The sequence below is a fragment of the Drosophila willistoni genome (genome assembly GCF_018902025.1).
Source record: "Drosophila willistoni isolate 14030-0811.24 chromosome 2L unlocalized genomic scaffold, UCI_dwil_1.1 Seg139, whole genome shotgun sequence".
In the NCBI taxonomy this organism is placed as follows: Eukaryota; Metazoa; Arthropoda; class Insecta; order Diptera; family Drosophilidae; genus Drosophila; species Drosophila willistoni.
In genome coordinates, this window is record NW_025814046.1 from 2,908,893 (window position 1) to 2,968,120 (window position 59,228).

Genomic DNA, 59,228 nt, shown 5'->3' on the forward strand with positions numbered 1-59,228 from the left:
ACTCGGGCAGTTGGGCAGTTGGACAGCTCTCTTTCCGGTTGTCATCCGTTCACTTTACTTTAAGTTCAGTTGATTCATTTCACATCAGTCGATTGTATGTCAAAGACGTAAATCAATCTGGGCAGAATGGGTAATTGAAGAATTTGTAATATAATAATATCAGAGACTCATTGACAAATTTTTTAGCTCATGGCCAAAAACCAAAGAGTTCGTGTTGGTGGTGGAGTTTCATATGTCACTTTTCTACAATGTCAAACAATCGATTTTAATAGAGAGTAAGTGTGTAATTATTCCCCTCCATTAAACTAAATATGTATGTATGTATCTTTTATTTTATTGAGCTGCAATCGTTGCACTCGTTCGTTACGTTCGGCACGTTGTTGTCATAAAATAATCAAAACTATCTGTTAAATACTCTTTTAACATAATCCATAAAAATGCTTGAAAAATTAAAAATTCAAATCATGTTCTACCGCAAATGGGGAATATCTTTGCGGGGTTGGGGTAACAGTCAAGCAAGAGGGGTCAATGAAACGTGATTAGCTGGAAATGTTGAGCATTGCCGTTGCAGTTTGAAAATCGAAAGTACAAATATACATACATATATAATTTTGTTCTTAGAATCAATTGTTTTATTATTGGAGACTTTACTGTAGACCTTCTGCTGTTTGTGTGGGAAAAAGATGATGAAAGAGGAGACAAGGGCTTAGGTTTAGTTCAAGTAACTAGACTTTTATGAGTAGGTTAAGACTAGGAAAGGATTTACTTTACTTATTAAGCAGTTTAGTTTACTAACTAATTGACATCAGAAAAAAACGAAAATTAATGTATTTAGAGAACCTCTTTGTTGATTAATTTTTTGATATTTGTTTGAGCCTAGACATTCGCCTTTCGGTTTTTTTTATGTTGAGGTCATAGTTCCTCACTCAACGACCAATTTAAAAAGGTTCCCAATGATTATTATTATTAAGATTTAATAATCTATTCCAAAGATGAAATTAGCCTATTAACTATAAAATTGTATAAGTAAATAAGTTTTTTTTCAGATTTATCACCACTTGATAAAATTCTATATTTTCGACAATTTCCAAACAATTTTTATGGGACATAACGGCCCAACCCTAGACCTAGAGACTGAAATATGATTTTTGCGAATTTTTTCTTTAAAGAACTTCTAATTCTAAACTTTATTCCAAACAGTTTTCCAGACTTCAAAGAGATAAGTGCCTTTAATGGATACAAAAATGAAGTAAGTAAGTCGTCTCGTCGACTTAGGTATGCCATACACCAATAAAACAAATATTTCAAATTTATAATAACAAATTCATTTATGTATTTTTAAAAAATTCTGTTCACAATGTCCTTATGGAACAACGTTTATATGCATAACGTGCCTATTTTTTGTCCGATTTTGATCAAATTTGGTATTTTGCTGGATATTGGTATTAAATTTAAGTGTGACAAATTTGATTGCATTATTAATCCCGTAATAATTAGAAAAATTACGGGAGATAATCGAGTTTTTTCAAATTACGGGGGCGAAATCTTTACACATACAAAATGTGCGCATTTACTAAGCAAATATATATACCAAATATGGTGTCTCTAGCCAGAATAGTTGTTGAGCAAATTGCGGATTAATTTTATTCTTCTTTTTTATACCAAATTTTAATAACATCTTTTATTTTAATGTTCTATATTTGTATAAGACATTTGTTGTGATTTCAATTATCAACCCAAGAATGATGTATGAAATAATTTGAAACATAACTGAATAATCTATAACTGAAAGCTTAAGACGTTTAAAGCTTTTCTTTTACCATGAGCGGAGGCCATGTTTTTACAAAGGGGAACCTAAATAAGGTAAAGAAATGTCAATAAATTCAAAATATCCGGTTTTGGCCATGATTATATCATTTCAATCTTTTATGATCAAATGTTTAAGTTTCTTAGTTATATTTCATTGTACTTGCAGATGCCAGACTTGCGTAATTTTAACTAATTATCATCCTAAATCCTCTAAAGATTCCAAAAGCGCTATCATCATAAAAAAAACCTACTTTTCTTAGCCTATATAACATAGATCTGTACGTTTTTACATCGATATACATATTTGTATAGTAATTTGGGTATTTTTAAAATCATTTTGTGTATTTGACAGACATTCTCATTAACAAACAGTTGTACAAAAAAAAAATAAATGTAAATGCACAAAAATTTATTTGCACTTTAGTCTAATCTTTTTGGGAAAAACAAATCCAATGTATTCTGATGGTAAATCTCGGCCAGCTTTTCCTTGGGCTCTTGTTTAATGCCTGCTATGGCTTCTAAGACTTGACTGCAAAGTAGATTTAAATTGGCATTATTATTATAGAAATTGAAGATCTTTTCTTACCTTATCTGACAGGGTTCACAGCGTCCATCGATAAGTGTTTCAGCTGTCCATTTCTCCTTCTTTTTGACAGTGGGAAACTTGGTTGTTAAATGCTTATGACTGGCATGTGTTGGTCTTATGCCACACCAAGGACAATCAGTCTCAAGCATAATGGATTCGTTGGGCAATTGACGCACTACCTCTACGTTTTCCTCTGTCTTAAGGGAACAACCATTGATGCCAATATAAAGACCACCGAATGCTAAAATTTGTTGAGCCTCTTCCCAACTGCCGGTGAAGCTGTGCACCACACCTCCACCACATTCCTTGACCTTGTCACGATTTCTCTCCAAGATGGCGAGGAAATCCTCACAAGCATTTCTCATATGCAGAAAGAGTGGCAATCGAAATTCGGCTGCCAAATTGAGTTGCTTTTCAAAGTACAAACGTTGCGTTTCTGGGCTACAGAATTGCACTCGATCATAGTCCAGGCCGCATTCCCCTATGGCGAGCACCTTTCGAGGATTGGCTTGGATTTTAGAGCGTAACTGATTGTAGTAAGCCTCTGGATCTGCCAGGAACTCATCACAACGTGTGGGATGCGTACCCACGGTGGTAAAAAGACGATCTGTTAAACAAAACATATTATTATAGATACTAGGTTTTGGGTCATGACGGAACTTGCCGTCTTTTTCGGCCAGTGTGAGTGCCTCATCCACATCCTTTAGACACCCGGCTGTTATAATGATCTTATCCAGACCTTGATGCCAAGCACGTTGTAAGACCTGCAACCAAGTTATAGTGAAAGATACAAGTAAAGATATATGTAGACATTTTGAAAATCCATAGACCTTACCAAGTCCAAATCTGGCTGATGCTTCTGACTGCCGCCATAGGAACCCTGGAACATGGAATCCGTAAGATTTGCACCAATATCTAAAAAAAAAAATATAGTTATCCAAATCGTTCAGATAAAATAGTTCTTATGGTTACCTATATATTTGAGGACCATTTTAAGATAACGAGCCGGTCGCATTTATTTATTTACGCCAAACAGCTGATGGCCACCTGCGGCGGCATGTTACTCCGATTACTTATCGATTGTATGTGTGAGCCTGACAAATGATAATTTATCGAACAGGTCAAACATTTCGAACAAACGATGGCGCCACTAAAATTTGAGTATTTTTTAAATGTAATTTTAAACAACTGATGGCGCCACCAAATTGCCGGTAAAAATTTAAATTAAAATTTAAAATAGTCAACTATTTGATAAATATGTAAGCCAACATAAATTAATGCGAAATAGCAATATTTAAGCTCTTTGTTGAAACGATAAATAACAAAAGTTAATTTTGTGGCCATAATTCCCCTAGCGCAACTGGCCTATGGTGGCATATATAATTTTTAATTGCAAAGCTGCTGCTTAAAATCTCATTTTAAGCCAATTTTAATGCAAAAATCAATGCCACACAAACACACACACACGCACAGAGAAAGGGTGGCAGATGCAATTTTATGGGTATTTCGAAATATTGTGGACATGTGCGCATAATACCCACTAATTAGGACACGCCTGTGGTTAAGCTGTTTATTGTTTGATACCCTATTGGGCTACCATTGGGAAGGCCAAAAACAGAGCAACTACAGCCAACTTATGCAAATTTCAAATCCTTCTAAATAAATCGCATTGCACCAGCTCTAACAACAACACTAACAACAACAACGAATTTCAACTAAAATGTCCATTTACGCAATTGCAAATTTACAGTTTACTGGATAAATGCAATTTATAATTTGAATAAAATTCCATTAGTTACTTTTAATGGATAGTGGTACAGCATGCGGTTGCATATCCCACCGCCCAAACCCCACACCACCACCACTCCCACCCCCATCCATATCCCCAACACCATCCATCCATCCAACTATACGATCTCAGTCAGTTGTTTAATTGATTTAGCTCTGCAGTTATTCAACGTTGCATGCAACGCAATGGAACAGGCCAATAACAGAGGACAGAGAAAAAGGGAAGAGGGAGGGGAGGCTGGTGAATCAAACATTATAAACAGGTGCTGCTGCTGTTGCTGGTGGTTTATTTTTAATATATCAATAATTCAATTTGAATTGGAATGCAATTAATCTACGCACACAATTTAATGGACACTTATTAAATTTATTCATATTCTTTTTTCTTTGTTTTTTTTTTGTTTGGTTCTCTGATAGTTGAAAAATTACACAGTTTTGTAAGTAACTTTTTTTTTTTTTTTTGGTTTTAGTTTTAATTGGTTTTTTGTTTTTTATTGAACAATTGAATTACGTACACAAATATGTTTTATTATTTCATTTTTTGTTTTTTTTTTGTATTTAACTGATATATCATCATTATATGTATATATGTATGTATATATATTTGGATTAACAAATGCCGTGTTCCCCATTTTTATAGTTTGATATAGTTTTCTCTCTTTTTGTGTGTGTATTAGAAATTTCTTTAATTTTTTTTGTTGTTAGATCAGATTTGTTTAGTTCATTAACTACATTTAATAACAATGTATAAACATACTACTACATACAAACATATCAATATGTATACATGATATAACTAATAACTATAAGATATATGTACATACATATATGAACTTTTCCTAGTTAAACGAAACAGATCTGTCAACAAATTTTATAGTTTATTTATTTTAATCAATCTTTGTCTTAAAAAAATTGTCATTGGACAAGCTTTTTTCTATGGGATATTGACTTTTTTTTAGTGTTTTAAGTGATAATCTTAATATAAATATTTAAAATCAAAAAATTTTTAGAATAGGTCTACCGAAATATTCGAAAACATCTCTTTCTGGGTTGAAACGATCTGCAGAAATTTAGAAACATAAAAAAGTCCAACTAAAGGGAAACAAATGCTCTTTCGCACTTTTCAGGATTTCATAAACAGATAAAACTCAAAATTTTCTTTTAAATAAAAATCTCAAAAAATAAAATTAAATACTCTTTCAGCTATTAGCACTTATTAGGATTTTAAAAATATATAAGTCTCAAAATGATCTTGTAAAACTTGTCTAAACCCTTTTCTTTCGCACTTATTAAACTTTAACCTTGCTTTTAGATGCTGATTATTGTATTGAAGATACAAGAATAGTATTTTTTAAGAAGAGTATTGAACATTTTGAAACATTTTTAATTTTGAACAAAAATTTTGTACTCTTTATTCAAAGCAAGTCTTTAAAATTTGTCTGATTTTTAAAAGATTCTATTAAAAGACCAAGATTATAGAAATCGATACTCTGAAAATTTTGGTTTATATTCGTGATCTGTTTCATCAGAAAGCCCTTCACATATGTATGTATCTTATGCTATATATAATTTAATTCAAATTTTTTCCCTTTTGGACGTTTGCCAAACTTTAAAATCAATCAATCAATTAACAATTCTTCCATCTCAATATGCTTTGACATCTTTTTTGAGTATTTATGCGTAAATTATTATTATATAACTTTTATTTGTTGTATCATCACAATTCACTTTGCATCTGCCGTTTTGTTTCATTTCATATACAAATCCATTATCATATAGTCTTGGTAAACAAAAATATCTGCTAAATCTTATTTACTATGGCTAAGAAAATTTTCTAATTAAATTAACATTCTTGTTTTGTCTTGGTTTTTTTTTTTTTCTTATTTTGCAAAAAATACATTTAATAACAATTCATTTTTTGGATTTTGCAAAATTTGCATTTCAATTTTTTTTGTTTTGTCATCTCTTTTTATTTATTTTTGTATTGTTGTTGTTGTTTGGCAATTAGCATATAGATACACCCTGTATTATCCTTGATAAGACATTGGAAACAAACTTAAAGTTTTTGCTTGCAAACAACAATTTAAAGTATATATATATGTATATGTATTAATTATTTTGTTTTTTCTTTTTATCCTTGCAAATAGAGATTCAAATGGTTCGGAAAGAAATTATTTCAGAAAATGTCTTTTTTATTTGACTATAGGAAGTAATACTATATCTGGATATAAGTCGCTTTGAAAAGGGGCAAATTTGCCCCTAAAGTATGCCATATGCAGACCAAGAATTGCAGTTAAAGAAATAATTTTTAAAGCAAATATTGTTTGTAAAGATAGGAAAAGATATAAATTTGTTGGAGGCATTGAATACGTTTTCAGCATATTACTTTAAGGGGCAAAGTTTTTTCATTTCAAAACTTTATTTGTTTATTGTGTATGTGGAGAATTTGGTTTCGATTTAAAAATAGTTTGTGGAATCCATCAAAATAATTGGTTGTAGTTGGTTGTTTATCTTTTTTTGTCAGCTTCAAAGGTAAATGTTAAAAAAAATGGTTTTAATATCCTTTAATATGGAAAATATATAATGAACAATTTTAAAATATAACTATAAGATTTCCAATTTGATAATTCACTTCTTGGAATAAATTATAACTCATCTTCATCAATAAATTTGGATAAATTTTCTAACATTATTTTTATTTGTTTTAATATAATTTTTGTTTTAATTTATCGGCATATATTTTATTTGTTTTAATTTATCGGCATTAAAAAATTTATGAAATTTGGACCAAAGAACCATTAAAAACCATTTTTTTTAAAACATTGCAAGTGTTAGTTTAAACCTTTTGAATTGCTTTAGTGAAAAATTGCAAAACAATATTTTTTTAAGAAGTTCTTCTTAATATAGTTTGCAAGGGCATTTCAATTTTTGCTAAGACCAAACTTAAATCTCTGTTCCCTTTCGTTTTACTTTTAAGTACGTACTTGCATATAAAAGAAATTTTTGTGCTCCTAGTTAAAAAGGAAAAAAGTTGTTTTTTTTTATATTCAAAATCAAAACAAAGAACTACATTGAGAGGTATAAAAATTGAAACAGTTATTGTGCTGAAAAAAAAACAAGAAACAACAGTAAAAACCGCTTAAAATGTGCATGAACAAAATTTAGTTTAAGTGTATATACACAAATACTTTTCATTTTTTTAGTATCATGGCTTAAAGCTAGATCAAATCTATAAAAAAAGTATGTAAAGAGTCATCTGAGCTTGTCACTTAAATTTCAAATTTCGAGCACAAATTGCTATCTAAATTGAAGAGCAAACAAAATGAAATTTCGTTTTTGTGTGTCCGTTTATTTATATATTTTTGTTTTCTTGAAAATGAAACTGGTCCCCGAAAACCTTAATGAAAAACCCAACAAAAAAAGAAAAAGGAAACAATTTAGTGGAGCATCTAAATAAAAATACAATTTCCATTTTAACAGCATGATAATAATTTATCCATTAACTATATAAATTTTTGTGTATATATATTGTAAGTATTAATATTTTCATCATTTATGTATGTATTTATTTTGTTGTTTCTTTTCTTGTTTATGTGTGCCTTTGAGCAACGTTTTGTGGTTTATGAACTTGGCCATTATTGGCATAACAGTTTTTGTTTACACACACACACACACACACAAGGACACATACAGACATACATTAATTAACTCTCGCTTATTGTAATAATAATCGTAATTTTAGTAATTATAGTTGATAATAATAATTATGATTAGAAAACATAATTACAGCTAACAGGATAAAAACGGAATTTTACTGCAAATTGCAATCATCGGATGCATTGTTGATTTGCTGCTTGGTCTTGCGTGATGCACGGCGTATGAGTGATCTGCAAACAAATTAGTTAAAGTGATGGCCAAGCTCAGAGGGAGAGAGAGATAGAGGGAGGAGAGGACTACTGGCACGTGTTGCACTCACCTGGAACGCGGCTTCAGTTTAGCTTCAGCACTTGTGCTTGCCACATCGACAGCATCGACCAAACTGGATGACTTTTTATCACCCATACCCGAGCTAACCGAAGGACTGTTCATGCGATTTTTATCTGCAATTAAAAATCGAAAATTTATATATATAGATATATACATATATGTGCATGGTATATGTATGTATATATATGATATGGTTTGTGGTGGCCTACGGATTACCAATTTATGTAAATATTTGGGGTAAAATCTCTCATAAAAGCAATGCGAAAATCCAATTTTCAGTTAAAGGTTTTTGCGGCAACGAACTCTTGTTTGTTGCCCCGGCAACATGCAACACGACAGTCCTTTGCCATGGTTTGCTCGACAAAGACAAAAGTGCATGTTGGTCTTTTTTTTTTTGCTTCTTCAATCAAGGATGCAAACAGAGAGAGAAAGAAAAAAAGAAAAACCAACCAAGCAATGTTGAAAACTGACATAATTAACTTATAAGAGTGAGAGAGCGTTGCACATTCAAGAAGTTTACCATATAGACATGTGTGTGTGTTTGTGTGTGTGTGTGTGGCATGTGTGTACTTATATCGTGAAATGCGTTTGCATGTAAAATGGGTTTTGTTTACAGCTGAGTGCACAGTTAAGGTCTTGCTCTTCAGATAAGAGTCAGCGTGTTCTCCAACATTCTCTGACTGACAGCAATTGCGATGCGTTTTAGCTCACCTTTTTTTTTTTCTTGTTCCACTGGAATTGAGCAAGCATCATTTAGAAGCTTCCCCCGCAAAACTACTCCCCACACACACACACCCCTTCACATCATACATTTGCAATTTCACAGTTCATAATTTCATATGGTTCATAGAGGAAAACTGATTCCAATTTTCGAAGAATTAATTAGAGCAATAATTTTACATTGAACTTAACATTAATAAACTGCTAATTGTTTAAAACTTAGATTTTTAGTTAACTACTTGACTTAGTTCCGAGAAATTAATTTATTTTTAGCTAAAACATTGACAAATTAGATTTTCTTCTTTAAGTAAAATATAAGAATTTTGAAAATACTAAATGGGATGTTTTGGCCTGTTCTCGTTAACGATTTAGAGTTAATAAAAACGTCGAGTGGAATAAAAACGACGGCTTTTAAATATTTTTCAAATATCCTTCAATATGCTGAAAACAATTCTAAGTATTTGTGGATAATATCGTTCTAACCATTAATTTACAAGAATTATTTTTAGCAGGCAACCGAAAAATTGAGTGCGAAAAAAATTGTGAAAGCAGTCGAAATCGAATCGACCTGTTCTTGTTTTCGAATGTTTTTAATGGAAATGTTTATAACACTTTTTATGATTGATAATAAACAACGAATATCGATATTTATTATTTCAAATTAATCAAAACTGGGTTTCAGCCGGCTTCAGGTCAATAAATCTTACTAATTTATAAGATTTAAAATCATAGGCAGCACAAAAGGTGAGCAGGTTGTCTGTATAGCTATTTCAAGAAGCACCAAGTTCTATCATCAGCAGACTTCGCTAAATAATCCACAGTTGTAATGGCCATACCATATCTTTAACGCTAAAAGTGGTTGGGAATTCAAACTACATAAAGCGTGAAAAGAACGGCAAAGCTTGCAACTTGGGCGCTATCAAAGGGCTTCGTAAAGGGCTTCGCCTTATTTCAAAAAGTTAAAAAATAGAATTCATTTACTCGGACTAAAAACTAATTAAAAAAGCTAATACCTAATGAAACCTGTGTTATTTTAATCACGATTCGTACTTGAATGTTTAAGATTCACATTAAGAAGAGCAAAACACCAGTTTTAAAATTCAAATCCAACCAAAGTTGGAATACCTATGATTAACATCGATCTACAGGCATATTAGAAACACTTTTATTAAGATAAATATCAAGAACTATATTTTAGGGAGGAAAAATAAAGTCCTTTTTAACAATTTTTTTAATCCATCCAGATAGTTTTTTGAGTTTTCATGTAATGTAATAAATCCTCAAACTGACAAGATGCCAACAGCTTAAATTACTAAACTTTTTAGTCGAAACAAATGATTTGTTTTTATCAAAATATATTTCAAAAATTAGATACTCGTCCATGACAAATATATTTGAAAACTTACATGACATTATCAGCAGACAAACAAAATGCCATATATATTTTACACCATAAGTCTTTGGGTGTTATATATTTAAAATAAGAAAGCCAGAAGGTTGTTAATGATAATCCAATAAGTCTATAGAAAATTTAAAGTCCAATTGTAAGAGAAAACCTTCAATTCGACTTACAATCAAGGGAAGACAATCTGGCCCTGACTAAAATACTCTTAAACTTTCTTTTATAGAATTGTTTTCTAACTTAAAGTATAAATTGGATATAAATTAAAAGTCTGATTAAATTACCCTTTGAAGAAACTCGTTAAATAGTTTATGGCTTAGTCGCATCGAATTTCTTAAAAGGAATATGTATTGTAACTGAAAATTGACTCTTTTGAGCATTGTTGTTCAATAATTAAATCATTAACTCTTTAATCCCTTACGCCATTCAATCTAAACTCAATGGCGGAAGGCAAAAGGCGTATTAAATTTTAAAACAAAAGATGTAATGTACCATGACGTTTATTTATTTAGCAACCTCACAAACCAAAAAGCCTTTTGTATTTTAGGGGCGTTAAAGTAGAAACAATGGCTAGACAATAAAGCAAGCAAAACAATTGAAAAAGTTAACGAGCAGTAGTAAGTATTTGACGGGTTGGGTTATAGAGTATATTGAGTTTAGTTTCTGCTTTAGTTCAGTCAAGTTGAAAAAGTCAAAGTAATAAACACTTTTAAAGCATTCAATGAGCCGAGGCAAACGAGCAAAAAACAAAAAAAACATATTGAAACTGGCCCACACTTTGTGGCCAGAACAATAAGCTATGGCAACGGTATGGCCCATATTCATGCCACTCTATGCCACGCTTTTTCTCTGGGTATCGCAGTGTCAAGTGCAACACCAAAATGTCCCACATTGCTATTGTTGATCAAAAAAATAGAAACGAGAAAACAAAAAAAAAAACTCGAAATGAAAATGAAAATGCTGTTACTGACAAAAAAAAGCGCGAAAATGCCTTTCACCATGTAGAAGGAATTGGCCAGTACCACAACCAAAATGGTCTAACCGGTATTATGTTGGAGACTTTTGAACAGAAACAAAAAAGAAAAAAAAAAAAAAAACACAAACCAAATGAATATAAGCCATTTATGAATTTAACGTGTGTATATAAGGTGGATGGGTGAGAGTGTATGGTGAGGGGAGGACAGTAAACGTAAAGCATTAAAAAAATAACAAATTTTCTTTAGTCAAGTTAGCGAAAAGACTATTTGATACCCTTTGAATGATATGACATAAGTGGGAAGTAATGTTATCAGCTAAAATGTCGCGAGTTTGTTTGTTTACAGATGAATAGAAGACAAAAATGTTGCCAGGAAAGACTATGGTGGCTTGCCATATTAGTAGGCCATATTAGTGTTGCCAAGCAGTAGACCAGGGCTAGTCATTTATAGGTACTTATGTACTCCTATCTTTTCATCTCTTTAGCAGAGTTGTGTTTATAGATGGATGATTTTGATTCCTGAATTATTCATTTTCTATGTCAATTATGCTTTTCTATCTCAGCTTTTTTTTTTAATCCTGACGCCCAAAGGAAGTTGTGATACTATTGGCAATGAGAATATTATCAGTAAGGTTTAAAAAAACATTTCCATTTACCTTTCCATTACTTTACCCATGACCGTGAGAGCTTTCTTAATGCTTTTCTTTTATATTGGATAGGAATATACACGATCCTTTACTAGGTAACCTTTAGAAGCCAATCTTTCTTTTTGATTTATAATATAGCCAGCAACTATCTAAAACTTTTTGTCTTAATCAGGCAATAAATAAATATAAAAGTTTAGAAGGATTCATGAGTCTATATGTAATGAGTTTATTGAAGTTGAGCATGTAGTTATTCTTATGGCTAATATACATTTTTGGGTACCAAAACTAAGTTTCTAAGTTACAAGGCAGTCGAAAAGTTATAAATTTGTTGCAAATAATGAATCTATTTCCAGTTTATTGCATACTTTTAAGAGCAATTTCCATGATTTCATATCAGAATATGTATTAATAGGCTTAACTCTGTCTACATTGTTAGACATGTGCCAAGAAGATATTTCATTAAAATTACAAATAAAGGATACAAAATTTGTTGGTCAAAAAATGCTACAAAATTGACTTTTAGAAAGCTTTATTATATTTTTATCCTTTATTTCAAGGACCCTAGTATACCCCTTTATAGCCCTTTTTTCTAGGTTACATATACAAATGTATATGCATACAGAAAAAAAAAAAACAAAAAGAAATAACCAAATTTCGCAAGCCAAGCACAAAAACACACACAAAGGGAATTTGTAGTAAGAGGAGAGGGCCAACAAAAAAAAAAGGGGAAGGGCAACTTGAATGGAAACGGAAAAGGGGATGGTTAAATGTGCCAAAGGGAATTGGAGGGAAAGCGTCACAAAAATTGTGCATATGTGGCAGAAATTGAAGCGCAAGCCGTGAAACAGAAATTTAAATTAAATTTTTGATTGTAGGTTTTCATCAGACACATAGTCAGAACCCTCCGACTCCGTTTCAAACTCAGGCCAGCCCAAACCAGACCAGACCAGTTGCAGAGCTGCTCTACACGATGTTGTATATTCAAATGAAAGAAAACATAAACAATCCGTGGTCCTTTAACGATAGTCCTTGCTGAAAAACTTGGAACAAGCGTAGCGAGATGTAAACACACAAAAAGAATATCATCAAGTTTATGCCAAGTTGATTACCCAAAAAGTTGTCTTTAGAAGATGGGGAGTCCATGTGGTGTTTCTATTTAGATGCCTTTATCACTTTCACCCCATAGAACTCAAGTCAAATGTGAAAAATGTCTAAATTACAAGCATAAAGTTTATTAATGTGAAATCTATTGGATAGAAATGTCTTAAGTACAAATATTTCTTCACTTTTATGGCTTTGGAAGTGTGTTTCTTCTTAAACAATATTGATTGTAGATTTTTGAGTTTTACAAACTCAAAATGTTTTCAAGGCAACTTGGTTTGTCTACTTAAATAAGAATTTGAAAAGAGTCTTTACAAATTCCTGCCAAAAATATAAATTAACTAGAATGACAAGTAAAGACTTCTCTTGTAAATTTAAAGAAATTGGGTTAAAAATAGCTATTTAATAACTATTTAGTAATTGTTTTTGAAATATTTTATATCTTGGTTACCCAACAAAAATAAATAGGAATTTCAACAGTTTTTAAATAGCATTTGAAAGGTTTTTAAATTTTAAAAGATATGCAATTATTTGTCAAAACAATTGGTTAAACAACATGGAATATTTGACATAAATTTATTTGTTAGCTAGTTTTAGATAAGTTCTATGGACTTAGCCAACACTAAAACTTGTATTAAACATCTGGTTAACCAATGTTGGGAAATTCGTTACAAGTGAAACTTTTATTTTTACAAAATTACTAACCTTTAAACTTTAAACTATTAACTTTGCTCTACATGAACAACTCTGCTTTATATGAACAAATAAACCTTCCAAATATATGTATTTCTATCTAGAATTATCCTTTGCAACTTTAAATATGCAACACTGTCAATTAGCCATTTTTGGTTTAAACTCTAAAATGTGAAATTTTTAAAATATGTACTGTCAACTTGCCATTGTTGGTTTATAGTTTAACTTGTAACATATATAAAATTGTTAATTACATTTCACTTACGAACTTTCATTCATGTTTTAGAATTCAATTGTTCAACACTGAAACATCTAGCAAATTAGTTTTGATAATTTTGAACTTGTTTAACACTGAAAATTATAGCCACAAACTTTATGAAATCATCAAAAATTTATAATTTCAAGCAACCTTTGTCCTTTGACCTATTGAAACAATTCAAAGTAGAATTTATAGTCTAACATAATACAACAAAGAACAAAATTTCAATTGAGAACATTTGGCCAATGTTTTTGCCTTTTATTTTCTATTGTATTTCAAATACTTTTTAATTTTTGAAAAACATAAATTCATGCAGCGCATAAACATCGTAGGCCAGCAGAAGAAGAAAATAATAAAATATTTTACATTCGGAGGAGTATATTAGGGAAAGTTACAATTGAGTTAGACCGTGGGGCTTGAAGCAAATAAAACTGCTTGCGGTGTCGTCAGCAAACCGTCAGGGTTCCCACCATGAAATGAAGACGCTGGCTAAGAAGTGTGGTTGTGTGTGTGTGTGTGGACCTTGAGAGGGGAATGGAGAGAAATGTGTGGTTGTAGGTGGCAACATTCTAGCCGCAGCACATGTACATGTGTATGGCCTGCAGCTGTTGGGAGCCAGGCCAAGTGCCTGGGTCTTAGCTCAATGCTTTCGACTTGCGCGATGGGCCATTTTTTATGCCTCACCACACACACCCTGAAACAAACACACACCCACCCACACACACATCTGCCTAGCTGAGTTGTCAGCACGTGTAGACATCGTCAGAAAAACGAATTTCTGCGATTTTGTATTTTGCATACGCGTCGCAAAGTCGCTGGTCCTTACCTTGCCTTCGCTTCCCTTCCCATCCCTTACCATGGTCTGGTCTGTATGTAGCTACTTTTAAGGCAATTACCTGAATTGCGGCCTCGGCTTCGACTCAAGTGATTAAGTGCTTTAAATTTATTTTTAGTGCCCAAATTCAAGTAACAAAAACAAGTAGCGGATTTACCATTTAACCGAATCACATATTTAGCATGACAATAATTTTAAAATCCTAAATTCTTATCCTAACTTTGCTTGGAGCAATTTGTCGTTTTATATATGTAGGTGAAGCACATTCCGCTCGTATCAGGCGTTTGATAGATTCTTTTAACAGAAATCACCTTAACAAGAGGGGATTTATTAACAAGAGGGTTCAAGGTAGTCTCATTTAAATTGATAAAAATAGTTTTATTTTCTTTCTGGATTAAAATATAAATTTGACTCTAAAACCAGTCGATCACGATTTAAAATATGACTCTAGATTCTAGAATGAGCGTATGATAAATAATATGATTCCAAAGTGAGTCGCTCAGGTTTAATCGAAAAAGTAGTCGTCCATGATTAAAAAAGTGAATCTTGAAGAAGCCTGTTTAAATAAAAGGGTGACAAGTAACTCATCATGAGGAGTGGTGGCTAGGGTACCATTTTCCTCCGATTTTTGATTAGAGAACGATTTAAGACAACTAAATCAGTAATGATATGTGAAATATATTCGTTTACGATCAGAAATTCTATAAAATGCTGAGTGGTCTATAATTTTCATTCAAGTTCTTTGACAATTCATTCGGAAAAGAGAAACTCATTAATAATTAACAGAGATTTCCTCAACCTTTCTTTCTATACCTCTGCTTAGCATTTAAAAGATTGTTTTGTCAGAAATCATTATGAAGAGTTTCTTTGTTGATGATTAAAATATAAAGAAGACTCGAAAAAGTAGACAAAATACAAACAAATTGGACTTTATTATGACTATGAAGAACAATCGACGAATGCTATGAAATTATGATAAGAAAATTGTTTTATTAGATTAGCTCATTTTTGATAATTTTGATCACAAGACGACTTAAAAAAGACTAATATGAATGCAACATTTATGATATGAAATTGAACTAGCTTTGACTAGCTTTAACTCTTACTCACAATATTTCCTTTTTTATACAAATAAAATACTTTAAAATATATTCAACAAGACCAAATAAAAAACTTCCTTTCTAGTAATCAAAGGAAGTTTCATTAATTAAGACTAAGACTAGACCGACTCTAAGAGCTTCCGAGTCCTTGGTGAGTCCGCCACTGGTCGTGAACCTTGTCATAGCTTTTCATTTAACCTCAATGTGACATATTGAGCCTACCATAGAGATACTTTGATTGTCCCCTTGTTTGTCCTCGTTTTGCCTGGCTGTCTGCGTCAACGTCAATGACTTTTGTCTGCGGGTGCTATTTTTTTGCCAAGTGTCGGCTATTAAAGCTTTAAATAATGTAATGAAACTTTTCTTGTTGTTGTTATTGTTGTTGGTGGTGTTTTTCATATTTTTTTTATTTTTGGTTTTCAGCTGGCGGACAACTTTGCACTTAATTTGAATGACTTTTGCGGCAGGCAACTAACAAAAAAAAAAAAATTCATCAAAAGGCTGCCAGGCAAACAATTCAATTATTGGCAGGGCCCAACATTTGGCCGGCGCTTTGACTACTGGCCTCCCTTAATGATTCAACAACTTTTTCCTTTAAATTAATTATGTTTTTCAGGAAGCATGAGCAACGGACCACGACGAGAGCCAGGAGTCAGGATCAGGTCCCTTATTAACTAGCTATTTATACTTGTAATTGAAAACTTTCCTTTCGCTTGTTCGCTTGTTCGCTGCTCACTGGTTCATAATTTCTATTTTCATATGGAGAGTTGGAGGAGAACGGGCATAACTTTTTAATGAGATAATATCCCGATGGCCAAAACGCCATTACGGCTAATTAGAAGGTCAAGCTGCATAATTAATACACGTGCTCGTCAAAGACGAAATCAAAAGAAAAACCTTTTTCTGTTTTTTGGTTGGTCCATTTGTATTTCGCATTCTTCTACTCATCATAAAAATAAGTAAAGGGAATTTTTTTCCATCTCTTTCCTAAAAAAGGATTGTTGTTGTTGCTGTTAGATTTACTTTTGTATCTTTTGTCGCCTGATGAATAATGAAAAAGCGTTTGTCTTTGCTTTGACTATGCTTTTCTCTCTTTTTGTCGGCATTTGGTTATTTTTTTTCTTTTCTTGTTTTCCGTTTTGGTTTACTTTGTTTTTACTTGTCTACCGAAATTCTAACAATTAATTAGGCCATGTTAATTGCATTCAATTAGACAAATTGGCAACAATTTGTCATTGTAACAAATTTCGCTTTTTCTTTCTTTATTTATTTGGAATTGGAATTTTTCTGTTTGCCTGAAATTGGCATTTAAAATGAATAAATTAATAAATGTATAAATGATTAAATAAAACAGGTGCTCATAATACATTGGATTAATTATATTCACACACTTGTGTGTGTGCTTGTGTGTGTGTGTGAGTGTGGATTAATTCAATGTCAGTACTTACTGCGACTGGACGATGCACTGACATAGGCCGAAGAGCGACGCTTGAAACCGCTGGGCGCTGCCTCGCCGGCGGCTCCATTTCCGCTGCTACTGCTGGCTGGCAGGAAACGGGAGAGGGATAGCAGGGTCTTGAACAATTCTGTAACATTGGTGTCCTCTTTGGCCGAGCACTCTAAAACTTTGGCCCTGCAAAAGAGTACAGAAAAAACGATAGTTATATAAACGTTAAAACAAAAAGTAAACAGCTTAAAGCAAATTTAAAAACAAAAAAGTATTGCCTACATTGCAGCGCCCATGACGCATCAGAAATCACACACCTAACGGACAGAACAAAAAAAAGCAAATGCCACAACCGCCAAACAAACATTTTACAACAGCCAAAAGGACAAAGAAAGAATCCTGCCACATTTTGCTCAATTTATAACACGGCTTTTGTGTGTCGCAACAAAATGGTGGATAATGCCTGCAGCCAGCACACACATACACACACACTCACACACAAACAGCGCCACAAGCGCAACAACAGGAACAACAACAGCAACCACTAAACTGAAGCTCGAGGGCGATAACGACCAGCGATAGGGGGAGAAAGTGCCAGAGAGGTAGAGGTAGAGGGAGAGGAAGATTGTCTAGGGAACTGGCAAAATGCTGCTAATGGCTAAATTAAGCATGTCATGCATTGCTCTCAGAGTTTGTGGCTATGAAGCCGATTGGTGGCCAGAGTTGCGGCAATCGTTAACAACAAGGACAAACGAGCCGCATCGTCTGCTTTGCTGCTTTTGGTTGCTTGCTGCAATGAAGGAAACTTTACACAGAATCTGCTTTGGGCTATAATGCAATATATTAGACAGACTGACGATAATTCTATTCTAACTAATGACAATATTCAATATTGCTAAATTTTGTTAGTTAAATGTGCAAAATTTACTCAAATAAAGTCACTTAAAGTTTATCAAACACAAATCAAACAACTAACCATAAATATTTGAAGTTTATTTTTTGATCAATCGTAAATGTTAGAAATTATCTAAATTTTGTTTCTTACTTTTACATAACTACTTGACCTAATTAAGATTATAAACTTCTAGTTATCTATGGAAATATGTATGGAATGTAAATAAGTTAAATTAATGAAGTAAATTTAATTATATAATAAATTTTTGAATTTTATGTCCATACTAACAAAGCCAATCAATAGTAAACCACAATTAGGTTTCTGTTCAATTTTGTTGCATTTACATTATGTCGTTGCACAATAAGCAAATATCAAAATTTAATCCTTTAACAAGATAGGTCAAACTGCATTTTGATTATATAATGTATAAATTACACACTTTTATTGTAGTAGGTTGAGACAAGTCCCAAGGCGAAGTGCAGTTAAGAACATCTCTCCCCATTTTCACTAATTACTTGTTTCACCACATTTCCACAAATGACTCTCTCATCCCTAGTTTTGTTTTCAGTATTGAAAAGTATATGTACAAATAGTGATTCAAGCCTTTCCCCACATCAGGAATAGTCATATAATTTTAACTGCTATGTATACTTTAATACGCTCAAATTACATCAAATAGAACCAGCAACAGATTATACTCAATATGTAATGAAATGGTAATCAAAATTGAACACCAACTTTAGTTCCAAATAGGACTGTGAAAATAGATATATAGTCATTGCTAGTGCTTGTCATAATTGATATATAGTCGTAGTTAGACTAATACTTTACAACTATGTAAGTATATCCTAAACTGTTAATAATAATAATAAAATTGATAGAAAGCCATTTTAAAATCATTTGCTTAAGCTAAGCCAACTGTTTATGATGATCAAATCATCCCAGACTCTACAATTGACAAATCCCAGCTTGTACCTAGTATCTATTCATTCAATTCATTTCAATTATTATAAAATTATAAGATCAATTAATCGGAAAAAGATTTTCAGCTTATGTTTTAATTCAAAATAAGAAAGGAAAACTTTATGACAATAAATTGAACAAGTGAGTCAGTAATCTAGTTAGTCAGGGAACTAGTGAACAAGTGAATCAGAGAATTTAAAAAAGAAACAAATTTTACTTACTCACTGAAGGGAGTTTTTATACCCTTGCAAAAAGGGTATATTAATTTTGGTCAAAAGTGTGCAACGCATAGAAGGAAGCATCTCCGACCATATAAAGTATATATATTCTTGATCAGCTCGACGAGACGAGTTCAAATAGTCATGTCCGTCCGTCCGTCCGTCCGTCCGTCCGTCCGTCCGTCCGTCCGTCCGTCCGTCTGGATCAACGCAAACTCCTCCTAGACCGTAAGAGCTACAGAGCTCAAATTTTGCATGTAGGCTTGTATATACTGCAGGCGCTGTATATCTCGGATTCAGCCGGATCGGATCACTATATCATATAGCTCCCATACAAAAGGCAAAGTCACGAACAGTGACTTTTCTTAATAACTTCGTTATTTTCTGAGCGATTGTCGTGAATTTTAATATTGGTGAGTTAATTACACATATAAGCGACTATGCCAAATTTGATCAAGATCGGGTGACTATATCATATAGCTCCCATAGGAACGATCTTTCGAAAACAGTGACTTTGGTGAATAACTTCGTTACTTTTGACGCGATTGCTTTTAAATTAAACATTTGTTAGTTTAAAATATCTGTTAATGATTGTGCCAAATTTGATAAGGATCGGGTAACTATATCATATAGCTCCCATAGGAACGATCGGTGGAAAACAGTGACTTTCATCAATAACTTAGTTATTTCCTATGTAGGCCGTTCTTTCGCAAACATTAGCCTTTTTAGCTTAAACGTTTTTCCACTTTTGATGGCTGTAGGTAAGGAAAGAGTTACCAAAAATGTTGCAAGGGTATACAAACTTTGACGCGGTCGAAGTTAGCCCCGGCCCTCTGGTTTAATTTTGATCACACATTCACTAAAACGTCTGGACTCTAATATCTTCCACTTATTTTGTTGATCCAATAACTAACAATCATTACCTCTAAAATTTTGAATTATTTATTATAAAATCAAATCTAATTTGTTTCATGTCTTATTTTAATAAGAATCTTAAATATATGTATGTATGTACGTTTTAGAAATTTTCAAAAGAAATAATCTTAAAATGTTTTGTTTATATTGCAATTAAGCTTAAACTGATGATACTTTATTTATTTATTTACTTTTAATTTATTGTCGCATAAAGTGCAGCCTGGGCTTATAAATCCTTACAAAGTGTTCAGACATATGTATGTGTGTATTTAATTTTGTTAAAATATAATTTTAATATTACTATCAATAACATTTACACTTGAATTAATATTATTATTGTGGTCATATATATTTGCCATTATAATTATGCAATTGTGTAATTTTACAAAAATTATAAATAAATATTTACGTTAACATTAAATCCAAGCGGAATTAATTATGCGTTGTTTTTGTATGCTTATAATAAAGCGATGGCATAATTTATTTGATTAAATTTGTTTAAAGCATTTATTAACTTGAATGTTTACTCAGCGTGATAAATGCACTTGAATTTACCACTACACACACACCCCCACACACAAACACACATGGCATACTGAGAACCGCAGACAGAAGACTGACTGACAGACAGACAGAAAAGCAGCAGAAAGCAAATTGCAACGCTTGATGTAAGTTTTTTGTGTGTGTGTGTGGCCCACAAAACATAGCCACAAAATTCGTTGAGTGAGGCAAGTAAAAACTTTCATACAAAGTTGCCACCTCATAACAGAAAGGTGTGTGTGTGTGTGTGTGTGCGGTGGGGAAAGAGATAAAGTTCAAGGTGCGCCCAAAACCCGAAAACCGCACCATCAATCTGCGTAAATGTTTAATCCAACAGAGATTTCTATACTTACATATATATGTATGTTTGTATGTATATGTGGCAGAGCCAACTGTCCTGCGTCCTGTTTTGGTTGTCCCTTTGGCCCCCCCTTACCACCCATTCCACTCAACCATTCTGCGGTTGGGCGCGCTTTTTACGTTCTCAATGTCTGTTGCCTGTTTTTTTATATTTTTTAAATAAGTTTACGCACGCCTGCTTAAACAGCAACACGAGCGAGGCCGGGACACGCCCCCCCTGGAAATTATGGCAAAGTGTGATGGGGCCAACCGACCGACCCTACGGTCTTTTGCCTGAAAGCACGTCGTATGTGATTGTAAGTGATTTTTATGAGGCCGCAATTATATCAGGAGCCATGTACACATATGTAGGCATCAGGCCAGGTAAATACATACGTGAGTGTAACTAAGTAAAAGCATAAGCATAACAGGGGTGGAGTGGAATAGGAGGGCAGGGGGAGCAGTAGAAGAGGCGTCGGAAGTTGAAAAAAAGCAAATTGGCACGCAAGAAATGCATTAAAATTGTTTATACATAGAACAACCCAAACAAAAAAACAAAAAAAAAATATAACAAAAGGAAAAAATTGAGTTCATTCAGGTCAGTGGGCATATTTGAAACTTTTTACACAAATTTCAGGTATTTTAGCAATCATAAAATCAATACCTTAAAGCAAAAAGTTTAAACAGAAAACCACAATCATTAAAAGTTAAATTACAAAAATTACATAGCAACAATTATCAGAAACGACAGGAAGGGTATAAAGAGTGAAGCCCGAGTTTAAAATTTAAATATTATTCGATGTATCAAAAAACAAAACTGTAAAATATCACAAAAATAAAATAGTTTGGACTTTATTTATTAACTTTTTTTATTGATTGTGTTCTTATTGTAATTCGTATTGATTGGTTAAGAAAAGGAAACCTACAAAATGTCTATACAATAAAAATTCAGTAGGCTACAACAAAAACAACTACAGTAAACTTTGACAACAAGCTCTAGAGTTTCGCCATTGAATAGCTTTATTTTCAGGTGCAGTTTGACTTTTGTGTGGTTGAGATTTGCATTGAAAATGCTGCACAAGGACTTTAATTTTATTGAAAAAGTGTATAGCATGTTTTATGCTCGAGAATGCGACATATTCGCTATAAGGATAGACGTCTTGTCTACCATATGCTATCTTTAACAACTGAACCGAGTACTATATTCAAACAAAACAAATTTTTCTTCAAACTTTATAAAATTCAAAATATATTTTAACCTATTTTAATAAAAAAAAACATTGAGAACTTGACACTTCCCATCATGATCATATACCAAATTTCAAATACTTTGATCATCTAAGAGACAGTATCGATAACGATATGGGCTCGATTCATATTGACGGCAATTTTAAAGTAGCTTTATTTTTTTTGCGTTATGTTATACTTGAGAGGTCTTTTTATTATGCATTAATACTTATAAGAAATATAGAAAAATCATTTAAAGGTAAGCTTACTGAGAAATATTTCATCATGGGAAACTTTTTCAAGAAAGTTTGTTGCAGAAATTGCCAATTTTTTTAATTGCTCTCGTATAAACTTATGCAGTTTCTTCTCGTTTAAGCCTTAATTCCATATTGATTCCTATATCCTATCTTATGATGTTACGCCGTAAGGTGTAATCTTTCATGTTTGTAAATAGAGTAGAATCCATCCGGTTATAGCGACTAAAGTTCGATGAGTGATTGGTTTTTTTTTTTTTTTTTTTTTTAACGTTTAATATATATTTGTTGAATCTACTCTTAAATTAGAGACTAACAACAAGTTTGAGATATTTTTCTTAGTCTAGTACTTAAGATAAATCCTGGTTTGTTAGTCGTAATACAAATTTATATGAAATGGCCTTCGGTTAATACGTCTTCCGGATATAATGGCGAAAATCGTCGGTCCCTAGAGCGTCGTTATAACCGGATTCTATGGCTAAGATGTAGATGATATTTTGCCAATTAATGTACCTCTTTTTCGTAAAACAAATTGATGACTCTACTTATGAAAATTTCACAAATAAGTAAACTGTTAATAATATTAAAAATTAAATTTCAGTAGCATTAAAAATTAAATAAATATATTAAATGCAAAATATAACAAACACAAGGCATTTGTATATTGTTAAACGATTTAGGAAATCAAAATTAGGAAAACATTTCAAAAATTTCTAAACTTTAATTTCTAAAGCCTAAATTCTTTTTAAACTCTTTGTGTAAAGTATTCACCCCTTTGTTTACTTTACAAATTAAAAGTTGTTGTTAAATGAAATTATCATAAAATATACTTGAACGATTTGCAATCATTATTAAACAGTTGAAGGACCTCATTTCATATGCTATTCGGGTTTCTCACACTCACACACTCACTAGTTTCATTGCATATGCAGGCTGGCATCATTCCAACATCGGAACACTTAAGAGCTTAGCCCAGGCAAAATGCTATTTAGTATTCAAAATTCATATGCTCTACTTTATATACATATAATACATACATATATACAGACACGAGAGTGAAAGTGCATTGAACGTCCTTGACTTTCACAGCTCAATATCAAGTGGTTGTTAAATGCTTGAATAATACTTATATATGTGAAAGAGGTTAAATTACTACCTGATGAATTGCTTCATGTAATCTGAACTTCTCATTGGAAAAATCAGAAAAAATGAGTGAGAGAAAGAGAGAGGGGAAAGATAATAGTATGATGTCTACTGCTTTCGAAAAATTTCCCGGCAATTGCTGCTTTTTTCTTCCTTTTTTTCCCCGGCTAACAAATGACATTTAATGAGCGGCAGCAACTGCTCCTTGACAATGACAAAGGCACTGATTTTCAACTCTGACTGAAACAGAGGTCCCTTTGACACTGGCAACTCCTTTTCACTGGCATGAAAGTCACGGCTTTTAGTCGCTTAATTTCATTTCTGTTGCATTTAATTGCATTTTTGCCATAGCGTACACTTTTCAGCTGACTCACATTTATTTGGGGCTTGGGGTTTTCCGAAGCGAATAAGAGGGGTAATATATGTATATAACAATTTATGGGGCACAATTTTAATTTCATTTTGTTGTTTGGCTGGTCTCTCTGTGGTTTCTGCTAATTGCTATCGTCTGGTGCTGTGGGTACTCTGATACTTGGAGCAATTTAATTTCATTTTATGTTTTATGTGTTGTTTTTTTTTTTTTCTTCTCCATTGTTTAATTAAAGTTTTGTACTCACCTTAAACGCGGCAGTTCGCAGAAAACCCAATCAGTCACTTCTTCCTGTTTGACCTCTCTGTGGGTGGTGGCTAAGTCGGCTTTGTTGCCAGCAATGACAATGGGAATGTCCTGTGTGTGAAAAGAACCCAGAAAAAAGAGAAATACAAACGTTGAAAACGGTATTAGCAGGAAAAACCAGCAGCAGTGGCTGGTGGCTGGTGGCAGTGGCAGAGAAACCTTGCCAAAACCGCAGACAATGGAAGTAAAAGCAAAACTGCGCTATAATTGACACTCATACACAATAGCGAAGCGAAACAGGACGAAAGGTTAGCAAACAACAACAAGAGATTTGGTGGAAATGCTTGTGGAAAAGCCAACAAAAAAGTCAAGCAAAAGAAAAAGGAAATGAAAATGAAAAGAAAACTACACGTAACTTGGAACAGGCCTAAGCTCAAAGGAATGATGTTTTAATTGCTTACGTTGGTTCTACTCCCTACACACACTCACACACACACACACATAGACCAAACCACGCTTAAACACCCACACGGCGTATGAGTGATTTGTGGGTTATGGTCGTGCGAATTTCTGCTTGGCTACGCTAATTACAATTATCCCCTGGACAATCACAAGCTTACCTGAAAATCACCACGCTGTTCACGTATCTCCTCAAAGCATTGCTTTACACACTGAAAACTTGGCGCCGATGTTGCCGCATATACCAGCATGAAGGCATGTGCCGTGGCAATGGAGAGGCGTCGCATGGCGGGGAATTGCATATCACCGGATGTGTCCAAAATGTCCACCTGCAAGTGTAACCATTAAATATGCAATTGCTCATTGAACTGACGAATATAATGAATGCATTAAGCTTGCTAATTAAACAAAAAATGCAGGAAAAATGAAAATGCCAACATCAAAATGAAAACTGGGTCAGCACCAGAAACAAGAACAAAATCCAATAAGGGTTATTCCCTTGCAAATGTATTAAATTTATTATATTTCACTTTTTTTCTTTAAAGCGCCAAAGGACATTTAAAGCCAATTAATGGTTGGATGACATGCAAACGTATATTTTAGGCATGGTATAAACCGCGATTCAATAATTTGATAACTGTATTTGGTTCTTCCTATGTTGGTAATATTCGAAATACCCGAAAAGTCTAAGTTTAAAATTTTTATTCAATGTATTTTTGTTTTCCTACTTATATATTTGTAAATAATTCTTGTATCTTAAGGATCTGAAGACTAATAATAACAAATTTTATATGTGTAGTTTTCCCATATCTAACATTTTTTATTGTTTGCAAAGATGAGAAAACTATCTTTAGATATTTATAGTTCATTAGTTATATGCTTCAGAGATATGATACGAAATGTATATGTATAACGGAATTTGGAAATCTATTGATTATGGATAAGTTTCGATGTCCCTACTACGTTAAGCCATGGCGATGTTTGCTTGGAAGTTCTATAACTCTAGTCTTTGGGTTATATCTATAGAAATATTTTCTTCAAAATGTCTATATATGCCACAAATGATCTGATATTGCTCTATCATACTAAATCCCTTAGATTAACGCACTGTTACTAAATTTACAAATTTTTGCTAAATTTGTTGTGAGATCTAATAGATTTTGGGAGAAGGTCAAAACTATGGCAAAATGTATATAAGAATTAGTTAAGACATCTCATAATACCCATGTAGAGGCAAAAATCGATTTTAAAGAAATTTATATTAAAGTTTAGTCATACTTTGAGAATCGAAGATGCAATTTTCATGATCTTTTTTTTTGTTAATTTTTTTGCCTTTGGATACCAAATCGTCCTGGCAACTCTTTTTGATTGAGCTAAATAAAAAAATAACATTCATTCCATGTTTTGACATTGCCTTTTTATACTCTTTATAAACGATTTACCAACGTGTATACATACATACATATATGGGTATGAATGTATTTACAAAGAACGTATTTTGCTAGAAAACTGAATTATAACGAAAAACAAATGCCCAATTTCTAAATAATAATCATTATAGGTTGCTGCTCACTGATTGTAATTATTTGTTATTAAAAGGTTATATTTTGAATTATAAACTATATAGGTCTCCAGCTAATTAGCATAAAAAAGATCTCATTTTATTGGAGCTTTAATTAGACAACTTTTTAAATCGAGAGAATTAACATACAACAAAATGGGTCCAAATTTTGACCCTAAGTTTCTGAAGAGATATAAATTCGTGCCTAACAAAATTTTGTAGCAATTTGGTTTTAAAAAAATTCAATGACTTAAAAGTTAAAAGTTTTTTTCAATAGTATAGAAACTTTTAATGAAAATTTCCACAAAAAAAAAATGTAAAAAATGTATAAAACCATCGTGAAAGCCACGGATTCTAAATAGGGCAAAACCATAAAGTTTGGTCATGTCTTTTTCCTTTTTGACAAAACTATTTGAGTGCAATAATAGAACCATGATACATATGTATCAATATGTATAACAGTGATTTGAAAATATTTAGGTCCACCTTATAAACATAGACAAAATTTTTGTAATGATTATATTCATTTTATTGTATCGCAAGGTACTAATTTTGACTATTATTATACCATTTTGCTGATACTTTAGTTACACAATAATAATAATCATGATCAAATTATGCAAAATAACAATGCTGATGTCTTACGAACTTCATTATCTAACAATGTATTGACCCACTTGAAAGACTACAACTTTTTGTATATACCTACATATTACACATTTACATATTTCTTGTATTTTAAATAGTTTATGCTATAGCAATGTAAATTTACAATAAATGTTGGAAAAAAACTACCTAAAATTATTTTCTAGTTCACTTAATTAGTTTTCGTCTTGTTTTCATTGAAACATTTGCAACCACAGCATAGTCAGCAAATCTTTTGGATATGCAAAATGAATTTTCTATAACGAAATAAATACCTATATATTTATTTATGTACATTTATAGATTCTCAATACAGGCAATCAGATTTCAATTGGTTTTCATGGCCAATTAAGCAGAATTTTGTTAGTTAAAATAACAAAATGATTGATTCTTGAGCTTAATTAAATTTTTGTGGGAAAAAACAAATCGTGCTTAATAATAACTTAGAGTGGAAATTGTTGGTCAGCCAATTTCCATTCCATGAAAGTATAAAGAGTTTAGCAAAGTGCAATTGTCTAGGCGGGGTGAAAAAAAAAAAAAATGAACCACCAACAGAAAACTCGTTTCAAATTGCCATTTAATATTTTTGACCAATTTTTGTTTGTTAGGGGTTTTTAAATTGAATAGCACTTTAGGAGGATTTATCGAATGGCAAGGACCCCGTTGCGTGGTGGCTTTTGGGTTGGCTGATTGTCGCGTTCAATGCTCACTTGATGCCCCACTAATCCCCAGTGTCAGGCATCTGTTATGTATATCGCAGCATGTTTTATACCCCAAATGCCACTCACCCACTCTCCCTTCTCCCAGCCTCCAAAAAGCCGCAATGTCAACGGCAACTGCCAAAGCCAAACGTTTAGCGGTGTCTCTACTTGAATTCAGATTCAGATTTGGATTCATAGCCATAGCCACATTCAGGTTCTTGGTCCTTGGTCTATCCATTGTCTGTGTTTGTGTATCTGTAAGTTTTTTTTTTTGGTTTTTTGGTTTTTTGCCAATTTCTGTTTTCTGTTGTTGTTGGTGTTTTTGTTTTCTTTTTTCTTTTTTTTGGTTGCTGCTGTTCATTGTGCTGCAAATTTGTAACGCATTGTTGCTGGGCGATGAGTGAATGAGTTTATTAAACGCGTCCTACAAAATGAGAAAATGTCTATTTTCCATGGCATTGTTGGCAGCCCTGTAGAGAACAGCCCACATCCTCCCACTCCAATCTCCAGTCCTCTCATTTATCCTGCTGCGTCGACATAAAATTGCTTTTAAAGCGTCTAAAATTGCTTAGGTTCTATATAATGCTTATAGCAACGGGTGGCCTGGCCAAGCAATCAGCTAAAAACTCCAACCATGTCAAATTGATTTTGAATGCACAAATTTAAGATTCAAGTCCAGCGTAAAGTATTAGATTTTTGGCCTTCATAAGAAAATGTTAAAATCAAATTAATTAAAATGAAATTTTCAGTCAACTAACGATGTCGATGTTGGCGATGTCGATGATGATGATGATGATGGCATTGCCCCTCCTCCCCACATATCCCCTCGTTTTATCTCTCCATCTGCCTTTCCTTGCAGTTTTAGTCATCATGAATTTTTGCCACCATAGCAACATCGTCACCCACAATCTCCTGGGTTCTGTGTTCTTCCCTCCTCCGGCCCTATTCTCACTGCCTTCAGCATACCTATTAATCAACTTTCTGGTTCAACTTTTGTGATGTGCTGTATATCCTTGTGGTGATGTTTGGTGTTGGAGTTCTTCGTGATACTGCTGGAGGTTGGGGCGGTGTTGATGTCGAGTTTAAGGCAAGTTTGAACAGCAAATAATCAGCTCATATACTGCAGAAAAAATGGGATGAGATGGCTGTGAACGATGTGCCATCAGAGCTTGGCAAGTTTGCCATGACATGACAACATGGTCCTCAAAACAATGCAAAGATAATGCAAAGTGATGTCGTACACAATTTGTAAAAATATGGCCACATTTTGGCTTGAAATTCCATTCAAAGTTAAATGAGTTTTTTTCAAATTGCTTGCTATTGTTTCAAAACGCTTTGGAATTTTCAGATAAAACAAATTTTTAAGTATTGTACAACACTAAAAATGAGCCAAAAATAGCTATAAATGTTAGATAACAACTATTACGACATTTAAATGAAATGCTTTCTCGGACGACTTCCAGCAGAAACAAATTTTGTTGTTTCAGAAAGTAATACCTTTAACTTTAGTATTAAAATTTATTAAAGAAACTTAAAACTGTTTATTATATGCAAAAAACCTACAAATTTATCTGGTTTTCAATAGCACACTTGTATATTTTTCTCAGTAAACTAAAAGGTTGTATCAGCATCGCAATATTTAATTTTATGTTATAAGATATTTGAAATAATTGTAACAATTTTTGAATACTTTTTTAATAAGTTATATATATAGTAGCGAAATGTCAAGAATATGTATATCTCACCATTCTGTCATCAAATTGTGTATAAAGACTCAGCTAAACTATACATTTCTGTTCTTAAATGTTGATTTTTTTAAGGTTTCGAATATTTAATGAAATTTGTGAAAAGGTCTGCGTTTTCTGGTATAACAAAGTCGCCAAAATGTACGCAACAGGCAGAAAGAAGTTTCTCCGACCCCATAAAGTATATATGTTCTTGATCAACAGCCGAGACAATCTAGCCAACACTTAAATTATCGGAGACTATAAGATCTAGAGCCACCAAATTTGACATACTTACATAAATACTTCATTTTTTGTGGCTTTTAGTTCTAACAACTTATTGCATTTATTAATTATTGTATTGAGCTGTTTGATTGACCTTATTCTTATACCTACACTAAGCATATACATATAGCAAATAGGTCCAGAAAGATTGATTGATCTGTGTCAAAGTCACTTCTAATATATAACTTTCTATTTCTTTAAGTTAAACTTATTTTGTTAAACATTCGAAACGAAAACAAAACCGAAAACAGACTTTTGACTATTATTAGAGTCCTTTTGAATTTCCCTAATTTCTATATTTTGGTGTCATTTGCCTTTTTCCTAATTCATTATTGTGGAAAATTCATAAAAACGAATGAAATAAAACACAAAATTCTTTTAGCTGGTGTGAACAAACAGCTGAAATTTATGACAGCGACTTGTTACAAGGCATAATAACTTTTGTGTGTGTGTGTGTGTGTGTGGGTCTTATTAATTTAGCCATTTTATGTTTGGTTTTGGGCCATCTCTATCGATTCGCTTATCCATTTATACAGTTGATGTTCTCACTCTCTTTATATCTCTCTGAGACATGCATGTAAGTGTCTCAAATTTTCCAAGTTGTTTCCGCTGTTTTGAGTGCGTGTAAATTTGATTAATGAGCTACGCTGCCATTATGCCTCCTCCTCAGTCTGTCTGACTGTCTGTCTGTCTGTCTATCTATCTGCCTATATGTATTTAACTCAAACTATGTTGCCTTAACCCATGCTCTGCCTTAGTAGCCTTTAAGCAGCATTTAAATTAGCAAAATGTTCCAACATAGATGTTTATATATTTGTATTCATCATATTGCAAATAGGCAAAATGGTAATGTGACCGCAAGGCAGTCTGAGAACAGCTTAGCTGTCCTTTCACATACACGAGTCCTTAAAATATGTGTCTATGTATGTGTATGTACATATATGTACTTGTGTCTAGGCAACTGAGATCTCATTTTGTTCAATTGCCATGGGAAAGTAATGGTTGCTGAGTATGGGATGTGGTGGATTATGGAGAGGGTCGGGGGCAGGAGCTACACGTGTTTGGTGGCTTAACATATTCACTTGGAAATTGGCAATTGGGAAATGTAAGTTAAAGGCCTCAACTGTGCCAATTAGCTGGTCCTAATTAATGCCATTTGACCGCAAACTGAGTACGCACACTATTCAGATTTAATTAATGAAGACCACTTGAAAATTTAAGTGAAACGAGAGAGTTTACATTGTGTAAATTGTCCAATGCAAACACTTGAGTGCACTCTTGAGTCCTTCCTTTACTTAAGTGCTGACAATAAATTTTCTAGTTGTTGCACGAAAGTTGCAACCTCCTTGTATGTATATATGTACTTAAGAAGGGGCAAGTGCCTCACCTTGTATTTACTTGGCTTGTTTTTGTTGTTGTTGTTTTGGTTGAACTTACCTTTAGTGTGACACCGCCCAGGTCATATTCGCGATTGTAAAGATCCTCGACAGTGGCACGATATTTGTCCGTGTAGGTTTTGAATAGAAAACGTTTCACAATGGAACTTTTGCCCACACCAGCCCCGCCCAAAAGTACGAGTCTTATGCGTTCCAGGTCAGCCATTTTCCAAGTGTAAATGTTTTGTTGCCGCTTTGCTGTTTTTTCTAAATCGTTTGTCGTTAAATAAAGTGCTCGACTTGGGGGCTATTGTTATATAGAGTATATAGTATGTTCTTTCTCTTTTTTTTCTTCTTCTACTTTTTCTTGTCGTTTACTCTCTCAATGGTGAATTGTTGTGGGATTTATTTCTTGTTGCTTGTTTTTGCTTATATTTCGGCATTATAAACACACGCACATGCACTTATAAATTTGTTTGATTTCCGTTTTCAATTTTGTTGTATTAGCAACACTTTCATCTCTTTCCCCTTGACATCATCATTATCATCATCATCATCCTGGCCGTTAGATATAATACATAAATGATGTGAAGCCCGAATTTCCGGTTTCCGCTCAGCAGTTCAACCCAAACTTGATGACATAGAGACAGGAAGGGTGAGGTCTGTAATGAGAGTAAGAGCATTAAATCTTCAAGAAGTCTTTTATAGGTATTAGCTTTATTTCGTTTCAAAGTTCTTTTTAAGTCTGTTGTTAAATTTTCGCAACATAATTGGCCATTTAATTGGCTTTGCCATTACAAAACATTTGTCCGAGAGAGAGAGACAGAATAATAATTTGCAAAAAGTTTGCCAACTTTCTGACATTTGTTTATGATGCATTTGGCCTTTGATAGTACAAAATTTTGGACTCACACAAATTGTTTCTGCTTGAACTGAAAAGTATCTGGAAGTTGCAGCTGCTGCCTCATGCCATGCCATGGCGATTGTGTATCTCTATATCTGTATCTCTCTGCATGCATTCGGTAAATTGTATCTGCAACTGTATGTAATCATAATCTGCTCACGTGTTTGCCACACAAATCAGCTACAAAGTCCTTGCCGACTGTGAGTCAAGCATCCACTCCATGCAAACCAAATAAAGGGATCCAAGCAGGCAGCAAGCAAAAACGTATTGCAAATTGCAAATAAACCTTGCAAAAGCAAACGGTGTGTTGGGGGGTTAGGGAAGGGGAAGGGTGCTCTTCACCCACTTAAGTTGACTCCATTCCTTCATTCCTTGTTGTAATGTTCATGCTAAGTGCAGGCAGCCAATTCAATTTGCCCAACATTTCTGCAGTTCTTAAAGCAAGGTACATCATTTGCACCTGCCCCGATGCTCTCCAAGAGGAAGGACTGACCCTTTTTGCTCTCTAATTGCAAGTTGATATAATTAAGTTTGCTGGCTAAATGCAATTTATTGCAATCACTGCCTAAGATTGAGCATAGTCTGGCCGTACCATAGTAAAACATTTTTGCCAGTCAACAGATAATAACGAGACAATTTCCCCAGCAGCACCAGCCGAAGTACCAGCTGCCACCTGGCACAATGAAAATGAGTTAAGAGCACAAGGTGTTAATTACCTTAAGGACCATAAATTTCAACACTCGAAATTGACAAAATGCCTTTGCAAACATTAGAGACTTTCTCTTCAATTGAAGGATGAAGAAATGGCCTACTAATACATAGGCAACAATGATGGTCACTGGAACTCATTTTTGAACAAAAAGGTTACCATTAGGTGATAAATACTGTAAATGTTTTCAGTTAGTTAGAATTCTGTGTAATTTTATAACTACACTTGAATTCGTTAATTGATGAATTGACTTATATGTTATATATTCAAGGCTTCATCTCTCGCATTACTCAATGTCTCAACGTCTTTAGTTAGATCAATTAATTAACTAAAGCAAATGCCTTAACTTTGGCATATTATTAATATTAAGTGCATTAGCAGAAGCTTTGGTTTATAGTGAAAAATTAAAAGTAAAAAGGAATGATAAAACTCCTCTTAAGTTTGTTTTATAAACATTTATGAATGACTAATCTTTTAACACTACATTAACTTTTCCTAAGAGAGATAAAGAAAAATGTTCAATTTTGAATAATTTTGTAGGAATAGAAATAACGACCTCTTCGTGCTTTCGAATGCTTTGTAAGTTACTCAATTTTAAGCTATTTGACACCAAATACAAGATTAATATAATACATCTATCAAGCAAGTTATAATGGCTATGATTGCAATTCCGAACCATTTTTCATTATAAAATTTTTAAAAGCCTTTTCGAATTATGATTGTCTCAATGAGCCTTATGTATAAATTCTATATTCTTTTCACATTAACTTTGTATTTAATGTAATAAGTTATGACTCTTGGTGCTGCTACGAATAGTAAATGCTCCCCAATACTTCAGAAACTCGGTACTGCATAGAGCCCTGAACATCCCATACATAAAGGAAGATATCCGCAGGCTGAGCGAGAGATACATCTTGAGGCTTGAACATCACGAGAGTACCCTGGCTATCAACTTGCTGAAGACTAAAGAGAAGGCACCCGATGGATCTTCCATTCTTACATCCGCACGACTGACCGCCATTCACAAATACTTGAACAGAATTAATTTTGTATGTCAATCATCAACTACAAGAATTCTTAAATCTTAAATCTCCCGACAGAACATAATAAAACTTCATAAAAAATGAAAAAATCAACTTAAATTTGTATTTAACGTAATAAGTTATGACTCTTAAAACTCTTAAGCAAAATCTAAGCACATTTCTTCTTTCTTACCATTTGAGATTTTTAATTTGATTTACCTTAAATTTAATTTCAATAAAATACTGTAACTAAGCAACATTTAATCATCAATTATTGCAAACATTCGAAAATCTCAGATTAAATTACTTTTGATGAAATGAAATCTATGCAAATTTTTGTTGTACAAGTTTTTCACAGGAATTTGCAAAAATTTGTGCACGTTGAGTTTCCGGAAAAAAGGGAATTACAATATGTAAGCATAATGCTCGACATAAATGCAAATGTTTTAGCCAAAATGTTTTACATGATGTTTTATGATATATTTAATGGAAAATTTGCCCGCATTTTGTTTTTAAATACTTGTTCACCCTCCCCCCCCCCCATACAACACCTTTTGGCTTTTGGTCTTTTGCATAAAAAATAAAGAAAAACAAGAAAAAAGAAAAACTCTGCGCAGTCGCATAATATGCATATTCATTACATTTTCCATCTAACTAAAATACACAGACTATATAGACTAAATATATATAAATGAGAATGAGGGCGTGGCTTTGTGGGTGTTGTGTTTTGTTTGTGCAGGATAATGCATACGATATGTAAATATATACAAAACCGACGCATACCGACGCACCTGAAAGAGTTAAGCAGCTGGATAATTGCATTGCAAATGGAAAACTTTAATTATTTTAAATGCTTTTACTTTTTTATTTTTGTTCAATCAAAGAAAAGCAAAGAGTGAAGAATTCTAAGTAGAAAAAGATGTAAAGCAAAGCTAATTCTAGGAAAAAAAAAAACTGTAATCGATCAATATATGGTCTAATGTGAATTAATGAATTCCATTTTGCTATTTTTTTTCCTTTTTGCCCTATCTAAAACATGAATAAAAATGTAATTTAATCTACTGCTGGGATAGCAAAGAAAAAAAATTTAATTAAATCGACTAGGTCTACGCTGGAATAACAACAACAACAACAACAATGAGAAAAACAACAAACACCAGACAACAGCTGTGCCGGAACAACATAAAAGAATTGTAAACTCATGCTAAAAAAAAAAAGTTTGTTGTTTTTTTTGTTCTTATACCCTTTGACAAGGGGTATTTATCATTTGATTTAGAACTTTTCTCTTCTAGATGAAAAAAAACGAGACATGCAATGGGGTTTCGATGAATAAATCTAGTAAACAGTTTGCAAAGATATTCTGTTTTTAAAGTTCCGTAAAGTTAAAACATTTTAATGGCGTTTAAAAATAAGAACTTCTATTAATAAGAAAGTTTAACCGCACATTAAGACCTTTTTATAATGTTTGTAATAATGTTTTGCTAAGCTAACCAACCAAAATGTAAAAATATTTTAAAAATCTTTAACACAGAAGACGTTTTTCAAAAGTAAGTTTGATTTTGAGCGAAAAAAATAAAAATCATTTTTAATCATTATATTTGATTTTAGTTTTTTTAGATCAAAAAAGATTTTTATGGATAATTCTTATTAAATTACTCAAAATTAATGATTTTTTTTGAGGAAAATCTAAAAAAATCGAAATGTAATTATTATCAAACAAGTTTTTTAATATAACTTATAATGAATATGGTCCCTGGTTTGTATGTCTCTTTAACAATAAAACCATTATAAGAAATTCTTATAAGATTTTTCTCTAATATTTTTAAGCTTAGTAAGTTATTCCTTAAAGCCTTTTAGTACAAGTGAATCTATCTTAAATGGTTTTAATTGACCATATATCAGCATTAGAAACTGAATAGTTCATTTGATAAGTATGAACTATAAAACTATGGGCTTTGGCTTAGGTCAGCTAGATCTTATAATTAATGTAAGATAAGGATTAAGTAGTCATATGTAGCATAAAAGATGAGCAGTTCATCGCTAGAGCAATTCCAAAAGCCACCAAGTTTAGCAGACTTTCCTAAAGGAGCTCCTAAAGGCTTCTAAATTTTACTCAATAGACCTCGATTGACCTTGAATTGATCACTAACTTAGACATGCAGCTCATTGTTTAATGAAAATTTAAAAATATTATAAAGGCAATCTAGTAAAAATAGGTAATTGATAGAACTGGATGATTATCACAGCAGAAATTCATCAAAATCAAATAAAAATTTAATTCATAATGGTTTTTTTAAATAATATATTTTTTACCTAATATTAATATTAAGATATTACTAAGTCATATAATGAATGAAGTAGCGATAAAGAAGAATGAATACTTATTAAATTACATTACTCATTTTGGAATTAAAAATTCAAATAGGCCTTACTGACTATTTGAGACCGATATTATATTGAACAACTGATAATGGATATATTTTGAATGATGATCTCACAAGAACAGAGGTCTGGTCTGGCATTATGTTACTTTTGTTTTTCATCAAATCTGAACTATAAACACAACGTGTTGCCTCTTTAACTTGTTTGTTAAGTTTTTACACGTTTTCAGGTTTTAATTTTCTTTGTTTTCCAGCAATTTTCCATTGAAAACAATGCTCTGACTTCTAAATAAGGACAAATTCTAATCTAGTGCAATCAACTTACACCGATAACTAAAGTCAAAAAGTCAAAAGTCTACCTTAGCTTTTATTCTCTGCAATAAGTCACGACAGGTGGTGAGTTGGTTCAAATGATCAACTTGCTGTCTTTGTTATGGAAAGTGTATTTAAACTTCGTTATTATGAAACTTTTTCCGGTCGTTGGTTTTCTTTTCCTGTTCTTGTTTTTGCTTTACATTTTAAAGCAAGTTGAAGAAGCTGGAGAACTTGAATTAATTTTGCTTGTATATTTTTTATTCTGGGAATACGAAAAAAAAGAAAAATAAAAAAAAAACCTAGCTGTTGTTGACGTTTTTTTGGTGGCATCTTTTTCTGGGTTTTTGTGTCCGAAACATGTCAACAACAAACAATTCAAAGACCAGAACCTGACAAACTTTTCCATTGCTCAATGTGTTAGGTACCACAAAACGCAGGAACAAAACAAATGAAAAATAAAAAGAAATGAGAGTTTAGATATATTTTTCCTTTTGCTGTTAAGAACGAATGAGTTGGTAGGTTTATGGCCTAAGATGCTTAAAGACTAACCTGGTCTTTCTGCATCACTGGCTATGTCACTTATCCTGCTCATGTCCTAGCGACTGACATTCACGCTGAGGCATTTAAAATGTCATCAAAAGCACATTTGCTGTGGCATAAATATCAACAAAAGGAGCCTGCACTCAAGGACAACTCGACGATGAGTCGTAATGTCAACCAGACGACATGATAAAAACCAAACACTGAGGCTTAAACTATCACAGAGCAAGAGATGGGCGGAGAAAACATTAGAGAGATTGGAGAGCAAGCGAAGGAGAGAGAATGAGTGAGAGATTGAGATGGGATAAAAAGAGGAAAGCATATGTGACAATGTCACTGTTGTTTGACCAAAGGAAGTGCTCAGCAAATACTCATATTCCATATCCATGACCAGCACCGACACGCCGAGACAGACCCCTGTCAAACATTCTTCCTCTTGTTCTCTTTCTCTCTCAATTTCTCTTTCTCTCGCTCTCACACTCTGTGTGTCTGTGTGTGTGTGTGTTTATGTCTGTTTGTGCGAGATCTGAATTTATAAATATTCATTAGCCCAGAAAGAACGTAAAACTCGTCGGCAATGTAGTTTATTAAAATATCCCAAATACCGCAGGGAGGTTCAAAGTTAAAGCCCCACTTCTCCCTCTCACCCCCACTTCTATTTTCTCCCAAAAAGTTACCAGCATTTGGCATGCGTATGTGTTGAGTAGGTGGCAGAAGGGAAAGGGGGGAGGAGGACCACACAGCTTCCGCTTGATCGCACAGCAGTGGTGCCTTGACGCCTTTCCTATAGGGAAATGCCTTAACCTTCATTTATCAAAAGATACACAAAAAGAAAAAGTTTAAACCATATGATAAGGAAGCAATAAATTAATAGCTAACAATAAGCTGAATTGTACATATGCATCCTAATAGAAGTTATTCAATTTCCTGCCTTAAGACTAACATAAAATTTTAGCAAGTATCAGAAACTTGTGTGTTCACAGAAACTGAGAGAAAAAAGGAACACAAGAACAAGAACCAGAAAATTATGAAGAAGGAAGTAAACTTTATTAACTTTAAAAGTGATAAGATTGCTTTTTCTAATAGTTTATTACTTACTTCAGATTAGAAAAACTGATCAAAGAAAAACTTTGACCAGAAAAGTATGCAATAAGAAGTCCAAGAATTCGATTTTTGAAGTATATACAATAATCTTTGAATATTATTAATAATATTTTTCAATACAAAAATACTTTTATTAATAATTTTTAGGTGATAAGTTACATACGAAACGATATGAATTTGTTGAAAGCTATGAACGGTTTTCTAGCCATTGCATACTTTCAGGTGCAAAATTATTCCCATATCATGTCCAGATGATAAAGAGCCTTTCGATGTATGTAAAATTGATTCCAATATCTTTGTCACCATTTTACAACTTTAAACTATGCTTGGATTATTTTATATAAAAACTGTTGCCTACTTCTTAGCGTTAATTGGCCAAGATAACTTTCCTTGGATTTTAGGAACTTTCCTTCTAAATATAACAGCTCAACTTTAAAGGGTAGTAAAAGAAAATTAGTTTGTTCTTTAGAAGTTGGAAGGTTTATTTAGCATATATAAAATATATTCTTATTACGAAGAATTTTTTGGCCACATCTTCCAAAAACTATATAAAGCTTTGTTCATAAGTTGAATAGTTTTTACTTGCACAAACTTTCAAATGTTTTAAAAAGTTGTAGAAAAACATTATTAAGAAACAAACAAAGCACTTTTGCTTTCAATATAATATTAAGAAAATATATGTTTAAAATTTATTGATTATTTCTGTCAATAGTTTTCCAGTTTAATGCGATTTTGTTAGCTTCGCGCTTTAGTTGTCAATTTGGCCCACTTTGGATTGAAAGTTTTTGGTGGAAAATTTTGAAGTTAAGTTCCTATATTTGCCAAAGTTTTGTACTGCAAATGTGAAATAAATCCATTTGATTGTTTGTTTGAACGTCGTCTTGTAGCTAAAGGAGAAAACTTTAGTCTAGTCTAGAAATTTCTCTTAGTGCTGCTTGGTAGTGAGTAAATTCAAAGTTTGATTGGCTTGGCTAACCACTGTTTTTGGTTTAACCTCAACTAATTGCAATTGTTTTAAAAGAACTTAATATGTCTGCAATTTGTTAATGTAAAAAGCCACAAAATGCAATTTATTTTCTCCTTTTGATTTTATGGAAATTTTTGAATAACTTTATTTGGCAGAGAGAGAGAACTCTTATTGGTTTGGCTTGCTTTGCTTTCGGTTTGGTGACTATAAAGTATTTCAATTTATGTGTGATTAACTTTTGTTGCATGCTCTCACATTGAGTTTGCGTGTGGCTCGGTGTCTGTGTGTTTGTTTGTGTGTGTGTGTGTGTTGTGGCTTTTGTGGTACTTAAATCATAAAATACGCTTTTATGCAGCATACAAATAGGCGCGTCATCTGGTATACCAAAAAGTAGGCTCCACACAAATTTATAGCCATGAATTTGAACTCTTAATGGGTTGGAAAAAAACAAGAAATCCCTCCTACCTCAAAAAAAAAAAACAACACAAAATGGCCATAGCAATAAACAAATTATTTTATGATGTTGGCCAGACCAAGGCATTATAATCACGTGTTGGTGTAGTTGTAGTTAACACACACACACACATAAACAGAGATACAAACACACATACTCAGAGAGAGAGAGAGAGACAGTGAAGCTTAATGATTACAAAAGTGGCGGCAGGAAAACGGGGCCAGGACAACAAGCGATGCCGTTAAACTGTTGATTATGGCGACTTTTGTGGGGCAACTCAAACCCACACATAGAGTGTGGTAGAAAGAGAAGACACTGTCTCCTCTAGCGATGGCACAGTGACACGAAAATATCAACAACTTTAATTGAGTAAGAGTATTTATAAATATTTTCTGGTTTGCCATGAATATTTATACAAAAAATAAACTTGCATATTTCACCTCTAAAATTTGTAAATTGATAAAAGGAAAACACCTGGTACTACTCTCTCTCTCTCTATCTCTGGCCAGTCTCTTGCTCTGCCATCTGGCCATGCCGAAAGCATTAAAGTTAAAGCCTTTTCTCTTCTGGCTCAATGGTGTGCGGAAAATGGGTCACTAACTGTTACTTATTTATACTAATCACGGCAAATTGCCGACGAGCGGCGAAAGAACCGAACTTGAAGTGGATGAGAGGCAACGGTTTTGAGCAGCAGAAATTGGAGGATACACTGACAGGACGAGGTGAGGGTGGAGCAGATGATGAGGTGAAGGAGCACAAGTTGATGATGGTGTTGCTGTTGGCGGTGACGGCAGGTTCAAGAGTGTCAGCAAGGTTGAGTGTCGTGCTGCTTCAGCTTGTATTCTCTTTTGGCGTCCTTTTATCTCTTTTTGCGACTTAAGTGTTATTAAAAACTTTTTTTTTTTGTTCTCCTCTGGTTGTTGTTGTGGTTGTTGGTAAGGTTGTGAGGTATTTGTGTACCTAAATTTAGCTAAACAGACACCATGATGTTCATTTCACTGCTCATTATGGATGAAAGAAACAAATTGATTTTTATTCTGTCGATGTAGCATTTGAATGCATTTTCTTGTACTCAAGAAATAATATTTTTATCGACTTGCAACTAAATTTGATTGCAAGCGAAGCGTGAAAGCCACTGGCAAAGCAAAAAAGGAAAGATGCTGGCAAGCAAAACCAAACAAAAAAAAAAAAGGTCATCATCCGCTAACCATGCTCCGTTGACTACCCGCTAAAGTCATGTTTTTCTCAATGACCTGCAGGGATCGCATCGCCCCCTTGTTTTTCGGGGACGGGGCGGGCTAATGGCTAAGCAAACAAAATGTAGAGCAAAAAAGACAGAGCCACCACGTCAAGGGTGTTGGAAAATTAATGCAAAAACTTAATCAGGCGGATGATGGAGCTGCCAGGACCAGGACCAGGACCAGAAGCTAAAGCAGTACCAGACTCAACTATCAGTATCAGGTGTATATATATATGTAGGTATGTCAGTTTGTCGTTGGGCGATGCACTCTACACCAGCTTGAGGGTTTGCCCCATCGATTGTCAACATCTGGCTGTGCCACAAATTAAACACAAACATGGCAAGGGCAACATTCAGTTGCCAATAGAGGGAAAATAAAAGGGCAAAAAATGTGGAAAGCGCGCTGTGAGAGAAAGACAAGGATTCTGTTTGCTGTTTGCTTCTTTTCTTTCCTGTCCCGCTATCCTATACCATTCCTTTGTGTTTGTCTTTTCCCCCAAAAGTATGCAAAAAGCTTTCTCATGATTGTCATTGCAATTATACCGTGGCATTAAACTATACGAAATGTCAACCAATTTCAATAAATGCACCAGTTCAATGACTTAATTGAAATTTTTAATTATTTTTTAGAAAAATACTCAGCAAAAAGGCAATTAATTTTAGATGGTGTCAGACAGAATTAAAAATTCAATTAAAATTTCTATTCTTAAGAGCGAAATAAAATATTTATTATCAGAATAAAAGTGAAACTAATTAAAAATCGAATTCCACTTAACTATTAGAATTTAAAAGTGAAACTAATTTAAAATCGAATTCCACTTAAATATTAGAATTTATTCAAAATTATCAATCCTTTAATCACTAAAAATTTATGGTAAAAATGGTTGGAAAAATTTGATTTAAATTTTCTTAAAGGTTGCATTAGAAAGCAGAAGGTTTCTGTCTTTTGAAGTTTGTTTTTTAGAGAAATAATTGGAAATAATCAACTTTATAATATCATGTTAAATATATTTCAAACAACTTTTAAAGGGGTTTTTAATTGATTTTGACAAAAAATAAGAAAACTTGTTAATTTCTGAGGGTTTTAGGCGTTTGTTAAAAGTAATAAGTTAAGAAATATTTACATTATAAGCATACATAGGTGACAAGGCCATTGCCCAAGGTGAAAAGCAACGATTTAGATGTCAACTCGAAGTAGTAACAATAATAGTAACAGATTTCCTTAAAAAGTTGCAAATTTTAGGCTTTCCAGACTCGACCTCGAGTTTTTGACAGACGATATATGTATATCAGTCAAGTCCTTTTCATTGGCGCTAATCACCTCAGGTACTTGTGAGTTTGTTAGGCCACTTTCAAGTGTGTGATATCGACTTTTTGAAATCGACTTTTGGATAAATTAACCTTCAATGATATTCCAACAAAAGAAAACTGTTAGGGAATAAAAATTTCTGCACAGTGAAATTGTAAAAGATAAGAACACAAGACAAAATACAAAATACAAGTCAAAATAATATGTTTATTTAGAGCAATAACGAGGGATGAAGAAGCATAGAGAGGTTAGAGGTGGAACATAGCTTGAAATGGATAATATTTAAACTTTCAACATATGTATTTAACATATTTCCATAATTCCAACAAACAATGCATTTATTATGATAAAATTTTTTAAAAATAATCAATTATCAATGAAAAGAACAAGGTGAATAAAACTATATATTTACAAGAATTGTTCTCTTTAAAATATACTTAAAATTCAAATTGAATACTACTCTTTTCCTGTTGCTATATGTTAAGCTTTCAGTATAGCAACTAATTCATTATTTTCTAAAATTATTATTAATTATATTGGAATATGCTCCTTTCGTTAGTTGTTTAAACCGAATTCAGACCGCTTTGGAAAAGTCGTTTTGATTGAATTTGATAATTGGTATTTTCCACTAACTTCAATAAATCGACAAGTATCAAATGGCAAAGAGTTTTCCAACAAAAGTCAATCTAATATGAACAATTGTTTATCTTGTCTAATTTTGCCCTCCCAAAAAAAAAAACTAATTATAAAAACTACTAACTTTTTGATTTCGATAATTGAGTAACACTGTGCTTGAACTCCACGTTTGACTGTCCATGTAACTTTGCCCTGAACAGGACTTGGGTTAAGACCAGCTGCAGCTGCAGCAATGCGGCATCCGCCACTTGCCACAGACTTTGAAACGAACTTTTGTCGCTTGGCAATTGCAATGTGAATTGCCCCATACTAGCTTGAGGGCACGTTGCCTAGCCTAGCGTAGCTTGATCCGTTGCCTTTTTTGTGGGTTAATCGCATTCCATTCTTGCCACACACACACACACACACACATGCTCACACTCGAAATAAAAGTGGTGGGAAGAGCGAACGTACGACAATGACACGTCTTGGCGTCAATTGATTTGACTTGCCACGACTCTGACCCACTTCGTAACCACTTTTAGTCTGTCTTTCTATGTATCTATGTATATGTCTGTGTCTGCGTGTGTGTGTGTGTCTAGCAATTTTGGCTAACTCATATGTGTTTACTTAGCGCTTGTTCGTCTTTTTATGTATGTATGTACTGTGCGTATGTGTTAGATGTCAAAAGCTATAAAAATTTATAAGCTCAACTCCTCAGTTCCCTTGTTCCTTCCCTGCAATGAATTGCTTAAAATTTATATGCATGCTGCTGCTGCTTGTTGATCAAATGTGAATAATTGAAACAAATGTGGCAACACCCGCAAGTACCACATAAATTTATATCTATTTTATAACGAAAATGACGAATATAAATTGACTGGCAACTGCCAGATGTGAGTAGCTGATGATTTGCATTTCGATTATGCAAAAAGGCAAACTTCAATTGGACCACAAAATAACGATAGACCAACCACATGAACAAAGACAACTCAAATTATTATTATTATTGCAAATTATTTTTAGAAGCTCCTAAATTTGTAATGCATTTTCCTAACCGATTTCATTTTCCATTTTCAATTTGCTAACTAAATATTCTGACATAAACATTTTATTATTATACATTAATGTGGATTTTAAATTTGAAATTCATATATTCTGTTTACTTTCTCGATTATAATTTTGAAAGCTTTGTGGTTTTGATATTAATGGTTAGGTATGGTTTCAATTGGCTGATCTATTACCCGTAGGGTTATATAGCGTTGCCAGATCTGTTTGTTTACTCTTTACAAGAGTTTGCTGTACAATTGTAACCCTCTTGAAATTTGGTATTACTTAATATTCTAACAGATATTTAATTTACCTAATAAATACAGATGCCGGCGTTTACGAGTCTAGGAATAGCAAATAGAAGAACTTTACCCCTAAAATATGCAAAAGACACTGAAATTTTCATTATGAATATATGTATATCCTCTAGCTAATAAAATGTAATAATTATCCTTGTTGTCCACATTGTTAATACACAACTTTTTTAGTTAAAAAGTATTATATTAAAAAAAAGAAAAGAAATTAAATTTCTGACTGCCTGCTGAATAAATTAAGAGACAAATGTTCCTTCATTTTTGCCTGTTGGTTGTCCGACACACCGGAAATTGGTCCTTGCTGATGGTTTTTTTTTTATTTTGTTTTTTAATTTGTTGTAACCGAACACTTTCTTTGACATTTCAAAGTAAAATCTTCAACGGGCTGTTTTGTTTCATTCAATTTCCCTTCCCCCCTAGAAAATTTCAATTAAAATGAAAATCTGCACTGTCAAAGAAACACGCCTCAATACTGAGGCAGCTTCCTGTCGTCCCAATTTCCCTTTGCCATTTCACTTCTCTCTCTCTCTCTCTCTTTCTCTTTCTCTTCTCTTCTCACACACACACACATCGCATCTCATCTCATCTCTTGGCATCGTTTTGTTGGATAAATTGAGCTTATTTATCAAAGTTTTAATTAAAAACTTCTTTAGTCTAAATTGTTAAGTGTGTAATTACAACTGTGACTAAGTAGAGAAACACCTCAAATGATGGCCTCCGGCAACAACTGATATTTCAATGTCATCAGCATCGTTTTCATCTATGTACCTTTAGATCCTCCCAACCTTCACCGCCCCTTAATATATGCAACAAAATATTGTTACTAGAAAACAGCAAAACAAACGAGAGAATTCGCAACAAAATTGAATTAGACATAATAAACACGAATGCCAAGCCAAATGAAAATTGCCCCCAGAGAATGAAAGTAACAAAGGAATATAGAAAAGGGAAAGAGACTGGCTAAGAAAAAGAGAGAGTTGCTGAAGTTGAAAGTAATAGAGACAAAATGTAGAAATTCATAAAGTACGCAACGTGCTTAACGCGTGAGTGAATCCAGCCAGAGACAGAGTAAAGCAAAGAACATGACAAAAAAACAAAAAAAAAAAAAAGTAGAGGGAAACGAAAAAAACAAACAATTTCGCGACACGGTGAAAAATGTGCAGGAAAACAACAACAACAAAAAGTGAAAAGGCCAAGAAAATCACAAACAACATTCCTCGCATAACAAAGAAAGCAAAGTAGAGAAAAAGGCAGCAGAAAACGACTTCAATGAAAGAAAAACGTTAAACAAACACAAAGAATGTCGAGAAAATATATATTTTACACTCATCGAAATATTATCAACAACAAAAAAGTTCACAAATTTTAAAAAGGATAAATATATAGAATGACAAAATAGTATTTTAATGTTTTCATGTTGTATATTTTTTTCACACGAAATTGAACTCATTTGACTGGAAAATTGCCACTTAAAATCACGCATACGACATGTTGCACCAACAATTGAAAAGAGACGGCAAGTCGCCTACAGCGAAAATCAGTTTTATTTTAATTGTTTTATTATTGAATGACAAAATGGTTATTTAATGTTGAATAATTCATGGTATTAAGATGGTCAGTTATTACCTTTGTTCTATAATTTTTTGTTTCATCTTTTTAGGCTAAGCAGTTTGACTATTAAGGAAAAATAATTGCCTTTCGATTCATGGGAAATTCCTTTGGAGAATTAATAAAATGGGTTTGGAATTACATCATGTTATACGATCATCCTTGGCAGATGACTTCTAAAGACCTATTCTATCGGATATCTGCTTCCCATCGCTTTAAAAATTCCCTTGAAGACTTCTAAAGAGATGTTCTCACTCTTCAAACATTTTGCACAGACTCTAATCGAATCGATTTTCCTGTTACCTTCCCCTTTCGAGCACTCCAAATCAGTTACCTTGATGGCAACAGAACCAATCAGTCTATCGTCGTTTTTCCCTGAAGCAGTACCTCTTTAATTTGTTTGGAATTTTCAATGATAAATCATAATTTTCTGCGAATTTTTTCATTATGAAGCAGGTACAAAATCAGGCAATCTTACACGAATAAAAGCTGCAATTAAATATTGATTATTAAAGCTTTAAATTCTTAAAATTCATCTTAAAATTCAAAAAATAAAAACATCAGAAATTCTGTATACAGCAGTGGTCCCAAATTTGTGACCTTTTTAGTCATTTGTTGGTTATTGAATTCAGATTATAATGTCACATTTATTTAATCAGAACATAAGGCAAATATATTTAACGAGACAAAACTTATTCAAGTTCTAAATAAATCATAAGAAACCTTAATTATTAGTATCAAAGACAAGACCATTATTTACTTTATATATATTCCTAGAGCTTGTTGTCTTAGGTCCTTCTTTGCTATATACATATACTCCTGAGCTCGCTCTGGGTATTCTGGCAATCCTACATTTATAGGCATTAGTTACATGTGTTCACAAAACATTAATCATACGACATGTTGTTTAGGGGTGTTTAAAAAAACTATTTCAAATGATTTTTATGACATCGTTTGCATGTTCTTCAAGCATATGACTTTGGTGGCATGTACTCTACACTCCTTACAAGAGGATTTTGAAGTTTAAATATCAGTTACGGTTTTTATGTACTTAGATAAAAGTGGAAACGACTCGTATGTGACATGTCGTAAAAGTAATTCAACTTTTCCTACTGGCAACATAAACATAAACTCTGATTATCTTCTCTTCAGTTGTGGTAATCAATTACCCGAAAATATCTTCAAGGTTTCCACTATTTCAAACAGCAAACCAAAAAAAATGACAAAGAAGAAGAAAAGTCACCTAATATACATGCAGAATTGTGGAATGTCCTTTGTCAATCAATTTGCCACAGAGAGGACAAAAAGCTGACAGCAATATCCATATCATATATATGATTATGTCAACATAAAGCAGCTCCTTGGACGCATAATTTGCTATTGCCAGCAAACAAATGGACATCTTTTGATTAGGTTTTTGGGCATCTATAAACATATTGTTTGTTCAACTTTGATGTTCCTTCCCTGGAAGTGCTTGACTTTTTGCAAAGTGTATTTCATTTGGTGGAAGAAGAATACAAAAAAAAAAAAAAAGAAAAAAAACTGAGCAACTCAACCAGCCGCCAGGCATTGACACACAGCATACAAATGGACCAACCGACTGACTGACAGACAGATAGAGATAGAGAGAGAAAGAGAGAGAGAGTCAAAGACACTAGAATGGAGGGCAAACAGTTTTGGTTCTGCCAACAACCTCAATTTTCACAGGACAAAAGCAGACGCAGCCGCTTTTCTAGCGTAAGAAATATAAAATAAATTGCGAAATGCCAACAAATAAAAATTTATAAGTGTAGGCATAAACAGAAGAAGCAAAGAAAGAGAAAAAAAAAGAAACGAAAACCATCCCCAATCCAAAGCCAAACTTTTAGCCTTCGTTTTGGGGTCCGCACCAGGACGATTATAAAGAGATTTTGGGATCTGTGTCTGGGACAGAGCAGCTGCCTGATGAGCCGCTGATGACTGTCATCATAATCGCGATTATCATCATCATCAGCATTAACAACAACAACATCATAATCATAGCCATCGCCATCGTCCTAATATCAGTTGTAATAATCGTTATCATTATTGATGATGTTCATGATTATATTACAGCCTGTCCGCCATCGTCGCCGCCAATCACCTTCCCCTGCCCCTTCTAAGCTAATTTTTCTGGTCTTCTGTTTTTTTATCTGCCCTCCAAATTGCCAATAAGCCTGTAAAAATCTCTTGTTGCTTGCTTTGTTTTTGTTTGTTCCTATTCTCCTGCTCTTCCTTTCGCTTGCCATTTTTTTTTTTTTTTTTTGTTTAATAGCCTCTGCGATTTGATTTTGATTGCTGTGATTTTCGGAGGAGGAAAAGGCCATCAATAACTAAAAGTCAACAAAATTGTTTTAAAATGTTTTCACCCGCAAAAGGAGAACCAAAAAAGAATTCCTTGTCAGCTTTAAAACTAGATAAAGTTTTTAATTATATTTTTGCCTCTGTTTATATACCCCTTTATCTAACTGATTATATATTCAGCCAGTCTGCTTTGGAGTTCTCTGCTCATTTTTTTCCCCCACCATGATCACAAATGGTTAGTATGGGAAAAAAAAGGATAATAAAATTTGGCTACACAAAAAAAATTGATACATTTTTTGGTGAGTTATTATTGACTATGCCGATACTCTGTAATTGAAATAATTACTAGGTAAGAGGCTAGCCAAAAATTATTCAGGTGTGCTACAGAATTCACTTCAGCGAGAATTTTAATGAAAGCTGAAATTTTTCAATCCGCTCACAAAAGGGCTAACTAAATGGTCTATTTCAGGGAACTTACAAAGTTTTTATTTAAAAAATGAATATCGTAAGACAAGTAGTTTAGTTTCTGATGATTCTGCGTTAAAATAATGAAAAGCTTGATGCAATTTTTTGTTTAATTTCACGTTTTAACAAATCAATAGTAATTTTTATCAGGCATAAATCCACTGAAAACAACGTCGTTGCCACATAGTCCATTTCAAAAAGTGAAATCAAAATTATTGTGTTATTTATTTGGTATTAACCAAAGTAAATGTTTTAAAACATAAATAAAAGTATTCTTAATGAAGTGGCGCTTTCAGTTTTTTAATAAATTGAGTAGTTTTCGTGTTTTTCCCAAGAAAAAACAACTATTTATCTGAAATGGCAACGTTCACCTGTAAACGTCAAACATTTTATATCGTTATCGTGTGCCCAAAATGAAAGCTCGCTGTTTCAAATTCTATTTTGTTTTCTTAAAACAATAAATTAAACTAATGGTAGTTCAATAAAAATACAAATTTTTAAGTCTTTTTCTGTGTCTTAAAATATAACTTAATGGAGCTTTTAAAAAAAGTAAAAATACTGGGAAAATTTATTGATACCTAATGACAACCATACCAAAACCAACCAACTATGTTCGAAAAAATCAAATCTCTCGAATTTCTGTGGCACCTAGTTTTTTTTTAAGCGATTTGAATTGATTTGCGGAATTGAAACTGACAGTGATTTTTGAAGCACACCTGATAGTCTGAAAATTTAAAGCTAAAAAATTCTTTTTCTGCCTTTTAAATTTGTTCTCGAAATTAATATATATTTTTTTTAAACAGTCGTGAAATGGCTTAAGTTATAGTCGGTCAATTGGCTTGAAATCTGTTAGAAATATTGTCAATATATCATCCTTTTTAAAGATCGATTAATGACTTCAAAATGTGAAATACTTTATTATTCTTGAAAACTAAAGGAAAAATAAAAACTAGTGGAAAAATATCACGTCTCTCTCTCTCTTTCTCTAACCAATTCTCCTCTCTCTCTCTCTTCCATTCTCTCTATCTCTAGTAGACATTTTTTTATATACAGTTTTCATGGTTCATGTCTTTCTGTTATTTGAACTAATTGAGCATCTAGACCCTTTTTTGCTTCAAATAACCACAAGGGTGAAAATCCTGATGTGGAGGACACGTTCCCTTTTTTTTGCCCTCTACTCTTAGGACACATAACTAGCAACGCTCCCGAAATTCAAACATCTAGACTAGAATACTTCTTTCACTTTCTTCTTAAGATTCCATTTGCCGAAGAAATAACAATAATTACTTAATCTTAATCTTAAAAGCATTGTTCTTAACTTGTAGTAGTAACTTAATGTCAGATTTTTCTACTAATCTTGTTTACCCTAATGACATCATTTCAGTGCTCTGTCGCCCCTTCTATTTACAGGGTATGAGAGAGAAAAAAAGTGAGAGAAACTTTTAGAAAATTCATTTGGCCACTTTGCATGAGCCTTGCCCCTCTTACCCAAACTTGTCTCTTACGTCCCCTGCCAAATCGCCTTTCTGGCATCAGCGGCATTGACGGATATACAAACTTATTGATTGCTCTGGCTCAATTCCAGACTATAGAACAGGAAAAGCAGTGCAAAAAAAAAAAAAAGGAAAACAAGAGGGAAAAGTGAGATGGTGTGTGTGTGTGTGTGTGCGAGCCAGCGGAAGTTTAGAAGAGAGATTGCCAATAGCTAAAGCGACTAGGCCAAAAGCAAGGCAAACGGCAAACGCATTTGCTCGACATTATGGATGAGGATGCGAATAGGAATGAGAAGGATGATTCACTCAGGCATATGCTGTTGGGATTTTCCTTCCATTTTTTTGTACATTTTTTTGCTCTTACCCCCCCAAGTGGTGTTAATGCTGTTTCTTTTTTTTTTTTTTATATGATCGTGCATAACTCTGCAGGCGGTTTGATAACTCTGCCATGACGTTTGTTTCAGAATCCTTAGCAAAACTTCGTTGTGCGACAAGTGTTCACCAGAGTGCTATGGTGAAGAATATTAGTCTTCAAAAACACTCTTTTAAATCTTCTCTATATTTTTGGTAAGTGATTAAAAATCTACAAAAATCTTCTACATTAGATAAAGGTTTTTTTAATTATGTGGAAAAAGTCTGTCAGTTTCTGCTTATTCTGCAAATTATAGAATTTGCCAATAGACGGGTGCTAAAAGTCGTGTGACAAAATCGTACACTAAAAGTGACGGGCGCGAAAAGTTGAAGCGTCATAGACGGACGCCAAAGTCGAGCCGATCCAAACGTCGATTGTCATTTTACATCTTGTAATGTCTATTTAGTCGTATTTTCATATAAACCCCCTAGACTATATTATTATCTCGTAAATAAAACCCCACATTTTACGCAACTCAGCAATTAACTTAGTGACTCTATACCTTGGAGAACTTTTAAAATAGAATTGTACCTAATCACAATTACAAATTATTTTTAACTCATTCGCCTATTACGAAAATGTTCCCTTTAGTGCCTAGTTTAAGTTGATTTTTATCAACTATATTTCATAAGAATTAGTAATCGAAGAGTGTTGGTACCAAGAAAAATCAAATCGAATGTGACTTTTATTGTATTTAATAGGAAATCACTTTAATCAGAAATTGCACTCGAAGTTTTATTTGACAATTCTTTGGCATTTGATTAGCTAAATAATTTCTTTTCTCACTGTTTACAAATACTCGCTCTAGAGTTGTGTTTATTTGGAAAAAATAAAAAGAGAACATTTATTTTATTTTCGTTTTATTTTCTCAGAAAAGAACTTTGCCAATTTTTGGGATAATAGCCCTAAGATATGTGACTTGAATCTTCACTCCAACAGCCTTTTCCCCCACACAAATTCCATGAAAAATTAAGCAAAAGTTCCATTTATTTTTTAATAAGCATTAAAATGCTCTTCACTTGAAATTTGATTAACCTTTATAAAAAATTCAACATAAACGTTTGTGTTTAAAGTTTTTTCTGCTTTTTTTTGGGTATCAAATGAATTGCACGATTTATTAAACAAATTATGAGTTTTGTTGAAACAACACAACAAAAAAAATATTTGCTCCAGGTTTTTTTTGTCCTTTGACCTTCACATTAAGGGCCATTTGAGGTGGGCGAGCAATGTTATAACGCTTATTGAGACTGGCATTTGATAAAGTCCGGCATCAGTTACAGTTTCATGTCCTTTTGCGGTTTGAGTTATCTTTGTTATTGTCTTTAGTTTTGATTTTCCACTTGATCGAGTGCAAATTTTCGAGCCATCTTGTTCTTCCAGCATCCATCTCAAATGGCTCAGGTGCACTCAGGTGTGTTATCAAATTATAAAGGAAAAATAACACCAACACGAAATAAAAAGCAACAACAACAACACAAATTTCAACGTGAAATGCATTGTTAATGTCTTTTCATGTTAATTAGGTTGCAAGAAGGCGCATGGCCCACGCCCCTATACCCTCATATCTCCGCCTTCCTGTCTACGCCTCATTCTGGTGGAAATGTATGTATGTACATATATAAACGTGTTCGTGTCCTAGATTAATTTCCTGTTTATTTCACTTTATACTGAAAAATCTTTTTGTGCAATTATACAAATTGTTGTCACATTTTATGTAGATTTTCCTCACAGACAACACACAAACACACACACCGTTAGCATCAGCTCTTAAAACTAACGGTCCTGGCGAGCAGATATTTCATTTGCCGTTTTGAAGCCCATTATGAAATCAAGTTGAGGAACGTGCCGCAAAACAGTTTTACGCCTTTCCCCAAAAAACACCCACATCTTGCGCCATTCCATTTTGTCTCCCCTACTTTATGCTCTACAATCAAAGCTAAAAATGGGTAAGTTGGTGTAGTCAAAGAGGAGAACTTTTTAAAAAATAAAAATAACTGGGTTTTACAGACCTGCATCTACTTTTGATATTTAAATTTTTTGTCTTTGAGGACTTGGAGCCTTTTGCTGGAACTGTTTAAAAATCATTTAGTATTTTCAAAAGACTTATTTCATCTCTAATTTCCCTTATTAAGGGTTAATTTTAATATATTTATTCATTGAATTCTTGTACCAGGGTTTCCAATTAAACTACAGTATAAATTATGTTGAAAATTCCGTTTTGGCATTAAATATTTTTCAATTCCTCCAATATAATCCATTTACAGATCGATAACAAATTAATCGATAGTAGTATTCTCTCTATGTGCTGCTTCTTCTTCAAGCAACCAGACCACAGAGGATTTAATATAAACCAAATTAGTCTTAAAAACTTTTTCGATGTACACTAGGTAAAAGTTATGTTTAACATTGTAAATTCAAAGTTACTTTTGAAAACTTGATGCAGAGTATCTCAAAGCCATTGCTCATACTACAAAAGTTTGAGCATGTTTTCCCATAGTCTCTATTTCTGTTTTAGCTTTGTTTCTTCGTTTTAACCCAAAATGGGCATTTTGTTGCCAAGTTGGGGAATTGCTTTTGATATAATACAATTTCTGTTTGCTTTTTCTCTAGTTTGCTCCGTCTGTTCGTCCATTCGTCCGTCTGTCTGTCTGTCCGTCAGTCAGTGTGTCGGTCGGTTTGGTCCATCGCACGCACATTCTCAGAATACTTGGCATTTTGTGGATGAAACATATAATAGTCATTAAGTGGACCCAAAGAATGTTTTTTATTTGAACTTGTTGACAATCAAATTTCAATAAAAGCGAAGCCGAAAAAGAGAGAATAAGAAAAAGGGCCAAAATCTGTTTGACCATAAAATCAGCACATACACATGACCGCAAGGACTAACATCCAATGCGAAGAAGGACGAGCAAAAGGATGTGCGCCACAGTAAAGAGGGCCAAAGAACAAAATGAAACTATTAAAGTAAGTGGAAATGGAGGCATTAAGGCAGAAAAAAACAAACACACACACACACACAGACACACATGAACATTGAAGTATGTGCTTTTGACCCTTTTATGTGCTTTTAATTTTAATAAAAAATACAAATTATAAGAGAGCACAAAAAAAAATCAGGAAAATATAATTTTGCCATTGACGATTGCTCCTTTTTGCTGCCACTTTTGATTTGGCAACGTTTTTACAGCTGCCAACATTCTCAGCGCACACTGCGTATGAGTAATATGCAAATGTGAATGATGATTTCAGGCAGAAAATAAAAAAAAACATACAGAGTTATGGCAGGGCTCTTAACCTGATTTCACTTGCTCCCCTCCTGCTTGCAGATTTTCTCTCTATTTCCATTAGAAAAAAACAAACACATCAGTTTAACTACTCTCAAAGGTGTCAAATGCAACAAACAGCAAAACATGAACATGAACAATGAAAATGCTTTATCAATTTGGATATGCCAACCAGCAAAAAAGTAATTAATAGACCACAAAAGCACAAAGCATCCCACACACTCATCTCTGTCTGTGTGTCCCTATGTCTATGACAAATGATAACTATGCGGTTAAACTAATGAAAACGAAAGCTTAAGTTGACTTGACTTTAATATTAACTTAAATATTATTTATCTAGGTATTCATGCATAACTATACATATATGTTAGTTAGATGTCTGTTGTATATAGTTAGAGCCGACATTGGCATCCGGTCTAGACTTCATTATCATAGTCAGAACCTATATCTTTTTTCATGTCCTTTGTTGCGCCGCCACTGCCTTTTTTTTTTGTCCTGCTGGGATCTCTGGTTGGCAAGCATCTGTTAGCCCGCTAGCATAAAGCGTACTTAAAGATACAATAAAAAAAAATGTGAGCGAGGCATAGCTATAACAGCGTGTGCCTAAGCATGTATGTGTGTGTGCGTGAGTGTTGGTGTGTGTGTGTGTGTGTGTGTGGGTATGTGTGTTATCCCCCATTTACAGTTGGCAGCAAATATGTTTAATCTAGCATAAACATATGGCATATAAATATATGAGTGAGTACCCGAAGGGGGATGTGAATGAATCCTGGATGCCGTCCAGGGCGACAGGTGACTCTTTAATGGCCAAGGCTTTAAGAGCTTCAACTTCTTCGAAATTCCATTAAAAATACAAAACAAAACCAAAAAAAAAAAAAACACACACACACACAAAGCAAATACAAATGAGCAAAATTTAATTAATTATACATACGCGTTCATGTTACGTTTATTCTCTTGGTATGAGGAATACATGTGAAACCTGAAGCTACCATTCTAGCAAAATAGACAATATTCTACAATTGTTTGTCTCTTGTTACAGGAACAGCATGAAATTTCTGTGAAACGCCATTTTAGCGAACATTAATACATTAGAAAAATGAGAGCAAACAATTTCGCAGAAAACCTTCTACAATATTTTCTTTAACCTGAAGCACAAAACAGTTTATATAAGTGCTCTTAGCAAAGTCTTCTGTTAAAAGAGACATGATGGTGAAATTGCTTGATCAACTAACTAACCTTTAACCTGTTCACTACGAAGTTAAATTGGACAAAACTACAGATTTAGCCAAATAAACAGGTTAAGATCAACAGCAAAGTGGTTTATATTAAATTTTTGCAATGCAACTAACCATTAATAATGGCAAAATCCTGTGTGGATTGACCGTAACCAATTTATTGCAATCGCTTGCAATTTGTTGAGCTACTCTAAAGGCTTCAGGTGAAATACTGAAGTGAAATGGGGAAAAATGTCTGCTTCTCATTGATAATTATATTTTGAATTATGGTCTGAGCCCACTGCTTTGCTGGATTCGGTTCTTTGAATTAATGATTACCACGAAAAATAGTAAAATTTGGAATTTTAAAGGCAGCTTTCACTGGACAATGGATAATTCGAGTCTGTTGATTTCTTCAATTAGAAAGAAGCGTTTAAAAATAAAAGACGAATTGACCATTGACCAATTTTAGGGAAATTTTTTGATTTTCCCATTTTTCTTGAACTCAAAGTTAAAGAAAATTTATATTCGCACTAGGTTTCAATAATTAATTTGTTGTATTTTAATATGATAAAAGTAAGTAATTTATTGCAGATTATATAGCATACTTATTTGCGCGAAATTCTGGTTTTTAATCTTGGGGGGAAATGGAATAGTCAACTAGTCGAAAAACATTTTATAAAAATAATTATTAACTTAAGTAAATAAAATAATATTACAAATTATCATTTAAGATGGGTTTTTGTAGTACACTGTGAGGTCTACAGCCCAGATTGGCTTAAATATAAACAATTTTTGTTTCAAGCCTTATCTTTTATCGACATGACGATTTGAAATTTCTTTCTTAAAGGCGAATCCTTGGATTGCTTATTGCAGTAAATAAGACAAATAATATACATGTACATAAAATACGAGACTTTAATAAGAAAGGAATTATAATTTTAAAGAATATTAGTTCATCTAAATACCCAATAGATTAATTCACAAATAAATTTGGTATATCAACAGGCAAACCCTAAAAAAGTGGCCAAAAAACCTCATCTAATTTATGTGGGTTCTTTTATACGTGAAAGTTGAATGATTAAACCAAAGCCAATGCAACCATGGCAACTATTTATACTCAAAGATAATTCAAAGTGGTTCATAAAACAAAATGCTTTTCAATTGAAGTCAAAAAAAAGTCACATGAATATATCAATATGAGTGCAACGTCTTCAATATGTTAAAGTACGAGTAAGTACTTTCGTTTAAATGTTTCCTCTGCTACATCAACCTGTCCACTAAAGCCATCTGGATGAGTGTATGTACATATATATATGTAAGTAGGTATGTCCTCCTCGGTAGGAACCGAGGACATTGTAACTTTTTAGTCTAACCAAGTGGCACTTATCTCTCCCCCTTTATCACATGTTGCCACATACATTTTTGTGTGATAAAATTACTTTTAAAGAGGAATCTCTCGCCAGTTGACAAAATGGAAACATGATAAAATCCGATTATAGAAAATGGCTAAGATATAAATACAGATATAACCATGGCCATTGCCATTGCCTTTTTTTACCTACTCACTCTCCATCTTAAATAGGTTTTCAGTATATTTATTTGACAAATTTAGAATTTATGATAGACTCTTCACTCGACACCACCTCGCCTCTCTCTTTCTCTCCCACTCTATGTGTGTGTTTCTGCCTCTTATACATCCTAATCGTAATAAAAATGCACAACATGACAAAATGCTTCCAGCTGGAACACAAAAGACTCATATCCCTCCGCATCCCCCTGCCCCTATCCCTTGGGCGACATCTCTTTGTAAGAAAAGGCAAGTTAGGGCTTACTTACTTAGATGTTAACTGCTATCGAAATTCTCCAAATGAAACTTGCAAACGGCGGCTACAAATTTAATGCGCTTACAATAAATTTTTATTATCCGTGCGAATGTTGCCGTTAAATTGGATATTGAAGGCAACGCACCGCACAGCACCTATGTTAAGAAGAAAAAAAAATTTGAATATTTTCCCCCCTCTTTCTCTTTCTGTTACCATTTCCACATTTTCCCATTTCTGTTTTTTTTTGGGTTATTTTTTAAAGTCTTTACTTTTGGCACCCAAGCAGAACGTGCTTTGTTTTTTTCCAACGTTGCTGTTGTTCTTTATGTTTTAATGCGGTCATAAAATGCTGGACAGGATGGCCGGAATGACCATGCACGTGCCCAAGAGGAGAAAACCTCAAGCAGAATTGTAGAGGTAGAGTTGGCACAGCAATGACATTGTCTTTCATCTCGATTTACTAGGTCAGGGCAGCGAAAGTGAGAGATTTAGAGGAATATGTTGGCTTGGCTTCTGGCTTACCTGACGTATACTTAATCACCCTGAAAGTAGAGCGGCACACACACAAAAAAGAGTCCACACCAGAGAGATTGATTAAATTTCTGATTTATGTTCACACACAAACCGAACACTTAAACACTGAAACGCACACACACACACACACACCTAAAGACATCACTAGAAGAATTACAAATGGTTTTAATATTGCTTCAAAAACAAACTAAATTGCCATTATTCACTCCATTTTTAAACGAGGCTGCTTTTTTTTGATTTACGTTACTTTTTGGTTTCCGTTTAATGCTGATTGCGCGCGCGTTGCCTTCAGGTTGGAGACTGTTTGTTGGCCAGCTTTGATTATGGTTTTTATATCCCACTTGCCGCTCAAAACATTCAAAACACAACGTGTTGCAAGTTCAGCTTGCAACCAAAACAAACTTCCATTAGCCAAGAGCGCAGGCTCTAACAAGGAGCAATCTGAACGCCACAGGAATTAGTCGAGACACAAACCAAAGCTGCGACTTAAAATCACATTTTCATGGTTACCCCTCGAACAAACTGGAAACGGTTGCAATGTATGTCCAACTTGTTAGAATACATTTTGATTATAATTCCTTTGACAGTTCAATTTAGAGTGAAGCAAAACAAAACAGAATGAGAGAGAGAGAGAAAGAATCTCAAAAAATATCCAACATTCGATGTGATATTGCTTTGGGCGAAATTTTCTTACGAATCGGTATCTGGCATCTAATTATCTTTCTAATCGACAGACAATTTCTAACTACAATTTCAACATTGTTCGATGTCATTCTTTTAACATTCAAATGATAGAGTATTGCAATTTCGCAGACACATTAACAAAACTATGACGAAATTAAAATTTTTATTTTTTTTTATCAAATTTTTTTTTTTTTGCTTGGATTGGCATAAAATTATAAAAATATATGCCCAAATTTCATATTTGAGCATTATTTGACAGACAATTGTTGCATACTTACAAGTATTATGGGAGGAGACCAAATACATATATGTATGTATATTCAAAAACATTTTGATAGCTGTTAAAGAATAAAAAAAATATTAATCAGTATCGTTGAAATTCAAATAAATTTTATAATACTTACCAAGGTCTTCAATTGCCATATAGAGATTGTATATATATATATCGGGGAGTTGAGGATTTCAGGGATTCCTGATTCGTTGTTTCCATTATTGGCTTCCATTTTTGTCACTTTGTGCAGCGAGACTCGACGTGCGTTCAGGTTGAATTCCAGAAGAAAAAAAGACACAATTCTCTCAACCGCACACTGAGCCACACTCGATGACAGCCTATACTATCATCGTACATATCTAGTGTTAAACAGTTATACATCAGTCATGTTATTCATTACTCAACACTAATCAATTCGCCTTAAAAGTAGGCACACAATTCAAATTATTAGAAATGCCTAATTCAATCTCCGACATATACATATATTTATATATATCTACATATGTGTATCTATCGTTTAAACTTTTTAGCGTTTCTTCTCATATAATCTTTGGTCACTTGAACTCCTATAATCTAAAAATGTTTCTTTTCTATTTTTAAGAAACCATTAATTTGTGTAATTATTATCATAGACAGCCATCCTTTCAATTTGCACAAATTTTTAATAGATTTGCTTGATCATTTTTATTATTTCTAACTACAAGATTTTAAGAGTGATATTTCTGAATTTGATTCAAGTATTTAACATCCTTTTTGCTTGGCAAGTTATGTTATTTGTTCCGTTAATATAGACAAAATAAGGGTTTATAAATTTGTTTATATATTTCTTATATATTTGTTTGTTAACAAAGTTATGAATAATTACAACTGTTGATATTTATTCCTGTAACCATTTTATTTTCTAACTAACAGGGTGCTTTAGTAGCACAATATTAAGATCAAAATATTTATTATAATTCTCAATTCTACTTAATTAA

At 33.2% G+C, this 59,228-nt stretch overlaps 2 protein-coding genes across 2 annotated transcripts; both read right to left on the bottom strand.

Moving 5' to 3' along the window:
• Window positions 1-2,130: 2,130 nt before the first annotated feature.
• Window positions 2,131-3,453, bottom strand: LOC6638352 (putative deoxyribonuclease TATDN1). The gene is made up of 5 exons (XM_002061345.4): window positions 3,368-3,453; window positions 3,231-3,310; window positions 3,060-3,159; window positions 2,396-3,002; window positions 2,131-2,338 (listed from the first exon to the last, which is right to left on the bottom strand). Exons 1-5 carry the CDS (start codon window positions 3,408-3,410, stop codon window positions 2,230-2,232), a joined length of 939 nt encoding a protein of 312 aa, XP_002061381.2. The 5' UTR covers window positions 3,411-3,453; the 3' UTR covers window positions 2,131-2,229.
• A 4,299-nt stretch (window positions 3,454-7,752) lies between these two features.
• Window positions 7,753-57,582, bottom strand: LOC6638351 (GTP-binding protein Di-Ras2). Its single transcript, XM_002061344.3, has 7 exons — window positions 57,285-57,582; window positions 31,273-31,873; window positions 25,081-25,248; window positions 24,462-24,571; window positions 17,352-17,536; window positions 8,160-8,283; window positions 7,753-8,070 (listed from the first exon to the last, which is right to left on the bottom strand). The coding sequence occupies exons 2-7, from the start codon at window positions 31,435-31,437 to the stop codon at window positions 7,995-7,997; spliced, it is 828 nt and encodes a 275-aa protein (XP_002061380.1). The 5' UTR covers window positions 31,438-31,873; window positions 57,285-57,582; the 3' UTR covers window positions 7,753-7,994.
• Window positions 57,583-59,228: the final 1,646 nt, after the last annotated feature.

Bases quoted from the DNA above. Each gene is read 5' to 3' on its own strand.
- LOC6638352 (XM_002061345.4), bottom strand. From the start codon at position 3,410: ATGCGACCGGCTCGTTATCTTAAAATGGTCCTCAAATATATAG. The intron at 3,160-3,230 runs GTAAGGTCTATG...ACTTGGTTGCAG, and splicing joins ATCAGCCAGATTTGGACTTG to GTCTTACAACGTGCTTGGCA. The intron at 3,003-3,059 runs GCAAGTTCCGTC...TTTGTTTAACAG, and splicing joins CACACTGGCCGAAAAAGACG to ATCGTCTTTTTACCACCGTG.
- LOC6638351 (XM_002061344.3), bottom strand. From the start codon at position 31,437: ATGGCTGACCTGGAACGCATAAGACTCGTACTTTTGGGCGGGGCTGGT. The intron at 24,572-25,080 runs GTAAGCTTGTGA...TTTCACACACAG, and splicing joins AACAGCGTGGTGATTTTCAG to GACATTCCCATTGTCATTGC. The intron at 8,071-8,159 runs GTGAGTGCAACA...ATTTGTTTGCAG, and splicing joins AAACTGAAGCCGCGTTCCAG to ATCACTCATACGCCGTGCAT.